Raw genomic sequence first — 69041 nt, 5'->3', positions numbered from 1 at the left:
ACATCCTTTTATTTTATTACACCCTGCTGGTGTATCTGGCTGAGCGCAGCTAGGGATGGAAAAGGGTAATAAAAATGCATCCTAAATGATGCATGCATTAAATTGTTTACCGGACGCTATTTAAATATTCGTCCATTCTGAATTTATGACCGGCAATAATTTCGAACTACAAGCGTTTTCTAGCCTAACAAAACACTTGAGCTCTTACATCTTTTAATTGCCTTACATTGGTCCTTTCTAAACGTTTCTATACCTCGCTTGGAGGTCTTTTCTAAATATAATCTCAAATATTGCTTATCTTATGGATCTGTAACTCGATCCGCGATAAGCCTCAGCTGTCCGTAACAAATGCCCAGGAAGGTTCTCATGTGTATTCAAGTGGAACTGGAAAAGTATGACTTATTAAGGGTTACCACACATAAAATTTGAATCATTGCTGTCAATCGCTGGAACCCAGTTATTGATTAAAAACGGCCAATATTCACCGACAGGACAGAACGGAACACAAAAAATGCATTCCCAGACAATCTTTGAGAGCGTTTAAGAGAGCAACCATGGATAACGGCTATTACTACAGGATAACTTCGATATAACGTACATTTTACTTTCAAAATTGTGCGTTGTATCGAATTGTACGCTATATCGAAGCATAATAAAGAACTCAGAAACGTAGCTTATATTACTTTGTTGTGTTGCTATTGGAGTAAGGTTAATGAATAGATTCAACTAGAAGATGAAGGCAACCTTTCTCATGATGTTTCCCTTCGTACTGTTGATTGAAATTTGATTCATTTAGAATTCGGAATCACAAAACAATTGTACTTCGGGATTGATTAAAAGTAAAAATCAAGCTTTAGTATCAAAATACAGATAATTTATTGTTCTTTCAGAAAAACAATATTCAAAAAATTATTCCTTTGGACTTTGAAAATGTGTACGTTATATCGAGGTAAAATGTACGTTATAACGAGGGTACGTTATATCGAAGTTTCCCTGTACCATCCTCCTTTTTTTGGGCTTTGGAACATGCTATTATTAATTCCGTCATTCGCAGGCGAAGTCTGATTATATACAACGTAAAACGTAAACAACGATTCTTCGCAGCGGGAGAAAAACAATGGCTACTAACTTGCGATATCCTAACCTAATATCCTATGCTACTAAGGAGACTAGAGCTTCCCTATTCCTCACTTGTCTGAGATACGTTTCAATGTGCTAAGATGCAATTCTTCCAATAATCCATTGTTTATTATCTATTGCAGGTACTTCCAGTGTTCGTTCAATATCTACCACTACGTGAAGACTTCGAGGAAAACATGGCCGTTTTCCGTAGCTTGGATGTGATATATCGACAAGGAAACGATAACCTCATACCGCTGTTGGGTCGCGTTCTAGTTGTAGGATTACATGTTTTGTACAAGAAGCAACACAACAATGATGGTAATTGTCCCGAGTACAGTTATCAAATTTCTCCTACCACCTTAAACATACGTATTTAAACCCTCTCTATCAGAGTGTCGCGATCTAATCTTCAACTTCGTGAAACAAATCAGTAAGGACTTTCCGGAACGTTTCGCCGAGGTGGTAGGTAGCGATGCCGAGATTGCCAACTTCGTCCAGACGCTTCCGCTTCAGTAGAAGTCGGCCCGGGTGCATTTAATGCGCAAACTGTTCGTATCGTATATCGATCCCTATCTGCAAACATGCGTGCGTCGTGTCGAGAAGCAAAGCGATCAGAATAAATCGCTCAACGGCGCCACAACACGACTTGTATTCGAGGATCACAACTGAATGAGCGATAGAAATAGATGTTCCATTGTAAGGGCCAAAACGGGTAAACTGATATAGGGGGAAAGCCGGACTCTCATTTCTCGGCAGATATATTTTACTCAACTCTAGATAGGTTTCTAGATCTTCGCAACAGAAACGGAATATTACTCGCTGTTAGTGATCCCCGATAATCGTTCGATTAATCGATTAATCGAATACTTCCTACAGAAATCGAATATTAATCGAACGAATACTGCGCAACCAATAATCGAAGCGAACGAATAATTTACGTCGATTAATCGATCCAAACCCAGAGAAAAAAAAACGTACGGTCGCTGCAGTTTTATCCCGAAAATCAATCATTATCTTTGACGATCCCCTAACTGGTCAACGAAGCTCAATGCCGTCAACGCGAATTGAGCTTCGTTTACGAGTCTAAGGGAGCGTGAACGATAATAATTGATTTTCAGGCGGGATGAACACTTTTTGACGTAGGACTACGTCTAACCGGAAGATATAGGGGGTGAAATGGAAATCTAGGCACTGAACAAGTAGGAAAAAATGCAAGATGGAAGATGGAACGCTTATAACTCGAGCATTTCTCAATAGATCGCAAAGGTTTTTGCATCGATTGATAGGAAATATATCTACGCATCTATCATAACGAATAACATTTCATTTTTCTTGAGATAAATAATTGAATAATTGTAAAATATCAAGCATTGTCAAAATGCACTATGTGCCCATTTTTGATTGGTCCATTTTGTGCTCCTCAAATCGTACCGACCAAAACGGGCAACCAGAGCAGCAGCGAAATAGAATGAAGCACGATTGGAAAGAAAAAAGAAAAAAATTAACGAAACATTGGTCGCAGTCTCACACATGCGTAATTCTCTAGCCAGCCAGTCTGCTTAAAAATCCCCGCTCCGCTGCCGTAACGATCATTCTCATTCAAACCGTACACCACATCGGTTCGCATCACAACACATCAACAAACCAACCCAAGCAGCCATGTCTGGACATGGTAAAGGAGGAAAAGTGAAGGGAAAGGCAAAATCCGGCTCGAACCGTGTTGATCTGGAGTTCCCCGCAAGGGTAGCTAGGCCGAGCGCGTTAGTACCAGTGCACCAGTCCACCTAGCCGGCGTTATATAGTTTCGGCCGTCGAAGTGATCGAGTTAGCTGGCAAAGCTGCTCGCAACGATAAGAAAACCCACATTCGGTTCGGTGGACATCAAGACAACAACAGTTGCGGCGGGTGGCGAGTGGCAAACGCAATCGCAAAACGGCATCAGGTAGCAGAAGAAAAAAGTTTGTTCTTTATACAAACTGCTTTGGTGGCAAATCCAGAACAAGGCGGCATCGAGGGCGCTCGAAATGGTTTTTTTCAAAACCACGAGTACAAAGTTTTCTAAATTGGAACCATTCCATAAAACAAGGCGCTTTTCAGGGCCATTAAACCTTCCAAAAAAGAGTTTAGGAAATACAGTTCAATGCTTTCTAAAACAATATCCAAAATAATAATAAAACACAAATTGATTTTTTCATAATTTGTTTGCCAGAATATGATGAGTATGTGAATTTGGAAGTTGTTCTGAGCTTATTGATTTTCACCGATTCTTAAATTGCTTCTAGATTGAAAGTACAGTAATTTACACTTATCTCGACATTTAGCTAATTGGACGGACCTGTATTGCGACATATTTAGTTGGACATTTTTGTAAACATAGAGTTCGGGGTCCAAATTATGAAATTATGAATTATGAGTGGTGGTAATGCGACGTGCCATTGAATGTAATTTACTGTAAAATATGTCACAAGCTGGATGGGAAGAAATTTTCCAACTGTGAAAGCTGTGGCGAGTGGCAAATGCAATCGCTAAACAGAAAGGTTTAGCCGAACAAGATGGGGATATCGAGTGATAACAAAACAATAAACTCTTTAGATTGAAGATAATTTTGTGATCCTGAAAAGGACCCTTTTTAGCCTGCATGTGAATCCAACGAGCGAACAAGTCGTAATGAATGTATTTTTTGCCATCGCTCCCTTTTAACGCTCATTCGTTCGTCTCGTTGGACTCGCCCCTCTGGCTGAGTCTGCCGATTTGTCTCTATCCTGTGAGTGTGTACCGCTAGAGTATAAAACACGCGGACCCCAAAAAAATATCTTATTTTCTTTCAAACCGTAAACCCGTGTGGTTGTACGGCATCTACATCGTGGACGTAACAAAGGAGGACAAGTTAAGGGAAAGGCAAAGTCTCACTCGAACCGTGCAGGTCTCCAGTTCCCTGTTGGTCGCATTCACTGATTGCTCCGCAAGGGTAACTAGGCCAAACGGATTGGTGCCGGAGCACCAGTATACCTAACAGCGATTATAGAGTTCCGGCCGTCGGAGTGCTCGAGTTGGCTTGCAAAGCTGCTCACGACAATCAGAAAACCCGCATCAAGAACAGAGCAGCTTCGGTTCGGCGCTCATCAAGGCAACAATTAGTTTCAGTGAGTGGCAAAGTGTTTCTCCGGCACGTTGCATTAAATGTAATTTACTGAACAACATGTCACAAGCTGGATGGGAAGAAATTTTTCAACTGTGAAAGCTGTGGCGAGTGACAAACGCAATAGCTAAACAGGAAGGTTTAACCGAACAAGATGGGAATATCGAGTGATAACAAAAACACAACACCAAAGGTTCTTTTCAGAACCATCAACATATTCATAAAGAGTAAACAGTAAATCCATTTTTCAGGTAGATAGGTAGGTATTCACGTAGGAGAAGAAAATAAAACAATATATTTAAAATATATATTTAACAAAAGCTGTCCCTTTTGTATAGTCCTACGTCACTCCGGTTATGTCCCCGACATTACCCACCCGTCTTTTTGATTCCAGATGGCTTTCTAGTAAATGAGAAATATTATTCTAACGAATTATTTCTCTCAGTGTAACGATTAATCGATTATTTGAGGCGATTAATCGTATCGAATAACAAACTACTGAAAAGTATTCGATTAGCTGATGAACGATTAATTTAAAAAATCGGGGATCACTACTCGCTGTTCAGATGCTTTACTATTACTTTTATTCCTAAAATCAGTTACAGATACTAGAATATTAACATTGACACGTTGAAGTTTATTAATCCTCTCTGAATTTAGTTTATTGTTATTGCATATAAACGCATCGTATAGAATATGCATATATATCTACGCATCGTATGTTTTTACTGTTCTATATAACCCGAGCGCGGATTCATTACAAAACTAGACACACCGGCCAGCGCATGCATACGCATGAAATACGAAAGTGATTTACGAAACTAGAGCCTAAATATATAGAAAAGGCAACCGAAGACACTATTTTGTCTATGTGCGAGAAACTCATGCAAGTGGTTCGAAAACACACAAACACTCACATACACACATACAAATGAGCGATAGAAAAGACATTTTATCGCGTACGCGAATACAATAAAAAAGGTAGACTAAATGAAACATTCACAGTAGGTCTAACAGTGAATCGAAATCAATTATTGTCATTTACAATAAATAAATCGTATTTGAAATTACAAAAGAATATTATTGTATCGTATAGCATGGAATTAAATGCATTTTTTATCTCAATGTATTGTAATTTTTTATCGTTATCACAGAATTCTAACTTCATAATTAACATAGGATTATTTATTTCCTGTTCGTCGAGCGGTCCTCGCAGTGTTCCTCCATCCAGGCAACGATCAAGCATTGCAGGGCAGGAATTTTGCTGCTCTCCACACCGCTTCCATTCGATCTCGTCATTATCCGTTTACCCATCGAGACGGATACCGATTAGGAATAGCCCTCCGTGCTCCGGAGTTTCCTCCCCATCTCCACACCGGACAAAGAGGCGATCTTGCGTATCCGAACGCATGCAGATACTGCCCGAAGCAGTCGTGACCAAACAAAAACTGCGAGCCCTGTTATATAAATCGAATCGAGAAGTCGATTTAAGGGGGTATTCTAGTGTAGAGACACGAATTTCGGACGTTTTTTCTAATTCCGTAAAAATAGGGTGACCATCTGTCCAGATTTAGCAGGACATGTCCTGATTTCGAGATCTATTTGGGGCGTCCTGATTTATTTTTCACAATCTAGGGCCCTATTATAGAAATCGAATCGAGGATTCGATACAATCACTATCACTATCACACCGAGTAAAATCTGGAATTATAGAAAACGAGGAAAACTGCTCGATTCGTTAGCAAGCTCGAATGTCAGCGGTTGTGATGAAATATTTTGAAACAAGTTTGAAATGTTTCATGAAGCACTATAAAAAGGATGCCAAATCTTTTTTTGAGGCATCTGCTATGAAAATGTATTTCCAAAAGTGTTAATATGGTTATGTTTTGGAGTAAATTGATATTCTCTCAAAGAATAAAGCTTAATAGGCGTAAGGCACGCATGCATGTGTAATAACAACTTGCTGTACAAAAAATATAATTATTAGAAAATCTATGGAATTCCGTGAAGAGTCATGCACGAATTTCACTTTTCTTTTAGCAAAACAATTTTTGTTATTCATGTAATGCAACATGTAATTCTCTTCTAGCGTCGATAGCTTTATTGTATTGGGGCCACCACCTGTTGCTCTAAATTCTCGCTTGTTGTGTGCTAGTGTTTTCTTTACCTTTCCCCTCATGTCAATCCAAACCTGTAATTTAAATAAAATCATTATTGTTTTGCAGGATAGCTTGAGCATATGGTATAGAGCATTATACCACTCCGACCATTAGTTTGATCTATTGTAGTGAAAGTGGTATAGTTTGGCATAGTATAGCAATAAAAAAGAAAATTGCTGCCAAAAATAACGTACTAATGTATGCTAGTAGAAGTGAGCAATTTTTAGGTAGGAAATTCGGTTGAAAGAAATTCAAAGAATATGATAAAATTTACTTATGAAAGTTGTGTGTATCGTAAAAGAAATACTTACTTTCTGCCATTCTGAACCTAGATGCATTGGTGGTCTCAGTGCATTAAGCTTCTCTCTGAATTCCTGCAACTTTTATATTAGAACTGCCTCCAGAAAAACTTCGAACAATGTCTACATTCGCTTCCATTGTTTCAAGGAGCCGTTGAAACTGGTGGTGATTTGGTTTTTGACGTAGGACTACGTCTAACCGGAAGATATAGGGGGTGAAATGGAAATCTAGGCACTGAACAAGTAGGAAAAAATGCAAGATTTGGAACGCTTATAACTCGAGCATTTCTCAATAGATCGCAAATGTTTTTGCATCAATTGATAGGAAATATATCTACGTATCTATCATTACGAATAACATTTCATTTTTCTTGAGATAAATAATTGAATAATTGTGAAATATCAAGCATTGTCAAAATGCACTATGTGCCCATTTTTGATTGGTCCATTTTGTGCTCCTCAAATCGTACCGACCAAAACGGGCAACCAGAGCAGCAGCGAAATAGAATGAAGCACGATTGGAAAGGAAAAAGAAAAAAATGAACGAAACATTGGTCGCAGTCTCACACATGCGTAACTCTCGAGCGAGCCAGACGATCATTCTCATCCAAACCGTACACCACATCGTTTCGCATCACATCACATCAACAAACTAACACAAGCAGCCATGTCTGGACATGGCAAAGGAGGAAAAGTGAAGGGAAAGGCAAAATCCCGCTCGAACCGTGTTGGACTGCAGTTTCCCGTAGGTGTATTTGCCAATTGCTCCGCAAGGGTAGCTAGGCCGAGCGCGTTATTACCAGTGCACCAGTCCACCTAACCGCCGTTATAGAGTTTCGGCTGCCGAAGTGATCGAGTTGGCTGGCAAAACTGCTCGCGCTTTGGTTCGGTGGACATCAAGACAACAACAGGCAGACGAAAACGCAATCGCAAAACGGCAGCAGGTAGCAGAAGAAAAAAGTTTGTTCTTTATACAAACTGCTTTGGTGACAAATCCAGAACAAGGCGGCATCGAGGGCGTTCGAAATGTTTTTTTTTTCAAAACCACGAGTACTAAGTTTTCTAAATTGGAACCATCCCATGAAACACGGCGCTTATCAGGGCCATTAAACCTATCAAAAAAGAGTTTACGAAATACAGTTCAATGCTTTCTAAAACAATATCCAAAATAATAATAAAACACAAATTGATTTTTACATAATTTGTTTTCCAGGATATGATGAGTATGAGAATTTGGCAGTTGTTTTGAGCTTATTATAGAGGGGACTTTCCAGATTATTCAATTTTCACCAATTCTTAAATTGTTTCCAGATTGAAAGTACAGTAATTTACAATTAGTTCGTTCGACATTTAGCTAATTGGACGGTCATGTAATGCGACATATTTAGTTGGACATTTTTGTAAACATAGAGTGCAGGTTCCAAATTATGACCCCACATTGAAAGTCGACACTGTACCACTATCATCGCAAATGTTCAATTACAGGTTAAAATTGCCTCCAATCCGACACTGAGTGGTGGTGATAAATGTGATTTACTGTACAACATGTCACAAGCTGGATGGGAAGAAATTTTCCAACTGTGAAAGCTGTGGCGAGCGGTAAACGCAATCGCTAAACAGGAAGGTTTAGCCGAACAAGATGGGGATATCGAGTGATAACAAAACATTAAACTCTTTAGATTAAAGATAATTTTGTGATCCTGAAAAGGACCCTTTTTAGCCTTTATGTGAATCCAACGAGCGAACAAATCGTTATGAATGTATTTTTTTGCCATCGCTGCCTTTTAACGCTCATTCGTTCGTCTCGTTGGACTCGCCCCTTTGGCTGAGTCTGCCGATTTGTCTCTATCCTGTGAGTATGTACCGCTAGAGTATATAACACGCGGACCCCAAAAAAATTCTCATTTTCTTTCAAACCGTGAACCAGTGTGGTTGTATGGCATCGTTTCACATCGCATCGCATCACATCAACACAGCAACACAAGCAGCAACGTGGACGTGTGGACGTGACAAAAGAGGACAAGTTAAGGGAAAGGCAAAATCCCGCTCGAACCGTGTTGGACTGCAGTTTCCCGTAGGTGTATTTGCCAATTGCTCCGCAAGGGTAGCTAGGCCGAGCGCGTTATTACCAGTGCACCAGTCCACCTAGCCGCCGTTATAGAGTTTCGGCTGCCGAAGTGATCGAGTTGGCTGGCAAAACTGCTCGCGCTTTGGTTCGGTGGACATCAAGACAACAACAGGCAGACGCAGACGCAAACGCAATCGCAAAACGGCAGCAGGTAGCAGAAGAAAAAAGTTTGTTCTTTATACAAACTGCTTTGGTGACAAATCCAGAACAATGCGACATCGAGGGCGTTCGAAATGGTTTTTTTCAAAACCACGAGTACTAAGTTTTCTAAATTGGAACCATTCCATAAAACAAGGCGCTTTTCAGGGCCATTAAACCTTCCAAAAAAGAGTTTAGGAAATACAGTTCAATGCTTTCTAAAACATTATCCAAAATAATAATAAAACACAAATTGATTTTTTCATAATTTGTTTGCCAGGATCTGATGAGTATGTGAATTTGGCAGTTGTTCTGAGCTTATTGATTGTTGGGGACTTTCCTGATTATTCAATTTCCACCAATTCTTAAATTGTTTCCAGATTGAAAATACAGTAATTTACTATTAGTTCGACATTTAGCTAATCGGACGGACATGTAATGCGACTTATTTAGTTGGACATTTTTGTAAACATGGAGATCCAAATTGTGACCCCACATTGAAAGTCGACACTGTACCACTGTCATCGCAAATGTTCAATTACAGGTTAAAATCGCCTCCAATGCGACACTGAGTGGCGCTTCGGCACGTCGCATTGAATGTAATTTACTGTACAACATGTCACAAAGCTGGATGGGAAGAAATTTTCCATCTGTGAAAGCTGTGGCGAGTGGCAAACGCAATCGCTAAACAGAAAGGTTTAGCCGAACAAGATGGGGATATCGAGTGATAACAAAACAATAAACTCTTTAGATTGAATATAATTTTGTGTTCCTGAAAAGGACCCTTTTTAGCCTGCATGTGAATCCAACGAGCGAACAAATCGTAATGAATGTATTTTTTTGCCATCGCTCCCTTTTAACGCTCATTCGTTCGTCTCGTTGGACTCGCCCCTCTGGCTGAGTCTGCCGATTTGTCTCTATCCTGTGAGTGTGTACCGCTAGAGTATAAAACGCGCGGACCCCAAAAAAATATCTTATTTTCTTTCAAACCGTAAACCCGTGTGGTTGTACGGCATCGGCATCGTGGACGTAACAAACGAGGACAAGTTAAGGGAAAGGCAAAGACCCACTCGAACCGTGCAGGTGTGCAGTTCTTCGTAGGTGTATCCGCCAATTGCTCCGCAAGGGTAGCTAGGCCAAGCGCGTTAGTACCTGTGCACCAGTCTACCTAGCCGGCGTTATATAGTTTCGGCCGCCGAAGTGTTCGAGTTGGCTGGTAAAGCTGCTCGCGACGATAAGAAAAACCGCATACAGAACCGACACTGAGTGGTGATAATGCGACGTGCCATTGAATGTAATTTACTGAACAACATGTCACAAGCTGGATGGGAAGAAATTTTCCAACTGTGAAAGCTGTGGCGAGTGGCAAACGCAATAGCTAAACAGGAAGGTTTAACCGAACAAGATAGGAATATCGAGTGATAACAAAAACACAACACCAAAGGTTCTTTTCAGAACCATCAACATGTTCATAAAGAGTAAACAGTAAACTAATCCATTTTTCAGGTAGATTTAAAATATATATTTAACAAAAGCTGTCCCCTTTGTATAGTCCTACGTCACTCCGGTTATGTCCCCGACATTACCCACCCGTCTTTTTTTTTCTTCCGCCACTCATTTTCAGCTGAAATATGCGCTGGAAGTAAATTCTGCATTGTAAGTTACAACATGATTAATATAAATAATGCTGGATTGAACACTTACTTTGTATAGACTATTCTGGCAGCACCGTAAAACAAATGCTGATCAAAACAAACCAACATGTGTTGCAAATTGCTGAATATGTTGAAGCGTTTCTGAAATGTTTCCCAGAGGGATGCAAGCCAAAACAAAATAATTCTCTGAAGATATGCAACAAGTGAACCAAACAACTCGAAAAGTTCTGACACTTGCATCGATAGCTATCACTCGCTCCCCACTCTACATTGTTGTGTCGAATTGGTCCCAACCAACGGTGTCGACAACGATACCGATATCGTGCCATTTTGCAACGATTTTGTAGACCTACCCTTCGTATTCGACAACCAATTTCGAGCCAAACCTGTGCCAATCTGGCACCGCGTCGACCGATTGCAGTACTGCTCAACAGTTTTTATGGCTGTGTGTTTTCAAAAAGTTTAATGTTAAGCAAAAAAAAAACAAAAAATTGAGTTGTTTACAAATATTTATTTATAATAAATTCATACAATTGTGCACTGTTGATGTATACTATTCGCAGCGATTATACAGTCATCAGTAAACTCCCGTCAGCTACAAATTTCTTCATCGGAATCGCAGTCGGCTCAATTATTTTTGTCCCTTTCGTTCCCTCTAGCAGACACACCTAACTTCGTGGGCAATCATGACTGTTGAGATGGATGAGTTTTTTATTCTGAAATGAAATTAAGAGATCAAAATTCATATCATAAGTAAAAATTAAAACCAGTCATACCTACGGGTATTCAATTTGGTTACGTTCGTGTTGAAGTTGTTGTTGGTGATTATGTTGAGATGAGCGCTTTGGTCTGATCCCAAAAACAATACTTTACCGAAGCTGCAAACTCCGTTTTCATTCCATTCAGATCACCGCTATTCTTTCATTTTCATTTATTCATTTCTGCTGTTGCTGCTGCTTTCCTTCCATTGACGCGATATAGCAACAAAGACTAGCTGCGTTCACTAGAAATTCGCCTGTATTTTGTCTCCGCGTTGTTGAATTTGTTACTGAAATTAATCAAGGAAACATCATTTATATTTTATAATTAAATATCAAAATTATCCTTACTTACAAAATTTAGTTCTCGAGTCATTCTCTGTTATGTTTTGAATGACAATTTAGAGAGAAAGAGAAAAAGCAATCTCTACAGTGATGCCGTTTCACTCAGTACCAAAAAATTGCATACAATTATAGTTCAACTATAGACAGTGCTGCCTGCGGGGGGTAAGGCGGAGGTAGATTCCAGCACTTTTGTAGCATCCCAGTTCCAAACATAATCGAGCAGTCATTGGCTCGATGTCGACCGAAACGAAGTAACATGCTACAAAAGTGCTGGAATCTACCTCCGCCTTACCCCCCGCAGGCAGCACTGTCTATAGTTGAACTATAATTGTATGCAATTTTTTGGTACTGAGTGAAACGGCATCACTGTAGAGATTGCTTTTTCTCTTTCTCTCTAAATTGTCATTCAAAACATAACAGAGAATGACTCGAGAACTAAATTTTGTAAGTAAGGATAATTTTGATATTTAATTATAAAATATAAATGATGTTTCCTTGATTAATTTCAGTAACAAATTCAACAACGCGGAGACAAAATACAGGCGAATTTCTAGTGAACGCAGCTAGTCTTTGTTGCTATATCGCGTCAATGGAAGGAAAGCAGCAGCAACAGCAGAAATGAATAAATGAAAATGAAAGAATAGCGGTGATCTGAATGGAATGAAAACGGAGTTTGCAGCTTCGGTAAAGTATTGTTTTTGGGATCAGACCAAAGCGCTCATCTCAACATAATCACCAACAACAACTTCAACACGAACGTAACCAAATTGAATACCCGTAGGTATGACTGGTTTTAATTTTTACTTATGATATGAATTTTGATCTCTTAATTTCATTTCAGAATAAAAAACTCATCCATCTCAACAGTCATGATTGCCCACGAAGTTAGGTGTGTCTGCTAGAGGGAACGAAAGGGACAAAAATAATTGAGCCGACTGCGATTCCGATGAAGAAATTTGTAGCTGACGGGAGTTTACTGATGACTGTATAATCGCTGCGAATAGTATACATCAACAGTGCACAATTGTATGAATTTATTATAAATAAATATTTGTAAACAACTCAATTTTTTGTTTTTTTTTGCTTAACATTAAACTTTTTGAAAACACACAGCCATAAAAACTGTTGAGCAGTACTGCAATCGGTCGACGCGGTGCCAGATTGGCACAGGTTTGGCTCGAAATTGGTTGTCGAATACGAAGGGTAGGTCTACAAAATCGTTGCAAAATGGCACGATATCGGTATCGTTGTCGACACCGTTGGTTGGGACCAATTCGACACAACAATGTAGAGTGGGATGTTACTTCGTTTCGGTCGACATCGAGCCAATGACTGCTCGATTATGTTTGGAACTGGGTCGGTGCTATCGAATAGCTCGATTTCTAAAATAGTAAAATAGAGTTAACGAGCAAAATTCTTATCGCCTCGATTTCTATAATAGGGCCCCTAGCCTTTGTCCTGATTTTTATGAGAAATTCAATTTTGTTGCAGAATCAGAATTATTTTCAGTCTATTATGGGCCCTATTATAGAAATCGAGGCGATAAGAATTTTGCTCGTTAGCTCTGTTTTACTATTGGGCCCTATTATAGAAAGCTCTATTTTACTATTATAGAAATCGAGCAATTCGATAGCACCGAGCGAGTGATAGCTATCGATGCAAGTGCCAGAAATTTTCGAGTTGTTTGGTTCACTTGTTGCATATCTTTGGAGAATTATTTTGTTTTGGTTTGCGTCCTTGATATCCCTTTGGGAAACATTTCAGAAACCCTTAGATATATGCAATTTTCAACACATGTTCGTTTGTTTTGATCAGTATTTGTTTTACGGTGCTGCCAGAATAGTCTTTACAAGGTAAGTGTACAATCCAGCATTATTTATATTAATCATGTTACAATTTACAATGCAGAACTTACTTCCAGCACACATTTCAGTGGCTGAAAACGAGTGGACAGACAAATCACCACCTGTTTAAACGACTCGTTGAACCAATGGAAGCGAATGTAAACATTGCGCGAGGTTTTGGTTTTTGTGGAGGCAGTTCAAATAGAATCCCGGTTAAGGAAAATTGGGAGAAATTCAGTGAGGAGCTTAATGCACTGAGACAATCAATGCGTCTTGGTTCAGAATGGCAGAAAGTTAGTGTTTCTTCTATGATACATATAACTTCATAAGTAAATTTTATCATTCTTTGAATTACTATCAACCGAATTTCCTACCTAAAAATTGCTTATTCCTGCTAGCACATTATTACGTGGTACTTTTGTCAGAAATTTTCTTTTTTATTGCTATACAACACCAAACTTTCTATACCATATGCTAAAGCTGAAATGTTTTGCAAAACAATAATGATTTTTTATAAATTACAGATTTGGATTGACATGATGTGAATGGTAAATGAAACACTAGCACACAACAAGCGAGAATTTAGGGCCTCAGATGGTGGCCCAATACAATAAAGCTATTGACGCCGCTACAACAAGAAATCGACGCTAAAAGAGAATCACATGCAAAAAAAAATATTTTGTCAAGAAAAGTGGGATTCATGCGTGACTCCTTACGGAATTCCATAGATTGCAGTTGTGAAAATACATGAAAAAGTTAATTTTCTAATAATTATATTTTTTGTAAAGCAATTTGTTCCATGATGCTTTTACTATCAACCAAATTTCCTACCTAAAAATTGCTTATTCCTGCTAGCGTACATTAGTACGTGTTACTTTTGTCAGCAATTTTCTTTTTTATTGCTATACTATACCAAACATTCTCTACCATATGCTAAAGCTGAAATGTCTTGCAAAACAAAAATTATTTTTTTAAATTACAGATTTGGATTGACATGAGGTGAAAGGTAAAGAAAGCACTAGCACACAAGCGAGAATTCAGGGCCACATGTTGTGGCCCAATACAATGAAGCTATTGACGTCGATTTCTTGTTGCTATTGATTGCAACAAGAAATTGACGCTGAAAGAGAATTACATGAAAAAAAAAATTTTGCTACAAAAAGTGGAATTCATGTGTGACTCCTTACGGAATTCCATAGATTGCATTTGGGAAAATACATGAGAAGATTCATTTTCTAATGATTATATTTTTTGTAAAGCAAATTGTTCCATGATGTCATTTTTTTACACATCTATTCATGCATTTTTTTACACATCTATGCATGCATTACGCCTATTAAGCTTCATTCGTTGAGGAAATATCAGTTTTCTCCAAAACATAACCATATTAACGCTTTTGGAAATATAGATATTTATAATTTTCATAGCAGATGTCTCAAAAAAAGATTTGGCATCCTTTCTATAGTGCTTTGTGAGTCATTTTAAACTCGTTTCAAAATATTTCTGCATCGCTACTGACATTCGAGCAGAGTAACGAATCGAGCTGTTTTCCTCGATTTCTATAATTCCAGATTTTACTCGGTGTGATAGTGATAGTGATTGTATCGAATCCCCGATTCGATTTCTATAATAGGGTCCATTATATAAATCGAATCGAGAATTCGATACAATCACTATCACTATCACTATCACACAGAGCAAAATCTCATATTTTGTAAATCGAGATAATCTTGTACCGAGCTCGAATTTCATGTGTTGCGATTGCATATATTTAGGCGTTTCTAAAATGTTTCTCAAGGAACATATCAGGTACGCAAATCAAAACAAAATACTTCTCTGAAGGTATGCAACAAGCAAACTGAACAACTCAAAAAATTCTGAAAGCTGCATCGATAGCTATCACTCGCTCGATGCGATCGAATTGCTCGGTATCTATAATAGTAAAATAGGGCTAACGAGCAAAAACACATGAAAATAAGAGATTTTGCTCGCAGTGCGATAGTGATAGGGATTGTATCGAATCCTCGATTCGATTTATATAATAGGGACCATAATTCCAGATTCATGCTTTATCTCACAGGAGGCCAATCGTGACATCGTGACTGTTTCCCGATTGTGACTTTTCTTGGAGACCTGCATCTTCTTCTTGAATGGCGTTAACGTTTCCTGTGGAGCTGTCTCAACGTATGCATTAATTAGCGTCATTTAATAATACTTAATTGAGATTTCTTAGGCCAAATAACACGTCTTGAATGTAGACAAGCTCTAGAATACGCGTGACCACAGTGCAAGTCGAAGGAAATTTCTTTGACGAAAAAAACCCCGGCCAGAACGGGAATCGAACCCGAACACCCGGCATGATAATGTGAGACGCTAACCACTCGGCCACGACCTGCACCTGCAATGCTCATTTTGTTTAGAGACAGTTCCCCCGTCGCAAGACAAATTCATAGATTTTCGGAATTGAAAAACTGTAAAGTCGTTTTTAAGATATTATTCTCTGTGCTTTAAAATTAATCTCATTTATTTTATTTGTTTCAAACATAAAAATTAAATTCAGAAATGATACATCTCATAATAATACGATACACTGCAGTTCGTTCGAGGTATTCGGATGTAGCATATACGAACCCGCGTTTATAAGTAATCAAACTCCAACCGTTACACAATAGTTCACTCCTCCTTGTGTGCGTCGCCATTCAGCGCTGGCTCCGTGGGATCAATATGCTCGGGAAGATCGCACCCACAGTACGAACCGGAATTAATCGCCCTGAACAACAGATTTCGCCAGTGTTTGTCCGCTGACAGCAGATGAGGGCTACCGAAGATCACAAGCAGCGCCCGTGCACGGGAGATGGCCACATTCAAGCGCTTTGGGCTGGCAATGAAACCAAGTGCATGCTGCTGGTCGCTTTGCAGCAGCGATTTCGAAGTTCGCACAGTAGATATAATAATCACCATACGCTCCTGGCCTTGGAATTCCTCCACGCTTCCGATTTTTGGTTTCTGCAAATTACTTTCATCCAGAATGCGCCGAATTGTCTTGACCTGCTGTTGGTACGGTGTGATAATGCCAATGTCTTCCGGTCGAACGCCTTTCTTGTAGAGCTTCAGCAGGAAGTTGAACACACTTTTCGCCTCCGACGGATTGAACCAGGAGGGACTTTCGGGAGTTTGTTTGTTGACACCGTTCACACCCCAGAAGATGAAACCATAATTGGGCTTGTGGACTGACTGAATGGGTAGCACATTGGAAAGTGATTCGAGCAACTTGGATTCGTTACTGTCATCGCCATTAACGCGCGCAATTAGGGAAGATTCATAAAACAATTCACTGTACAGATCGAGAATGCAGGGCAACGATCGGTAGTTATATCTAAGCTTGGTTACCAATCGTGGATTGAAACCACCAGTATCGGGGAATCGAGTCTTGTCCGATTTGTAAAGGGGTGTATCCATCAGACGCACCAGAAGAGATGTACAGAATCCGCGGGATTGTGCGTGAGTACTCATTACAACGGGACCAAGTTGCATTGGATCCCCTGCTAGAACTACGGTCCCACAATGTTTATTTATGAACGTCATTGGAATCAGTGTTTCGGTTTCCAAGCATTGGCCCGCTTCGTCGATGATCACATGGGTGAAGTGATTCCTGGGGAAGCGAATTTGCATCAACGTTCCCAACGTAACACAAGTGCCGATGGTGATCCTGTGTCGGCCTAGATGCTTCAGTTGTAACTTATGTTTCAAACCGGATTCAGTTACAATAAGCTCTCCCTTAACTGTTCTTTCCGAAGCAATGTCAACGGTGCCGCAATATGGCGCCAAGTGCTCAGGAACTAGCTCCTGTTCCACATAATTCAGCCCAACGATTCGAATGAAATCCCCCGGTTTCAACACGTTGCATTCAATCAACCGTTCGGTGATCAAATTTGCTGAACTGTTTGACGGTGTTCCAACCATGATGCGGCTATTGGCTGACAATTTCACGATCTGATGGATGAGCTCTATTATGGTCATAGTTTTACCGGTACCTGGAGGTCCGAAAATAACATATGGCAATGGTCTAGCCTCCGCCCGGAGGATGTTCTTTATAGCATCCTTCTGGATATGATTTAGCTTTGTATTATACCATTCAAATTCATTGTTGAATTCCGAACTAGCCAGGGTTCCATCTTCCTTCAGTTTAACATCCATCCACGGCGGACGAGTGTCTATTTTTGTGGGAAACAGATAATCGACACCCATCGTGCTTGTGACACAATTAATCGCATGATGTTGCTTCTGGAATGCTCCTCTCGATGCTTGGAAAATAATTTTATAATCCTCTCCGTTATACTTCTCGTGGAAGTGCTCGTTGAATTTTACCAATATTTTATGTTTCAGCACTTTATGAATGACCGCACCATTACCAACCTCGTTCGTACTAATCCAAGGTGCGGTCGCAACAAGCCTATCACCAGGTATCAATGATGGCCTAGATTCGCCAATGTTTTCCATTCGCAAAACAAGATAAGTATCCTCCCGACTGAAGTGTGCTCTATCCAGGTTAAATCTGGTGATCGATATTTCGCATTGAACGTCTTCCATCCATAGCAATGTTTTGAAAGCAGCTTTATAGTTTTCAGGGCAGAGCTGACGTTGCAGACAACGCTGAGTTTGGTCCAATTCTTCATCAATCTGTGTTCTACTGGCAGATGGATTCAATAAAATCTGCTTAAGGTCGTCTGGGACGTGGTAACCGCCTGGAAGAGAAAGTAAACAGCAATGATATCGACCGATTTGAAATACAATGCCATTACTCACCTATTTTTATATCGATGAAATTAGCTTTTTTGCTAATATTTTGACCCGGCATAACCTCACCACCACGTTTGTAAATGTTCCATGCTGCCAATCGTTGATTCCCAGCAGCCATACGGGCTTTAGTCGTACCTTCATTTACGTTCTGTATGGCCGCTGTTTCCGCGTCGCCAACCATAATCGTGAAGTAACGTGCGATTTTGAAACCTCCACCGAAAGCCCACATGAATACCTCTTTACTGGTGCCGAAATTGGTGGCTTTGATTTCGAAACTATACGTAACGGATTCGCCAGGCTTCAGCAAAGTCGTGTCTGTTGTTCTCGGATGTAGCAGTCGCATTTGGGATGTTTGCTTGTTGGACATGAAGACTGAACGCAACAGCTTGTGCTGGTGTTCACTCTCATTGCGTATCAGTACGTCAACTTTTTGCTGCTGGTTCAAGTCTTCCAGCCTAACCTTTATATCATCGGTAATTTTAATACCACGTTTGTCCAGGAAAAATTCTTCATCGTATTTTGATTTTGTTTCTTCCTTATTATTATCGACAGAGCGAACTGCCACGGTTTCGATGACAACCTTAATACACCGGTAATTCAGCAGGGAATTTTCGACAGCTTCAAATATAACCTTGTCCCCTGTGCCAGGAGATGTTCCGGTTTCGCACACATCGGTAAGATACCGGTAAATGCCATCGTCCGTACGAATTTCCCCTCCTTCCTGGTCGCATGACGTAACCATTCCGGTACCTTGTATAAGTCTTGTCGGCGCTATTCCACGCACTTCAAGAATGTTGCCCCGAGTATCGAAATACGATTCGTCTATCTGCATTAGGCAATCGAGTACAACGCAATCACCAACTTCCGGAATGAATGTCATCTTGAGGTTGTCCAATTCAACCAAGTGGTCCGCTTGTTCGGTCTCCACGGTCAGCAATCCACGGCGTTTCGCAGACACTGTTCCCTGTTCACTGCGTTGGTTGTACTTGAAGTAAGTGGGGTTGATTTCGCTCACCAGTCGCTTGTTCTGTAAGAACGAAATCGGTGAGCTTTTTGAAATTTTTGAAGTTTGTATTGAAATGGGTTGATTGTCACTTTGATCACAAGTCAAGTAACGCCGCTTGGACTATCAATCGGTCGGTATTAAGTCAGAGCAGACCATGTGACATTTTCATGAGTTCGAGAGAAACGAACATGAAATTCAGTGTTCTGCAATTTTCGAAGCAATAATTTTTTTCGATTGTTCCCAGAAATGTTAGTTACTGTCTGGCAATACTGTGACGTATGATAATTACAAAAAACATCAAGTCTCATGCCCAAAACCTATTTGGCTTCCTTCACTCTGATTGAACCAATGAATTATTTTTCAATCAATTAACAGTTGTCGAACCTGAACCCCCGGCATGTTAAGTTAACGCTAGCCCCTCGGCCACCGGTGACTCGCGAGGGTTAAAAATGACAGCGGATGGGGTATCTCCGAAGATGGAGATCTCTGGTGCTAAAATCAGTTACCCTCCCTCTATTTGTCGAAAAAGGAACAACAAAGACACTCAAGAGCGTTCACAAAGCGGAAGATGTTTCTTCCGGGGACAATGTTGCTCATCCTTTCAAACCCCCTATAACTTCTCCTCTTCACCAACTAACGATCCCACCCTACTTTCGTTCTCGTCTTCCCTTCAGTTGTCTCCGCTACACGTGTCAAAGTTTATCCAGTAGATGCACTTGAAGCTGGCCCGTGGTGTAACGGGAGAAAGGGTACTGTTTCGTTCGTGAAACGTGCAGGAGGGAAAAACGAATCGCATCGTAACCACTAACCCTTTCCATTCGTTGTGATTCACAAACTGATAGGGAATTTCATAAAAACAGACCGTGGAGCAAGCAACAAGAAGAAGTTTTCATTCAACCATCGTCAAGTGAACAAGTGAGCATCCAGAGCAATAATCAGTAGCAACAGCAGCACCCACAGCAAGAGTAGCAACAACCGCATCCGTATTGCAAGGGAAGCAATAACAGCAGCATGAAAATATCTTCAATCTGCCACCGACCGAAGAAGGCGTGAGGAACACAAGAAATCCTTCCACGCACTCGTTGGCTCTACGAGCAGAGCAATGCAAAAAAACAGCCCACCCATAGTTCTCAGCAGACGGAATAGATACCGAAGACAAGGTGGCGATACAACCTTCACTTAGCTTCAGGCTTAAGATATTTTCTTGCCGTGGAGGAGCGAGATTTGTCTCAACAAATTCCCGTGCTCGACCATGGAGAGTTCCTGCCGACGATCTTCAACTTACAAATAAGTTGTCTCATTGTCCTAACGCTCAAGGATGGAAAGGTTTCCTATGTAGGTTTCTGTGTAAATCGCCAGGCCGGAAGCCCGCAATTTCGCTCCTGTGCTGAGAATCACGTACTTCCTGGGCTTGAATGTGGGAGAGAACGAGCACGGGTCTTGGTATCGCACGAGCGTGATCGTGTGTCAAAGTGTTAACAGGGGAGACGCCATAACCAGAGTTTATATATATGGAGGCGATCTGGCGTAGTGGTAACATCCATGCCTCTCACGCTAAAGGTCACGAGTTCAATTCTCACTCCCGACATTCTTCCAAAAATGGGAGTAAAAGTGACGAACCAGCCAAATGAGTTGAAAGTCACTATAATACAGATAAAAAAAAAAAAAGAGTTTATATACTGGGCGGATGCCATAAAGGCGTGTGGTGAAAACAATTAGCTACCGATAACCTGTAGTACTTCCAGCATACATTCGAGTATCCACTTACTTACATCCACAATACTTCAAAATCGAATTTTTGTTTTTTTTTTTATTTTTGGGAAGCTTATCCCCTCAGAAACGTTGCCCGTAGCTAACATCGTAGCTCGCGGCTTTGTATAGCATACCGAATGGGGTCTCAACTTTGTTCCGACTCATTAGATCAGTATTTTTTAAAGAAAATTTTTGTTTTGACCTAGTTTTTAGTTGAAGTTGATTATTAGTCTAAATTAGTTTTAAGTTGAGTTTTTGCGCGCGCGTGTATGTGTGTGAGTATTATTTTTGTTTTTCATCGCATCTGGTGATGCCCATGTTGCGCGAATGCGTTATTATCAGGCGTTCTTGAAGGCACCATAGTAAATCTTTAAGAACACTTGATATTTCAAGAGATTTCCTGCGTAAAAGAGACCGGACAAAATACTTGTAGAAGCACTGACTCATGATGTGCCCAACAAAATTGTTGACCACGATGTTTTTAATGGGGGGTATTACATTTACATCCCTTCTCGAGATGTGGAGCATTGGAGTTGGAGATAAACATAGTGAGGATTTTTGCACGCAAACAGTGGAAAAATACATTCACTGTGACGAGAATCCACATTCTCTTCAGGAGTTCCCAAGGTACAAACCGCATTAGTGATAGTTTTCCATCTGTTTCTGAAGTTATGAAACATTGCCGTTTTTGTTTTTCTTTGAATATTTCCCGACCTAACCAAACAATAAAGTGCAAATGGCCAGTCTTATAAACGAAGGTAGTTATTATACCCATCATTTCAATCGAGCTCTTACACATCTATGGAAACGAGCGGTTCTTACGTTATGACACGTTATATTTTTCGAGTAATGAGAATTGGTTTCAGATTTTTTTTCGACTTGAAATCAAACTGTTGGTACACTTCACTATTTGAGTGCTTAATACTGATGCCGCCCTTGCTGATGAGTGCTTAAAATCTGTTGTTCACTTGTTTGATTATATTTTCAAAAAACTTATCCTTCGGGCAGAAAATTTAAAAAAAAATAGTCAGGACATTTTCAATTGTTAGAATATCCAGAACTATAGGCACATTTTGTGGCTTTGAAGGTCAAAAATAAAGTAAATAAAATAAAAGTAAATAAAAAAAAATTCCTAATAATAATACAAAATCCAGTTCTTCAACACATCATTCATTCCTCGAAATGTTCAAAATTCATTTCCATACATACCTCCTCATCCTTAGTTTCTGGCTTTTCTCGTGTTTCTCCCCATGTTTCACTGAGAAGTTCTTCCAATTTAACAACTTTGATTGGATCTTCGTCAGAGGTTTTGTACGCCAGGAAGGAAATCTTAACCCCGACTTCAATCTGATGTTGGAATGAACATTCCCTCAGAACCTTCTTGTCAACGTAAAGAGTCTCGTCAATAATTATATAATTTGCTTCCACCTTCGTTACGAAACCTACAAAGTATGCACAATGAGGCAAAGTTCATACATTTTTTTTCATTTCCAAATACCTGCTTGCTGGTAACAGTTCGTTGGGGTATTCTGTTCTGCCTTCAATTGCTGCTCCGATTTACCTTTTTCGTCCTCTTGATTATCGTCGACGGTATCTTCGATCAGTGCCTCCAGGCGGTTAATTTTATCTTCGTTAGTTTCTCTGCTGGTGGTGACACTGGAAACCAAATCCAGCATCAGTTTCCCTACCAGTCGGAACATTTTCAGTCTGGTTTTCCGATTCACTCAATTCACTAATGTTCTGATTTTATTTTTGTTTTTTTGAATTCGCAGAATGGTTAAGATAATCCGCCACTTTAATGCTGGCCTAGAATTTTTTCAATCGGCTCGTACTGCCAGTCGGTATCCTTGATGTAGTTGATTTCCTTGCGCAAATTCTGAAGTCTTTTTACGTGGTTCTCTAGCTGCAGATTGTTCTCGCACATCTCCACGTACAGATAGAATTTCACCCTCACGATGCCCTGCTTGGTGGGAGCGAGCTGCTGATCAACTTTTACCTATATTATGTGAGAGAAGGAATGGATTATACAAATTTTTCAAATATTTTTTTTTGGGAATATATGATATCATGATGGTAAAAATGATATTTAAAGTCCTGCTCTTAAATGAGTTACATGAGACACTCTATTATACTTTTAATAATACCTATCAACAAATCATCAGCATCAATTCGTCATCAAGAATTCCTCCCAAACAACACCTATTGACACAGAAATATTATAGAAAAAAAATTAACAATTTATATCATACCGTTCCAGTCGAATTGGACTCGCTACTCACCGTTTTCTATGCTGAAAAGTAACTCTTTATTTATTCTGTATAATGTTAAAAACAAGTGTATATGAACATGTAAGAACAATTTTGTGACATATAATTACGTAAATATCTTCTGAGGTAATATAATTGGTATATATGTATCAATGAAATATAAACAGTTAAGAGGAGCAAACCAAATTACCACCAGTTTGTGTTGCAGAATAATATTCTCGTTCTTGATCGCAACCAACAGGTCACCGTTCCTTCGCAGTGCGCTAACCTCTTGTTTCAGTTCCTTGACATAATCGACTGTGCTCTTCAGAATGGTTCCCTTATTGACACGTCCATCCTTCCCGCTGATATCGCTGCTGGAACCCTCGATATTCCTGGGTAACAGTGTACCCAACTCCTTGATTTTATCATTAATATTGAAACGACGACGTCTTTCGACTATACGTACGGAAGGTAGAATAATGGTTAAAATTAAATAATGCAATATTTGATTGTTTCTCTTCACCCTTGGAGCTGATATCTGAATTCATGTGCATAAGGAATAACTAATTGATATTTTATACTATACGTATTTTGCACATCTAACAAGTATAAGCCATTCATAACAAATTATCTTACCGACTAAGGACCAGTCCTTAACATGAAACTCAATCTTACCAAAAATGTTGAACTCATAAAATTCAACCAATTACTTAGAACCGGCGCCATACTTGATCTAGAATACGACAGGATTTTGGTAAAAACAAAAGTAAATACGGATCAAACCAATGATAAATTTCATCGACATGTTGACAAGCACGTAAGACAAATGAGTTGGTTATTGATGAAGTGGATGATATCGATGATATCGTATTAGCTTGACATCGTCTGGGAGGAATTCTGTCCAACGCTATGCTTGTAGCAATGTCCGAATCAATCATAATGCAAGCCTTATGTAATTATGATGTATACAACTTTCACCATTTACGAGCACTGCAAAGGCGCAGTTGTTATTTTCGTTATAGTACTTACTAGTGATTCTTTTGGTGTAACCTCATTGCTCGACATAATTATCAATTCGAAATGGATACAGCTCAGTCTCTCCAAGCTGAACAGCACAAAAAATATGCTGAATTAGCAATCAAGCGCAATTCAAATGCTCACGAGGGAATCACCATTCGACTTTACGCTGGTGTCATTTGCCAACAAATCGAATTTGTATAGCAAGCAGTCAAATTTGTGTAGCGAGCAGAAAATGAACAGATGAGTTCACTTTCTTGGTTTCGGCAAATAGATATTCTACCGATTTGCACAGAAAACACTGCTTCTTTTTAATTTGGGTAAAGCTTCCCCACGAATGCGATAACAAATTTTTGCACAATTCGCGTTTGAAGAGCAGGGATGCCAGATTTGAAGATAAGTTTTCTTTTTTAAGACATTTGACTTAAGTGCGATTCACATACAACATACACGTCACGTTCACGTCCCGTCACGTCACGATACGTCAATGATTCTACCATGCAATTCTCATGAAAACATTCACATACACCAGCAACGTAACGACCCGTCAGCATACGTTCAACGAAAACGACCGGCAGGGTTTGTAGAAAAGAATAATTGACGGAGACGGACGGCTCGTTTGGTTTTTGTCTGGGCTTTGTGTCTCGGCTTTTGTTTTGATTTGGTTGCACAGTAATTTACATCTACATCGACATTAAGCTAATTGAACAGATCTGTGATGCAACACGTTTCATTAGACATTTTTACCTCTAGTTGGACATTTTTGTAAACATTGAGTTCGGGGCCCAAATTATGGCCCCACATTGAAAGTCGCCACCAGTCGCAAATGTCCAATTATTGGTCGAAACTGACTCCAATGCGACACTGAGTGGTGCCTCAGCATATCGCTTTATAAGTAACTTACTGTACTTTTTATGCCAACATATCTCTTAGCTCCAAATTTCGGAGTGAAAATTATTCGCGACTAGTTGAAAGAATTATTCTATTTATTATTATTATTGCATAAGTGTCGGACTACGGGGTTTAAGCATATAAATAATTGAATTCAATGATTCTCATTGAATTTTTCAAAATTTAGAACTGATTCTAGGCATGCTGATTTGAAAGAGGGCATTGCATTCGTTTGGCATTTGACGTGACGCTGCTGGTGGAAGCATTGACTGCATGTGTGAATTGGTGGAGACGTTGACGGAACGTAGACGTTCTTCTCCGTAACGTGCTATGTGAATCGCACATTAAGCTGGTGTCAGTCGTTGTGCGTCGCGTGGACAATTTATTTTGATGTGTGTTCATGTTGTATTATAGCGTTTAGTTCCAATCTAGAGTTTCAACCTAACTGCTGTCAAAATGTTTTTTTATTCGCTCAGTTCCAACCCGATAACTATTGGGTTCGAACTAAAATGTTTTACGGACTAGGGATCGGGTTCACTAACACAGTAATTTACATTTAATGCGACATGCCGAGGCACCACTCAGTCGCATTGGATGCGATTTTGAATTGGACATTGGCGATGAGAGTGGTACAGTGTCGACGTCTGGTGGTGACTTTCAATCATCATAATTTGGGGTCATAATTTGGGCTACGAACTCGATGTATAGAAAAATATCCAACTATAGGTAAAAATGCCCAATTAAACATACCGCATTAAACATAACTTACTGTATAACAATACTGAACTCTCAAGTTGCGAGTATAGTTTCGGAAAATCTAAAAATAAAAACTACGAAAATGGAAAACTTAATGCTTCTGTTGTTGTATTATTGGAATCGGAATTTGATTTTGAAGAGTAAATTCACGTTGGCGACATTAAGCTTCACGAGCAGGAGCAGGGAGCAGGTATCGAATATATTTTAAGTAAGAAAGAGCCAGCTTTTTTCGCGAATTATGTCCTAAAATTTGGTTGGCATATAATGCGCCTAACTGGCATATGCATGAAAAAGTGGAGGCCATATACCCAGCAAACATTAAATCGTATAATTTTGCACGTGCCAAGTCTTTATATTTTATATTTTAAGTAAGAAAGAGCCAGCTTTTTTCGCGAATTATGTCCTAAAATTTGGTTGGCATATAATGCGCCTAACTGGCATATGCATGAAAAAGTGGAGGCCATATACCCAGCAAACATTAAATCGTATAATTTTGCACGTGCCAAGTCTGCCAAGAAATCCGAATAAATCATAATCGCATATAATATCAATCAAAGTATGTATCGTGTATATATGAAATCGCATCAAATGTAAACACTCTATTTTATATACCATTATCAAATTAAGTCGCAATTCGGTATAATAAACATCAATTTTATGATGTACATTGTCGTTAAAGTTATTTAATCCGCATCATATGCGTATCCCAGCAAACATTAAATCGTATAACTTTGCACATGATAAGTCACATATAATTTCGTATCAAATCACAATCGCATAAAATATCAATCAAAATATCGATCATATATATCTAAAATCGCATAAAATGCAAAAACACGATTTTCCATGCCATCGATGGATTGAGTGGTAACGTTGTCGTATCAAATCGCATATCAGTCCAAAAAGCATCGCATATCGTTATATACGGCTTTATATGCGTACAAAAAATGGCATATACGTATATCGCCTCCACTTTTGTGTGTATATACTAGTTATCTGCATCATATATCATACAAGTGTGTCTTGGTTGTATGTATATCGCCTCCAATTATAGCTATTCATACGACTTAATGTTTGCTGGGATATTACGCTGATGCAGTTTGTGTGTCGTATAAGCGTATAATTTAAATCGTTTCAGTACTGTAGTAAATCGTGTTGCATGCTGAAGAAAATCATGAAACAGTAAATCATATTAGATCCTAATAAAGAACATATTACATCATATTGAAATGTCAATGAAATGCTGATGCACTCGAAAGTTTTAACTGCTGTTGAATGAAATTTCAGATAGCCGCGCGTGTGGATGATAATCCAGACGACCGGAGTTCGAACCCACATCAGAGCAGTTTTCACCAAACATCAATCTGTGCCATTTTAAACATTTATATTCCACTCCCAACACAAGTCAATCAAACAATTATTATTTCTACAAACAAAAATACTCATATATAAAAATAAATTATAGTCTCACAAATCGACTATAAAAAACATTTCACGAAAATATTTTGCGCCATTTGTTTTTTTTCTCTGTCTGTAATAAATCGTATATGAGTATGGTAAAAGTCGTATTCGGTGCTTTGACAATTCATGAGGATATTCATATTAGATCGCAATTCAATTTCAACATAATCGCTATTATAGCCGGTCAAAGTTGCATATTCATCCAAACAAATTCGGTAAGCATTTGCCATGTATGTATATGGCCTCCACTTTTGCATGCATATGCCAGTTAGGCGCATTATATGCCAACCAAATTTTAGGGCATATGATATTATATATACGCTTGTTATGCGATTTAATGTTTGCTGGGTAATTTGATAATGGTATATAAAATCGAGTTTTTACATTTTATGCGATTTCAAATTTACACGATACATACTTTGATTGATATTATATGCGATTATGATTTATTCTGATTTCTTGTAAGACTTAGCATGTGCAAAATTATATGATTTAATGTTTGCTGGGGTAGCAATCAGGGCCTTACAATTTCACTTCAATTGGCACATCGTCACTCAATAATGTGTCTATCGCTTCTCGTTTTGCCGCGGAAACATGCAGTCTAAAAATATGCCTATTCTCTCTCCACGCTCAGTAAGAAAAATATATCGTCTCTTTTGTACATATTCTTTCAAATTCACATTTACGCGCGTACATGTGTGCGCGTGTGTTTGCGTTGGTGATTGTGTGTGCGCGTGTGTTCGTACACTAGTTCGTACAGGTGCGTGCGCCTGTGTGAAGGCGTGTGTGCGTGTGTGTGCGCGTTTGTGCGCACGTGTAAGCCTATTTGTGTGTTTGTGTGCGCGCGTGTTTTTGTGCATGTTTGCGCGTGTGTGTGCACGCGTTTGTGTATGTGCGTTGTGTTTGTGTTTGTGCGTGCGCTCGCATTTCTGCGTGGGCTCGCTTAAAATTTTCAGGCTTAGTCGAAAATCGCGTAATTTCAAGCAAATCACATAAAAAATCGCGTAATTATGAGCGAATAGCATAAAAAAAACAATATAGGAGGTTGTGTCTAAGATACGACCGCATTGTTGACGTAGAACTACGCTGTTATTTTATATAAGTCGCTTCAAGCAAATCATATAAAAAATCGCGTAATTATGAGCGAATAGCATAAAAAAAATTATAGGAGGTTGTGTCTAAGATACAACCGCATTGTTGACGTAGAACTACGCTGTTATTTTATATAAGTCGCTTGTTTATACCTTCGGATATTATTGCCTAGTTGCCTAGTTGAAGACAGTTTTGCGACTGGCACGCGAACCTTAATAACTTATAACATTCCAGTAAAACATTCAAGATGCTTGGTATTCCCCAAATATTTTTTTGGAGCATAACCTTAACGCCTGCTTCGCCATAACGTCAATTTGATGCATTGATGCATTCTCAAAGGCACCAAAGAAGCCGTTTACATTTTCGACCGACTCGCCGAAATCGCCTACTTCGCTGTTGTTCGATGCGGTGTCACACTCGCGAATGCTCTGTTCAGTGCGAGCGCTTTTCACTGCACCAACATCGCGTGCATCATTAGATGACGCTTGCCTCGAAATTTCATTGCCCCTGGCAATGCATTTGTTTTTTGCAGGGCTCAAGCCTGCCTTCCTCTTCTTCAATGTACGACGCGGGAAGAAAAACACACGATACGAATAACGAATAACGAACAGAAAAATCAAACGACGATATCCAAGTTGGATTACCACTGGTGGGGTCCAATCTTAGATCGAAGCGCAGCGAAAGCTAAGTGAACTGGATTGCTCAACAGTCCGATGCCGAATGAAAGTTTGCCTCAACGAGATCCACTGTTTATAGTCAAGGCAAATATTCCCCTTCATTCTTCTACTTTTCCTTTGTTCACGGTGACTTCAAATCCTACGATTTCGCCTTCATTATTCTTATTATTCTTTTCCTTTGTTTACGGAGACTTTAAATCTAACAATTCATTCGTCTCCGACCCGTTCATTGGTCGTCGATAAGTTGCTCGTTATTGACAGCTCTGTTCGGGAAAGCACACAAATGGACAGAACAAATGTATGGAAAAATGAAAACGCCTAAAGTTTTCATTAATTTTAACCATTTACAAACCAGGGGATTCCAATGTATAGCATATTAAACAAATCTTAGGGAATTTCCGATTCTTTGAGTATGTAAATCGCTATAATTCGTTCGCGGCAAAAATAGTTATTAACGTTAATTTTATTTCATAAAAACGTGACCTGTTTTCTGATTTGGTACCCTTAATGAAAGACGTAGTTCTACGTCAAAAAATCGCATAAAAAGAATCTATTGTACTTGCAAATAACATGTTTCTCCGTAACCTGGACTACATGTTTAGTACAGAAAATATAATAAAATGAAGACAGCTCAAATCAAACTACTGTCTTCTCGAGTTTTGCGCTTACCAACACATTTGGCGATTCATTTTTATTTGTATAGTTTATATAGTTTGAATATATTTGGCAACACTTTGAACAACTGTTTTCCTCTTCAACCAATCAGGAGTCGAGTTGCAAGTGATCCGAGTTTGACAGAAAAAGTGGTTCGGAATCGGCCCCTATTGTCATGTCTCGTCTCAGATTTTGACCTGTAATTGGACATTGGCGATGAGAGTGGTACAGTGTCGACGTTAGGGTTTTTCCAACTGAAAATCCATTTCCACTTTCGAACACAGATCAATTTCATTAGCGCAAACATCAAATGGACTAGAAACGCTAATCACGACGTAATTGTAGAACATTTGGGAGATCAATTTTTTGAATTTTCTTTTTTTCCTTCAATGCATTCTTCCTTTTTCCTTCAATGCGTTCTTCATGTACGACCATATACGGGTTCCAAACGACGTTACAGTATTCCAGAATAGGCCTTACGTATGTAATATATAAAAGCTTTATTGTGTATGGGTCTTGGAAGTTATGTTAGAAGCGTTTGACAAAACTTAACACACTATTCGCCTTATTTATTACAGAGTTGTAGTGTTCTATGAATGTGAGTTTACAGTCCAGGACGACGCCTAGATCTCTAACTATTTCACATTTTTCTACATTTTGATTTCCAAGACATATTACAATATTTGGTACATGTTTTTTCTGCTAAATGTTATAGAGTTACACTTTTTCACATTCAGTGTTAGTAGATTTCTATCACACCAAGTATGGAATACATGTATTTCGTTTCGAAATGCTTCGATGTCGTTTTGATTTCCAATTTCCGCGAAAAGTTTCATGTCGTCTGCATACACAAGTACATTGATACGCTTGAGAACGAAGGAGATGTCATTAACGTACAGAATGAAAAGAAGAGGACCAAGATGAGAGCCTTGTGGGACTCCCGAAGAGACTTTTACTGGATTTGAAAGAGAATTTTGAAAATGAACAATTTGTTCACGGTTTGTTAGGTAAGAATTGAGCCAGTTTAAGAGTCTTTGTTCCATTCCTATTTTCTGCAATTTGAAGAGTAGTAATGGAATGTCGATGCGGTCAAATGCTTTACTGAAGTCAGTGTAAAGAGCTTCTACGTGTTTGCCATTTTCCATTGCATTCAAAATAAAAGTCACAAAAGCCAACAGATTAGTTGCAGTTGAACGGCCTTTGAAGAAGCCATGTTGCATACACGTAATTCTATTCTTTACTTGTTGGAAGACTTTTTCGTTGACTATTGCTTTGAACAGTTTAGGAATGCGAGAGATAATGGCAATTCCACGATAATTACGTACGTCAGATTTAGCGCCTGATTTAAAGATAGGTACCAAAAAAGATTATTTCCATTTTTCTGGGAATATTCCAGTTTATAGTGACATATTGAAAATGCAATGTAAGGGAAGGGTGAGTTCCTCAGCCAGGTTCTTTAGGAATATAGGTGCTATTCCGTCAGGTCCTGGTCCTTTTGTTCCGTCTAATTTTTTAGTGCATGGCATATTTCCTATTGTGAAAGATAGTTCACCGATATGTCATTTGGATATTCCGGTAGAATTGAAAAGTAGTTCCGATCGCGATTTTCTTCGGAAAATGTGGTATATACTTCTTGAATGAAATTTGCAAAGAGATTACAAATTTCGTTCGAAGAATTCTCGCGTAACTTTTGAAAAGGTCCTATGTAACAAATGTAAAGTGACCAGATGGCCAGAGGTCTAACGCGGGACGCCAACAAAAAAAAAGTACGTTATGTGACAATATACAGGGCGGACTCGATTATATATAATCTCCAATTTATTCCCACTGTGTGTAATCGAACCCTGTATATAATCGAGTCAAACAAATTTTTTTATTTCTTTTTTATACATACAGGCAAAACTGTTTTTGTGCGATCGCATTTTGTGCAATTGCTCATTTGTGTGATTTTTTTTTGTGCGATTTTATTGATTGTGAAATTGGTTTGTGTGATTCAAGCCCCGATTTCATAATAAAATCGCACAAAGAGATTCACACAAACGAGGAATTGCACAAAAAGGGATCCCACAAAAACAGGTTTGCCTGTATATGGTGGCAATATTTTTGCCGCTGTCTTGTAAGTTCACTTCATTGCCAGTATAAAATAAACTTTGTAGAAATTAAAACAAAAAGGGTTTATTATTCTATTATTCTAGTGAAAAACTTATCAACTTATTGGATTTTCAACGAATTTCAACATAATTTTCTGTAGGTGTTTTAAAAACGCGGGTTGTTTACATAAAAATGACTGCCAAATGAATATCCTACACTTTCAGCAGCCTTAGAAAAATTGAAGTATAGTCAGATACTTTTAGAAGTCGTCAGTTAAAAAAAAATAAATAAAAACACTATCCCAAGTGCAGGGACAAAAATAATGATTGTGGGAGACAATATAGTTGCCACTGCTTTAACGTGGGTTAACGTATCGACAGTTGGTTGTGATTTTTCGGTGATCCAGACTTTATTTACGACTGAAAAAAATGCTAAATTATAGCATTTGTACCTGGTGAGCACAATGCGAATTCTACAATTTTCTTTAAATTAAAATTTACCATTTTTTTTAAAGTGCTTAAAAATTTCGGCACATTGCTCAACAGAACACGAAGCCAGAACATTCATTCCAATCATTTCCATTTTTGTGGGATCACATAATAATGTTGACTCAAAGAGAGAGTGAAGAGGCGAATGAACTGCAAAGTTTAAAGCCTCTTAAAAACAAAGAAAGAAAGAAAGAAGAGAGAGTGAACTTTTTTTTAATTTTTTTTGTCGAGAGATTTGACAAACGCGGGACGTTCCGCGGGACAGAATCTGACGCGGGACATTTTACTAAAACGCGGGACTGTCCCGCGAAAAGCGGGACGTCTGGTCAGTTTAAACAAATGTAAACAAATCGAGTTAATAGATGCACGCTATTAGTCTTCAATCATTGAATGCATTACAAAAACAATCGTTCACGTATCTATTTTCTTCATCTTTTTATCGCCGATACAAAAAATATCCAATGTACAGATTCGGATTTTAAGCACCCGGCTGTTCCTTCGGACGCCACTTTCCTCCGATGCCCGAAACGTCCGAAGTAACAAAGCAGTCAAAACAACACGTAGTCGTACTTCGGTCGTTTTGAGTTTTTGTTTCTTACAGTAGTTGTTATCGATTTCAGTTCAATTCAACGGGTGATAACAATAATAATCTGTCTTTAGAACGAAATGCTGATTTTTGGATTGTTGTTTAGTAGTGAGTTTCAAATTCTTATCGTGCAACGTAATATGTCCAATGTGCAAACGCGGGCAGTCAAAACGTCCAATGTAACATTTTTCGCTCCTTGGCTCCAACTTTAAACTCAAATCACGGAACAACAGCTACAATTGGTTTTTGAGAGCTATTTTTGATCGCTAGTGATGAGAGGAGCGATAAAGATCGATAACTTTTAAGACAATTCGCGGAATAATGTTCGGGTCTTCAACTTCGTTTTTCTCGAGTTGACGAAAATGTTACATTGGACCTTTTCAAAAGTTACGCGAGAATTCCTCACATCCTCATCGAGATGCATCTGCGATGGGAAGTTATTGCTTTTGAGCTTAGACTTTACGTAATTAAAGAATTTCTTCGGGCATGATTTGACTTCAGTTTCGACCATTCTGTTGTACTCTTCATGTGCCCTTTTAATTGGAAAACTTAATTCTTGGGAAATATGGAATTGAGAAGCGTATAGCGCTCGTGAGGATACGGCCAACACGACTCATATGTGCCACGAACGTAGCGTAGCAGTGTGCATATTAAGAGTTGGTGTATATGCGTCTCAATTTGCGCCTGGCCGAGAAATGCGCGTTTCAACCTACCTTTTGAATGAAATATTTAAAAAATGTGAAATTGTGCGGGTGTGTATTGTATTGGTTAAATTCAAGCATTACACTATTTTTTATGTGAGTGTAGTATTTGTATACAAATACACGTGTTTCGTACTGTTGCTATCTCTCATTTTGCTTCACATTGGGTTTTACGTGTTCTTTTCCATAAAATGGAACTCTTCGCAGTTAATCGGTAAAATATTGCTAAAACAATGTATATATGGTGTAATAAACATCACATGCTCTCCATAGGTACGACGAAACAAAACTTACGAAGGAGGACGAACAAGCTCAAGAGGAACTTATACTGCAAAGGCTCCGGACACCACGAGATAAGCCGAAACGTTCTATCAAATGCCAAGTAAATCAGAATCAAATTCAAGATAGCCAAACATTGGATCATGATATAACAAAAAATTTGGAGGCAAACGAAGAAACAGAACATGTCGAAACTGAACCGGGAACCCAGGGAGTAAAGGACGCAGAACCTACGCAACATGACCAACTAGAAGAACATGAACCCAAGACGCGTGAAAATGAAACAAATTTTGTAGTGCTTGGCGATGATCATCTCAGGAGGCTAAAGAAGATCGATGAAGTTCTTCCTCCATGGTTATCTCATCCAACCATTATTGATAGTGACCTCAGTAAAAAGGGGAAATCTATCAAGAAATTAGACTATTTGAGCGAGCAGATTAAATGTAATCTGAAGAAAATGGAATACAAAAGACTGTTTCCGGTTCAGGAGACTGTCATACCATGGATCTTGGATGCCCACCGCAAACCAGCCCCGTTTTGGCCTCGGGACGTTTGCATATCGTCGCCAACTGGGAGCGGTAAAACTTTGGCCTTTGCTATTCCCGTTGTTCAACTACTTCTGAATCGAATTTCACCCGCCATTCGGGCAATGGTTGTTCTTCCTGTAACGGAGTTGGCCGAACAAGTGTATGCTGTTTTTGAGAAACTTTGTCAAGGAACAAAAGTTCGACCACTGTTATTATCTCGCAAGCAGACTTTCAGCGTGGAACAAACTAAACTGGTGGATCGTTTCAATGATGAATATATCATAAAGGTGGATATCGTTATAACAACGGCAGGCCGTTTGGTAGAGCATCTTCATTCGACGAAAGGATTCACACTGAAACATCTTCGATTTCTTATCATAGATGAGGCGGATCGCGTCATGGATCAGATTCAAAATGATTGGCTGTATCATCTCAACAAACACGTGAAGGAAGAGTCTGATGAATATCTTTTAGGTAAATTGTTTTACGCATAATCTACAGTTTAATATCTTTATAATTTGCTTTCGTCGACTCCACATAATAGGAAGAGGAGCTGGTCAGCTATCACAAACCGAGATATTTGACAAACCACGACAGCCTCATAAACTCCTTTTCTCAGCCACTATGAGTCGCGATCCAGAGAAACTTCATACCTTCAAATTGTTCCATCCGAAGCTCTTCACAGCTGTTTCTGATCCAGCAAAACAATTGGCAACGCTAGCGAGGAAACATGAGGTCGCCGAAGAAAAACGCGGCAAATTCGTCGGACAGTATGCAACACCAGCGGAACTACGGGAACTTATTTGCATGACGCAATACAAGATCAAACCATTGACCCTGTTCGCGTTGTTGAAAGAAAATAATTACAAACGTTTTCTATGCTTCACGAATTCGATCGACGCTTCGCACAGATTGTCTTTTGTTTTGCAGAAAATGTTCGGTAGCGATTTGATTATTGAAGAGTGGTCATCATCATTAACTCCGACGGCCAGAAAGAACGTTCTCAGTCGATTTATGCTGGGAAAAGTCAATGGGTAAGGGTCACGTTTTCTATTTTTGCTGGAATGATTTTACAACATGCCTCAATTACAGAATCATTTGCACTGATGCGCTCGCCCGTGGTATCGACATTGATGATATTGATGTGGTCATTTCGTACGATGCGCCTCGACACATCAACACCTACATCCATCGAATTGGTCGAACAGGTCGAGCGGGTAACCGTGGTACCTCGATCACGATGTTGATCGATGAGGAACGAAAGAAATTCAATGTATATTGTCTTTTGTTTTAAATTTTAAGACTATTCTGAAATATTCAAATACCTTTCAGACAACCTTAACGGAAGCTGGAAAACGTGCTCCACAAGAAATCAATATCAACTCGAATGCGGAAGAGGAATATGCCGTACTGTACTCGAATGCATTGAATGATTTGCGCGATGCACTTGATTTGGAAAAGCAAACTATTAACAAAATGCGGGGTGGAATGTCTATCGCCAGCATGGTAAGTTCAACTGTGTCTCTGATACATACATGTATAACATGTATTTTTCCCTTCTCGCTAGACAAAGGTCAATTTGCTGAGCAAGTTAAAGGATCGTGTAGAGATTGATTCGGGTACTTCGAAAGAAACAATCAAAACATTGCTTCATCTGCCCAAGGCCTGGTCTAATGAAGCTATCGAGAAGCGCGCCAATTCAGACAAGGGGGAAAGAAAACGAAAGCAAAAACGAACGGCTAGGGAACCTGCCAAACAAAATGCTAATATGGAAGAAGTAGTGAAAGATCCAACACCTAAAAAACGAAAACATTCTGATCAAGACGAAGAATCATGAAAAAAAGTAAGCATAATAGAGTTTGGGCAATAAAAAACTATACTACTCGAACTGCACATATTTTTATTATTGTTTTATTTATTACTTCCATCAACTGAACTGATATTTTTTTCTTCCACAACCCGTACCGAACGAACGAACTACAAGTAAATATAAGTTCCGAAAACCACGGGAAAGAATATTCAACGGGGTCTGGTCGATAGTAACTCCAATCGTTATATCGTTCCAGATAATTCGTCTCAGTCTCCTACTCTCACTTGTCAATTCTCCCTTCCTTTCATACATAAGCAGAACTTAGTACCCGTTGAGATAAGATCATTACAGGAGCTATTAACATAGCAAGGAGGCACTCACTACCAAAGGATACCATTGCTACATCACCTGGCGATGTAGTTGTTACGACCCACCACAGGAACTGTTCCAAACAAGGATAATACGGATAATACCGACGAGGCAACGAAGGAATAAATTATATTTTTTCATATTGTTCTGTAGTTTTAGCTGATTAGACTTAAGGTGAAGGTGGAAGCTAGCCATTGTAGTAGTATAGGTAAACCCACGAGTAGAAATGGGGTAATAGTGTTTGTGAGAGAAGAGCACAGCACACGTAAATAGATCAATTCACATACGTTTGAAAAAAAATAACAATTCAATACTAAAGTAAAATGTATGAACGATATGTTCCGATGAACAACTGCAAATATAAATATATATATATAGAAGGTGCATTTGCATATGAATTAAAAATCAAATCGAGAAAATATTCATTCAATGCAGGTACTTGACTTGACGCTCACAGAACCGATTCAATCCTCGCTACCGCCACCTCCCCCACCGCTACTTCCGCCTCCAGCACCACCACCAGCATCACTCGAATCTGCTCCTTCAACTTTCTCCCGCTCATTCTTTTGCGTGAAATGCATCCATGGATCCTCCAACATAGATGGATGGAAATAATCGCTTATATTATATGAGTTTTTATCTTTGCTCTGATGATGCTCCAGCCCAAATCGATTCCGTCTCTGCTGATGGCGAGGATGAAAATTCTGACCCTTCCATTGGCGGTTATTAAAATGTCTTCTGTCCATCGGTCCTATACTGCTGGGACCCTCTTCATTCGCAGCGTTATTACTTCCACCGCCTCCGCCGCCACCACCATATGGGGCATATTGCTGGTGATGGTTGTTCCGTCCTCGCTGCTGCTGGAACCCTCTCTGTCGTGGTAACATATATTTCGGCTGTGCAGAATAATAGTTACGCGTCTGAGAGTTTTGTCCCGTATGCCGATGCTGAGGCGTGCTGAATCCAAGGGGGAGGAACCCGTCGGTGTTGTTATAAAGTGGCGCACTGTCTTTGTCCTCCGACTTGCACTGTGATCACGCGTATTCTAGAGCTTGCCACTCAGAATGCATTCAAGGCGTGTTATTTGGCATAGAAATCTCAACTAAGTACTAATAAAAATGACGCAAGTAATACTACGTTGAGACGGCGAAGTTCCTCTAGGAACGTTAGTGCCATTGAAGAAGTCAAAATGTTAAGCCGATAGAAGACCATGGCAAACTTTGATAAAAAAGTTTGAACCGATGGAGACCCACGGCAAACCACACTGATTTTTTTTAGGCGACTGATGCGTGTGCGCTAAAAAAAAATCGTGTTATTGCAAGAGAATCGAGTAAAAAGACGCGCGCGCTCGACTCGACCACGCTCGCACACGCTCTTGTAGAATTTCTTTTCTTCTCTTTCTCTTCCCAACGAAGCGACTGCCAAATCGCATAATTTCAAGAAAAATAACGTAAAAAATCGCGTAATTTCTAGTAAATCGCGTAGTTTTAAGAGAATCATATATTTAAGCGTTTCTGAAATGTTTCCCAAAGAAAATGTCAGGGACGCAAACCAAAACAAAATAACTCTCTGAAGATATGCAACAAGCAAACCAGGCAACTAAAAAAGTGTGACAGTTGCACCGATAGCTTTCATTCGGTCGTTGCTATCGACTTGCTTGGTATCTATCAAGGCGCTTATATCAATGTATAATTATATTTAGAGGCGCCTTGGTATCTATTAATATAATAAAAATAATATAGGGTAACAAGGGGTGATTTGGTCATATGGTCTTTATCTAAAAAATTACGGCTCATTTGGATTTTTTACAATGGCATTTCCTTCTATTGTTGAACCATATGTACCTAAAGTAAAAAAACTTTGGTAAAACTTCACAAGTAGAGGGAAACGGTAGCATAAACACAGCAAACACTTTGATCGTCAAAAAATGTGAGTTTTCCGATGATGTCACCTCCTTGCCCGGAAGCGCATGAGATGGAGACAAAAACTCTATTGTTCGGACGTTGCGAAGGCTCAAGTGTTCTCTATAAGGCAACGTCCAGGTTCGAAGTCTTGGGAATCACCGACTAATTTCTGAGTCATTCCACACAGAAGGAATTGTACCAAAGCTGTACCAAACAATGATGAACACGACTTAATTTCTACTTACGATATTTATTCAGTGTATGTGTATGTGTATTTATGTATGTAAAATGGTGTAGTGTCTCCGGGCGTAGCGTGGTCAGGATGGAAGAAGGCTGATGTTGGCTGGTCTACTCAGCCGTTTGGCGCGCGCAAAATGCTGGTTTCTACTATCGTTCCAGCAATAAGAGAGCTCAGCTCTCTTTGTAGGTTTCTTTTATATCCTCCAAGATGAGTGACCAGCTTCCTCCATGAGTACCGGTATTCTGGAGAGAATGGAGATGAATTATACCCACTGACCAACTTCATTTATCTCCCCGGTTAGCCCCAGCCAAGGTGTGGTATGTTCTGTTGTTCTGTTGTGTGAGTGCGATGTGTTTTTCCTATGGCACTTGACTCACCTTCCAGTGTCATTAAGGAACCTAGAAATCAGGTTACAAGCTATCACTCGATCGATGCTATTCGCGTTGACGGCGGAATGGTGTCGACATCTGGATACGACATTAATTTGAATGAGGCCAACTATTCTCTATCAGATTAGACGGGCCTAAGGCAGTTTATAAAATTGCTAAAATTTGTATGAAAATTTTTTCTTGGTATTATTTACCTACCAGAAGTACGTTGTTCTGACCCTGATTTAACTGTTTTCTGTGAATTTTCAGATACTCTCACCAAAACTTACCATTATAATATAGAATTAACTTTAGGCACAATTTTTATATGATATTTATTCACTACTTGCAAGCAAAAGTGATTTTTGAAAGTGAAAAGACCGTTTACGGATTAGGGAATCATATTTTGTAGCACAACTAACAAATCTTAGAGAATTTCCGATTCGGTTGGTGTGCTGGATCCTAATTCTGCGAAATGTCAATGACTCTGATCAAAAACAGCTAGTTCTTCAACGTCAGTAAACTTGAAAATGATATATGTTACCTGACGCTTATTCATTCAAACATATCTGGACTTACACAGAGCACAAGACCATACGGAAACGAATGCGTACACACCACGCAGGCTACGGACCGCCGTATACACATCATGGGACACCCAACAAAAAAAGCTTCACATATCAGATTTCACTTTATTGTAACATTTCATTCGGCTGTTGTCACAAGGCCCTAATGCAGGGCAAATGTTAAAGTTATCTGTTTGTGAGAATCATACACTATGAAATGACTCCGATCGTTCTCAATATGCGTGTAGACACAATAAACATACATTTTGCAATCAATAGATGTTATCACAATTCTGAAACATTATTATCATTGCAATTTACAAACAAACCTTACAACTAACACATTTTTTTCCTGTTTTTTTTAAATACATGTAGAATTTATTCGAAAATGCTTTGTGGAATCCATAAATATCTTACATGATTTCAATCATTATTATAGATCTATGTTACGCTGCTGTAATTCAACTAAAATTGCTAGAAGAAAAAATATAATAAATTATATGTAAAATTTTCTATGTATCTGTCTATTGCATTTTTAGAACACAGTTTACACTGACATGTGCGAATGATTATAGTGGAATTAGTGGATGATGGTGGCGATTCATAATCCTTCAATTCTAATAAAAACAAAACCAATTTGAAATGATAGCCTAATCATTTGCCTTCAACTAAAAACAAAAAAAACAATCGTCTAGTGCAACACCATGTCATTCTAGACCAAACGAATTGATTGCTAACTCGAATGCGCACGCTGTTTATGCGTTACGCGCCATGCTTTCAAGGGCAAACTTTGGAGATAGCGAATTTTGTGTTTTCCCCAATGATACCAAAAGATTCCATACACCAAGCAGATTACGATTTCGATGTAGTATCCATCGATTTCGATGTTACATTTTCCGTCTCCGTTGACGCATATCTTAAATGGAAGTAAGCATCAGTAGAGTTCATTATTATTAGAAAGCAGGACACAAAACTTACTTCTTGCTCTGCAGCATCCGAACACGTGTTGTCAGCAGCATTGGAGCATCGCTTCCACGTCAGCACATCGACCAGCCACAAAACGACAGTTGTAGGCCAGTTTCCTCCGAGATTACTCAGCGTATTGAGCAGCGTCATGTACGTCCCACCGACAGTCGGATCACTAATCCGTGCAAAAAATGCCATCACCGCAACAAACATACTGTAGAGAGCGATTTGATACAGTCCATAGTTGGTGAGTAATATCAGGTAGTAGTAATACGGAACGTGATGATCATGGATCATCGCAGGCGTAAACCAAACAACGGCAGCTGCGACAAGCGTAAGAACTATCCGATATGGGATGGCTTTCAGGTAAACTTCCATTGGACGCGGACCGGTGGTGTACTTGCTGATTACCAGCGGGAGCACAATCTGCAGCGGAACCAAAGGTACGACGAGCAATGCCAGCTTATCTTTCGGAACTCCAGCGTCAATTAGTTTCAAAGAACTAACTGCGTCACATGCAGCAAAAGCAGTTTTCACCGTCAATAAAATTGCCGTCAGAATTAAAATTGGTTTCATTTTGATTATATCGATCAGTAAGCCATACGTCTGCCTGATATCCAATTCCATCAGCTCATCGTGTCCACGTTCTGCGCTCGGTAGAGTTTCTCGCTTGAGTAGCGCTACAAGACTGGTCGTTACCAGGAAAACCAATCCCCAGAACCATAAGAAGCCAGGAAGCGTTACCAAACCCTCATCCGATGGCACTGACCGTAAATAACTGTTGCAAAACTCAACCGATTCCAGAGCCATGAATGCCACATAACCGAGAAAATATCCAGCTGTTTGTCCGACGCTATTACACGTCGATGCGTGACCAACATTGCATCGTTTGAGCATCGTCAGGGCCCATCCGTCAACCGCAATATCTTGGGTAGCAGCGAGAAAATTTAACACAAAAAATATACCGGTTAACATGGGTATGTTTGGAGCCACCTCGAGTGCTGCATCCTCGGAACTGCTGCCGAGCCAGGTGTTTACGTGAATGGATAGAATTAGCATGAAAACGCCGATAATGTATTGTGTTGGAATCAACCACGACTTGCGTCGTCCGAAGCGGGACCAGTAGAGTGAATCTACGATGGGTGCCCATAATAGCTTCATACTGAATGGCCAATGAGCGAAGCTGAATTCAGCCTGAAATTATATTAGTCATAATATAAGTTCTAAGGATCCAATCATTTTTTTACATTAGAAAGCATTCCAATTAGAAATGTTATCCGCGCCCATAAGAGTTGGTAACCCGTTATTGGGTTATTTAATTACTCTTATCAGGTCGTTATGCACGAACATAATAACTCTGATTAGAAAGATACGGACTAAAGAATCTTATCTTCTTTTGAGGTAACATACCTGTTGCTTGTAGCTGGCCCCTCGGTTTTGCAACATCATCGGTATCGCGGAAGCTAGTCCAATGGGAATACCTTGCAGCAGATACAAAAAGAACAGTATCGCTATGTTACCCCAGTCGCCCCGAAGGTCACTAGCTTCATGTTTGTCTACGTCACTGTGGTTACTGGATGCCGACAGTAACAGCTTTTCCTGCTCCTGCCGTTCCTGGCGCTTGCGGACACTCATCGTCTCAGGTGCGCTGGATGCGGGGAACCAGAACGTCTTCTGGTTGCAATTTCAAAATGTGCTTTTTCCGCTGAGTAGTCTTTGGAAACCTCGGCGCCTTCTAGCACCACACAAGGTACACGTCACTGAAACTAATTTGTCAACGTTGGTTAATATTCCACTACCATGGTGACATGGTGCGAACGAATGATATGTATTTTTTCTTTTCTTTCTAGCTTGGCGACATTCTAACACTTGAACTTGGAAAAGATAGCCTAATGATTAGCTCCTGGAATACAAATCAGTCTATATGGTGCATGTATTCCAATAGTTTCGAGCAGAATACACGGAATGAATGTGTATTGCCTTGTTGACGTCTGAAATGTGTTTTGTTTACATGGTATTATGGGTGATAGAATAGAGAGAGAGAAAAATATGTAACAAAAATATGTGTTTGACAGACGTTTCATTGATTCGTATGACAAGATAACTAATTAAAATGGGATACTTTTTAAGGACGACCACACTTAGAAAAATAACTATGAATACGGTTAACCGAACTAGGGAATCAGTTAACTTTTCGTTTGGCATTTTTTTGGATGATGCTTCGATGATGTTCGTTTTAGGCCTTGTTCTCACTGCAGCGAGGCGTCAGCGTGGCTTGGGTGGGGCTTGTGATGCTAACGTTTAATCGTGTGTGTTCTTACCGATGTGTTCACTCCAGGCTGACGTGTCATGAGCGTGGTTTGGGTGTGTGGCTGGCGTGCAAACGAAAACACTTCACGCCGGCGATATTTGTACTTCTCCGCTTCTCTCTTGCTAATGGTTGTTTGTAGTAGTGACATAATTTAAATTTTTCGCGTTTTTTTAGTTTTTACGTTTTTTTGTGTCTCGGTTCGTCCAACGATGTAGAAATATCTAAAAATAAACCAGTTTTCATTCTTTTATTATAAAACAAACATTGACAATTTGTATTAAACAATGGCACGGTGCAATGTAAGTGAATTAAAATGTCGTTGCGAGAAGTCAACACGCCCCGCTGCAGTGAGAACATGGCCTTACTGAGTTTGTTGGTGAAGATTGCATGCATGTGTGAAAATGCGTATGAATATGTGTAAGTATCATCACTCCTTACAATATTTGTACCTACAAACGCATGAAAACGAAAGTTACGAATCGTTCGTTTTGAGAGTCGCGTATGATTTTATACTTCTGGTACGATTTGCAATTCAATGCTCCTCTAATTTACTCCAAACTTTGAAAAATCGGCTGAACATATAAATATGAAACGTTCACGGATGTTTAGGGAATAAAAGCTTGTTGATAAGGTTAATTGGACTCGCTGTTGAGTTGATTGGCAAAAAATTGTGTTAGTCCAGAATATTCTTGAAAAAACAAAGATAAATCAATTTTTCACTTCTTCCCGATATTGTTCCCCTACACACACCAAATAAAAATGTGTACGTTAGATATTCTAATACCTGAAAGTTGTGCTTGCTTGTTATGCGCTTCCCATCGATATGCGCTGATTTTTCACGAAGTTACATCATGTCAAAAATGACTTAAAATCTCGAACTTCGCACTCTGTTCCTCTAATTTTTTTTGTCGAGTGTATATTACAAAGAAAATCAAAAAATTATCATTAAATTAGGATTATTAAAAAAAATTATTCAATGAAAAAGACATTCAGCGGACAAAGTTTCACTACCATCACCCAACCAAACTCCGATGCTGAGGTTCCTGCACAAACAATCAGTCACCCAGACTCTCGATTATAAAAAATAACCCATTCAGAAATTGTACCAATATGAACCATTAAACGCAATTCGCCTTGAATGGAATCAAATTTGAAAATTGCTCTCGAATCATCACTATTCAGTTTATTCGCACAAAGTTTCGAGAAAATACGTATAATTAGTAAGGTGGACAAATAACTAATACCAGGGGCAGACATACAACTGTAGTAGAGTTGTACGTGTACAACAAAAAAGTGTCCAATCTTAATTATTAACTCAAGAGAAAGTTAATGAAAAGAATATTTCCAAGTGCTTTGATTCGGTTTGTTCATGCTACCCAAAACAACCCGTCTACGGCGTTGCTCTCAGCTGGAATTGACAAGTGGTAGCCATGTGCAACGGTGAAACAGGTCGGTACATATACAGTGATTGTACCGAGTTGCTTGCATGGTTCTAGCGCTGTACATGGTGACAGACAAACAATTCTCGAAGTACAATGCTAGTACATGCATGTCATAAGTATAACGAATTGGATTTATTTACTTTAAAATAAGCCATATATACGTAACTTACGTATTAACGCCACTGGGGCCGAAAAACGATAGATAGAAATTTTATTGTTCGCACGGGCACTCAGTTATCCTTTGTATTGCCCTTAGAAACGAAAGAGCCCTACGCATCAGTGCCATTTGATTGTACAAACCGTTGTGTTCCTTCATTGTCCTGATTTCTGACACTAGCATCTCGTTCACCGGTGGATGTTTGGCTGACTTTTTTAAGATACTTCTACACTACCTCTTTTCAATAATCACAAATGAAACGAGTACAAAAGTAATCGCAGCTTGGATGTATCTGCTTTAACGATTTCCCCAAGCGCCTTATTTAGTGTGCGTATTCGGGAACCCATTCTGATCAACACAAATGCAAGCGAGTAAAAAAGTACGCACAGCTTGCATGTATCTGCTATGACAATTTTCCCAGGTGACTGGACTTTGCGTCCATGTTCGGGAACACATTCCGATCGCCACAAAAGCAAATATCGTCAATGATTTAGATAGCTTGCTTTTAAATATTTTTTAAGATATTGAAACATTATTTTGCATCACTAAGTAACAGACATATAACTAGTAGTCGTTTTACCTTTCGAATGAAGTGAATGAAATTATATCATACAATTTCGTTCAGCGGGCAAACAAGTATTAGTTCTCAAAATCTTGCTTCTACAATATAATGCTCCTGTTTTTGGAAGTTTGAAGAATCCAGCATAGAAATGAAAGACGTAGTTCTACGTCAAAACGAAACCATAATGAAAATTGCGCTCAAACGTTAATACCGCAAATCCTAAATACGCATTTTATATAAAAAATTAAAAAAAACACTGCAAACAAGGCGACAATAATACAAAAGTTCATTAAAATTGCTCGCTATTGAATATCGGCTGCAGTGACGTTGATAAGTGAGTGCCATATGTACCAACGATTTCTATGAGTGCAGGTGAATGATTTTTTTTTTGCGTGCAATCAAAATACACAACAAATGAAACGATTGAAATATTTCAGGTAAAAAATGAAAATATACATCCTCCTGTACGAAAATATTATGAAGCACGGATCATTTGTTATTTGAAAAATTGGAGTTACTGAGCAAGCAGCTGTGAACAAATTATTTTATCTGCGCAATGCGTCGGAGTTGTGCACCATCCATGAAGCGATCAGCAGCGGTTCGATCGAACGGAATATCAGCGCGGGAAACTTCGACGGCGATTGCGCCGAAATGCGACACGGACCCGAAAATTCTGCTAAACAGACCACGAAATTTGCTAAACAGTACAGAGGATCATGCACGCGTCCTCGAGCGGTTGGCAAGCGAGAGGAATGCCAAACGCGAATTGAAACCGAACGTTTCTGATAGCAGAACTGATCGAACTAAAGTCCTGTTCAATGTAGTTTGGGGAAAAATAACTACCAAGAAACACAAAACATGGGAAGGAGACGGAACGTTGGAGCTTTGTGGAAAATGTGCTACACTGAGAGATGAAGAGGGCAAAATTATCGGTAATACTAATGGAATCAAACCTGAAGAGATAGAAGAGGGATCACAATTGATCGTTGGCAGTAAGGCGATTGAGATTATAGATAGATTAACCGAGCCATGTGCGCTAAAGAGAGGGACTCCTGACCATACTGATCCCACCACAAAAACAAGACTTGATAGCCCGACCTGTGATAGATTGGAGACACCAGAGACTGCTAGTGCTTCTAAGAAATTGAAATTGCAACCAGCATTCAAACCAGTGGGTATGGTAAAAGATGAAATTCTCTCCGATTTTATTCCGTTGGTAATGAAAGTACCTCCATTTGAGCACCAATGGAAGCACAATAGAAATAAATCTGCCGTTAGTGAAGTTTCCTTGCCATATTTTTTGACCAAAAATCTTAGACCCCATCAGAGAGAGGGTGTAATGTTTCTGTACGAATGCGTATTAGGATTCAAATCTGTCGAATCAGAAAGATTTGGTGGCATCCTTGCAGATGAAATGGGATTGGGTAAGACTTTACAATGTATAGCTCTGATTTATATGCTGTTGAAACAAGGGCCATATGGTTCACCAATATTGAAGCGAGTCCTGATCGTCACTCCGAGCAGTTTAGTCGAGAACTGGAATCACGAAATAAACAAATGGCTAAAGACCGAACGAATCTTCACTTTCATTGTAGGACCACTGAACAAGCTTAAAAAGTACGTTCAATCACCGCATATCCCATTTTTGATTATATCCTATGAGCTGTTGGCGAAACAAATTGACGAACTTGAAGCGATGAAGTTTGACCTAATCGTATGCGACGAAGGGCATCGACTGAAGAACAGTGGTATTAAAATCTCATCAATTTTAGAAAGCATCGATTGTTCACGCAGAATTCTGCTCACTGGTACTCCCATTCAAAATGATCTGCAGGAGTTTTTCTCCCTCATTAATTTTGTGAATCCCGGAGTGTTGGGCAGTTATTCAGAGTTTAAGGTGAAGTATGAAAATCCAATTGTGCAGTCACAACAACCTAATGCGCTACCACAATGTCTGGATCTTGGAAAAACGAGGCTCAGAGAATTGAATTCCATTATATCGCAGTTTGTGCTTCGTCGAACGCAGGAAGTTATGACCGAATATCTTCCGAACAAACAAGAGCTGGTCATTTTTGTGCGTCCATCTGAACTGCAGGAAAAGCTCCTACAAGCTACTTTGAAGTACTACGAGCAATCTAGTGACGACACAATTACTCCGTTACAGTTGATTGTCATACTCAAGAAAATTTGTAATCACCCCTCACTTATATCAACCGCCGAAAAAATAGAATCAAATTCTTTAATTCAGCTTTTAAACGATAATCTGCCTTCTTGGCAGGAGATGGGGCCAACGGATTCTACTAAAATCAGCATTCTTGAAGCACTTCTTGAAAGTCTCATTGTACAGCAAGAGAAAATTGTTATTGTGTCTTACTATAGTAAAACATTGGATATGATTATGGGACTTTGTGAACATTACAATTATAAGTTTTGTCGATTAGATGGATCAACTCCTTCACAAGCTAGAGGGAAAATAGTTTCCAGCTTCAACAGCCCTGCAACTGATACTTTTATTTTCCTGCTGAGTGCGAAGGCAGGTGGAGTGGGCTTGAACTTGATCGGAGCATCACGTTTGTTACTTTTCGATAACGACTGGAATCCGGCGAGTGGCTTACAGGCCATGTCTCGTATATGGCGCGACGGTCAAACGCAGAAAGTTTTCATCTACCGACTGTTAACTGCTTTTTCGATAGAGGAGAAGATTTTCCAAAGACAGATTTCAAAAACTTCGCTGAGCGCAACAGTTGTGGATCAAAAGCAAAAGCTGTGTAACCTGAAATTTGCCGATGAAGAACTGAAGGATTTATTTTCTGTTGACTTAGACCGCAAAGATTGTCTCACACATCAAATGCTGGCATGTGAATGCCGAGGTGCGGGAGAGATTCCCGAACAGAACGAACTAAAATCACTGGAAACCCAAAACGAATCTCTGGAGTGCAGTAGGTTTCAAATTAGACTTCCAAAAACGAAAATGAAGAAAGATAAACGATCCTTGAAAATGCAGGAACTAATGTGCTGGGAACATCATCGATCGCCCATAAATCCAGAGATACTGAAGGTAATAGCTTTGAAAATAGCGTTTGGTTCACTCCTTCAAGATCTTTAATTGCAGGAACTTTCGTTGGAAGAAAGCGCTGAGGATATTGTGTTCATGTTTCGCAACACAGTAATCAACGGAACGAACAAAACAACGCCGGTATGAAAAATTAACAATACGAACTTTTAGTTAAATTGAATCATTATTTTATTAACTATTCATCGTTTTCAAGATAAATGTTACTTCCGAACCGACCATAGAGGTGTGCCTTCAGTTCACCCATCTTCTCTTGGATGTCTTTGGAAAGCTTTTGAATGTTCTCGATCTCTTGTTTTTTCTTCGCCTTAACTTCCACCAGCAGTTCCTGTTAGGCGATATGAAGTATTCAGATATAGTGTTTAATAAAAATAAATCCCTAATACTAACCTGTGTTCGAGGTAGATTATGTGAGATGAAAACCTCCCCAATCAGGAACGGAATCTGTGTGTCCTCATCCATCAGCTCAATTTCGTCCCCGGCTTCTTCGAGATTTTTCAGTTCGTTCTGTTTTATTTTGAGTTCCTCCTTGAGATCCTCCACCTTCGCATTATAATTTGCGAATTTGTTGATTTTCATCTGGTCATCGATAGTGATGTGCACATCTGAGTCCTGCGATACCAAAAAAGGTAACAAATCTGGCCATGAGTGAGAAATTGATTGGATAATTCAATACATACTGGCTGGAATGTCCCCTTGTTCTTGGTGTCCGTCTTTGAACTCATATTAAATAGATATGAAAATGCTTCTATTCAGTATTTTTTGAGGAAAAAAGATGAGAACAGTAAGCACACGTTTGAGTACTACGAGATGTGCCGATTTTGTATGACTTTTCAACTTGTCATTTATCATTTCTCTGTATTTCTCGGACAGACCAATCTAGCCAAAAGTACTAGAATGTAAACAATATGACGGGAGTCTCACAATTCGCCTTTATGCGGCAAATAGCTTAACATACGAAGTAATACCAAACTACAGGGACAGACATACAGACATCCCTGGTAATACCAGGGACAAACATACAGCTGTACTAGCGTTATACAGGTACCATCCAAGGGTTATACTTATGACAGACATACAGCTGTACTTGCGTTGTACTTCGAAAATTGTATGTCTGTCACCATGTACAGCGCTAGAACCATGCAAGCAACTCGGTACAATCGCTGTACCTGTACCGACCTGTTTTACCGCTGTACATGGCTACAGTTGTACTGTGCGCAGCGCCATAGACGGTTAGTGGTGGGTAGCATGAACAAGCAGAATCAAATCACTTGATAAACGTTCTTTTCATTGACTTTCTTTTAAGTTAATAACTCAGATTGGAAACTTTTTTGTTGTGTTTGATAGTTTAGACACTAAATAAAAACCTTTTTCATTGAAATATGTGGTGGAAATTGGAAAAATATCTGATTGTCAGTTTGTATGTCAAACACTTTGGTTGTACAATGTACAACCAAAGTATGTCTGTCATGGTACGATGGTACCTGTACAACGCTGTACACGTACAACGCAAGTACAGCTGCATGTCTGTCCCTGGTATTAGACATCAATTGGATATAGTCTACTCAAAATCAAAATCAATATGGCGTCATTTGTTTACCAACATATCATTTGCGAGGATTGAAATTGTTGAAATAACGGAGATAATAAAAATAAAGAAAAATGCGCTGCTTTATTTCTAACTGCATGAGCGATTTTCATATTTCGGTATCACATGGAGGTGTTCACATTTTACAGCGAGTTTAAAGTTAGCCACTATTCGACTATATAACCGGACCGAGTTGTAAACAACAGTAATTGACAGAACCAAAATGTCAGTGAACCGCAGCAATATTGGGTACACTGGCAATATGAGTGATTTGACGTTTTAGTCATACCCCTGGTACCATCGTAACATGACAGACATACTTTGGTTGTACGGTTGTACATTGCACCGCATGTCAAATTGACAATAAAAAATTCGACCAATTTTCACCACATATTTCAATGAAAAAGGTTTTTATTTAGTGTTCAAGCTATCAAACATAACAAACAAGTTTAAAATTTGAGTTAATAGGCCGTATGAATAAAAACAAAATTCACCTTTACTTTACTTCATTCGAGCAGTCGAGCAGTGAGATTAAGTTTTTACTACGTTTGGTATGAATAAAAGAAACAACAAAGTATTTACTTTTCGAAAATGGATGTTTAGCTGATTTCGTATGAATAAAACAGCATTCATCAAGTATTTACTTCGTTATTATCAAGTATGTTCATGAGCATACTTTGGATCTGAAAGCACTATCATTCGTTTTGATGTCATATCCGATTTATGTTTAATGCTGCTATCTTGCGCTTGAAGTTGAACAAGTTAACGATCCGCATTGATGGCATTGAGCTTCGTTTACTAGTTTAGGGGAGCGTAAAAAAATGATTGATTTTCAGGTGGAGTACACGTTTTTAAAATTTAAATTATGAATGAAAAATAACCTTTACGTACCAATTTGGCATTCTGTTTAAATGAAAAACACTTTTGTTTGCAAGTGGTGAAAACATCTTGTACGAATATTGTTTTTGAAGATAGCTTTATATTATAGTGAAAAATTTCAGTAATGATGTTGGAAATGTATAGAGAAAGGGTTAAATAAAAGTCGGAAAAAAGTGTTTTAAGTGATTAAATAATATGATGTGAACATTTTCATTCAAATTTGAAAACTGGCTTCGTGTCTTCTAATATGATAGGTATTACACTAACGAGATAGGGACCCAAACTATGGTCCCTAATTGAAAGTCGCCACCAGACGTCGACACTATTCCTTTTTCATCGCGAATTCACGCTTTGTCCAAATAAAAAACGTTTTGAAACGGAACCTAAACAATCAGTTGATAGATGTTAGACGAAGTAAAAACTATGTTCGAATTCGAAAATCAAATTAGTAAAGTAAACTTTTATTCATACGGATTCAAGTAAATAGAATAAGTAAATACTTTTTTTTATTAATACGACCTATTAACTCAAGAGAAAGTCAATGAAAAGAATATTTACCAAGTGTTTTGATTCAGTTTGTTCATGCTACCCTCCACTAACCGTTTGTGGCGCTGCGCATAGTACAACTATAGCCATGTACAGCGGTAAAATAGGTCGGTACAGGTACAACGATTGTACCGAGTTGCTTGCATGGTTCTAGCGCTGTACATGGTGACAGACATACAATTTTCGAAGTACAACGGTAATATAGCTGTATGTCTGTCATAAGTATAACCGTCGTGTCCAGTTATACCAGGGACAGACATACAGCTGTACTAGCGTTGTACAGGTACCATCGTAGCATGACAGACATACTTTGGTTGTACATTGCACCGCATGTCAAACTGACCATCAAAAATTCGACCAATTTTCACCACATGTTTCAATGAAAATGTTTTTTATTTAGCGTCTGAACCATCAAACACAACAAACAAGTTTCCAATTTGAGTTATTAACTCAAGAGAAAGTCAATGAAAAGAATATTCACCAAGTGTTTTGATTCAGTTTGTTCATGCTATCCACCACTAACCGTTTATGGCGCTGCGCACAGTACAACTGTAGCCATGTACAGCGGTAAAATAGGTCGGTACAGGTACAGCGATTGTACCGAGTTGCTTGCATGGTTCTAGCGCTGTACATGGTGACAGACATACAATTTTCGAAGTACAACGCTAGTACAGTTGTATGTCTGTCATAAGTATTAGGGAATAGACGCACAATCACCTCTATTCCGGTACACGTTCGGCGATTGAATTTCAATCCGTTCGGCGAATGGATCAATCCGATCGAGTTCGAATATTTTGCTTTCTACCCGTTCGTCTCAAATCCTAAAGGGCGGTAAATTTCGAATTCGAGCTTTCATCGCAGCAGTCAGACAACTGTGAAACCAAAACAAAAACAAAAACGGCAAATTGTTGTGAAGTGTTTAGTATATTAATGCTTTTTCCAGATACAGCATTCGTCGAGCCATACGAATCCTTTTTTCGAGCTGATAGTGCGTTGTTTTTGAATGTGAAATGTAAGTATTTTAGTACAGGTATTTTGGAGCAGTGCATATACGATACACGAATTAAAATTGATTTCGGCTAACTTCATATTCAACTACAGGTCTGCTTTTGCCCCATGGAAAAAACGGCGACGCTAATATTTTCACTCCAAAGAAAAAATTGAGGAGGCACCAGCAATCTTAAACAATGTTAATAGTTGTGAGAATCATAGCCGCAATCCTGCAGTGTACGAATTCAGATGCGAAAAACCCGCGTAAGTTTCTGTTGATGAGCAAACTTGGTGACAACGTGATATTTTTTTTTTGATAATTTTTGATAATTTTCATTGTAGTAATTAAGGAATGAAATATCCTGGCTATTCGAAACTTATGCGATGACAATTTAGAGAGTCAAAAATTTATCGCTTCTTTAGCGATGGTTGGTAATGTGGAAAATTCTTTAGTAACCGAGTTTACCATTGGAGGAGGAACAATTCGGATCAGCGATGGTTCTTCAACATCGGAAACAAAATGACAAAAGTGAATAATTTATTCGTTGCCTTCAATAATAAAACATTTCAAATTATCACTGTATATCACCACACGAATAGTTGACTAGAGTTGTACATACTTTAAAAAATGGCTTGGGAACTGTTTGACGAAAGTTTTCGGATTTGGTTTGTTAATTTGTTTCAAAGTACCTGTACTAAAATACTTACATCTCACATTCAAAAACAACGCACTATCAGCTCGAAAAAAGGATTCGTATGGCTCGACGAATGCTGTATCTGGAAAAAGCATTAATATACTAAACACTTCACAACAATTTGCCGTTTTTGTTTTTGTTTTGGTTTCACAGTTGTCTGACTGCTGCGATGAATGTTCGAATTCGAAATTCACCGCCCTTTAGGATTTGAAGCGAACGGGTAGAAAGCAAAATATTTGAACTCGATCGGATTGATCTATTCGCCAAACGGATTGAAATCCAATCGCCGAAGGTGTACCGGAATAGAGGTGAATATCTCATGAAATATTCTCACAGATTAGTAACGATACAAATTCGTAAATTTGACAACACTGTTTGAAACAATGTGAACGCGGCTTATTTATGATAAGAAAATCACACAAAAGCAAAGGAATTCATTTAAAATACGCCATCTTGGAAGACACGAAAAGTGTTGTTTAGTGGACACTCCCCGATTTATTCTTATTTGATTAGCAATCTCGCTTAAATCGTTTCGAAAATCATGTAAGTTTTGAGATAATTTCAATGGGAATATTTTAAAATAAAATTTGTTTGTCAAAATCGACAGGAATCGTCGTGGTGACAGTCGTGACGAACGCGGGGGCCGTGGTGGCGGAGGCTCAGCAAATTTGATGCGTCGTAATGATCGAAACGGTGGCCGAGTGGAAAAACGTTTCGACCGCCAGGAGCGTAACGGCGAAAATCTGCGGGCCATTCGTTGGGATCAGGTGAAGTTGGAAGATTTTCAGAAGAATTTTTTCAACCCTTCGAGCACTGTGCTGTCCAGATCGCGGACGGAAGTTTGTCAGTATTTGGACAAAAATGAGATTACCGTACTGGGAAAGAATATTCCAGCTCCAATTTTGAAATTCGATGAAAGCGGTTTTCCGAAATGTTTCATCGATGAAATTGCGCACCAGGGATTCCAGGAGCCAACCAGTATTCAAGCTATCGGATGGTCGATAGCGACGAGTGGAAGGGATATGGTTGGTATCGCTAAGACTGGGAGCGGAAAGACGTTGGCTTATATTTTGCCAGCATTGATTCATATTAGCAATCAGCCGAGACTTCTGCGAGGAGACGGTCCGATTGCGTTGGTGCTGGCACCAACGCGCGAATTGGCCCAGCAGATCCAGCAGGTTTGCAATGAGTTTGGTCGTCGGATGGGTATAATGAACACCTGCATCTTCGGGGGCGCTTCAAAGCATCCACAGGCAGATGATTTGCGTCGCGGGGTTGAGATAGTGATTGCCACTCCTGGTCGCTTGATTGATTTTCTCGAGAGCGGAACAACGAACCTTCGTCGCACTACCTATCTCGTACTTGATGAAGCCGATCGTATGCTGGACATGGGTTTCGAACCGCAGATTCGTAAGATAATTTCCCAGATTCGTCCAGACAGACAAGTGCTGATGTGGTCCGCTACTTGGCCAAAAGAAATCCGTAAGCTGGCGGAGGAGTTTCTCCGGGACTACATACAGATCAACGTTGGATCGCTGAATTTAGCCGCAAATGAGAATATTTTGCAAATTATAGATTGCTGCCAAGAGTATGAAAAGGAGGCCCGACTCTTCAAATTATTGTCTCAGCTCTCGGAGCAGGGTCACAGCAAATCGATTATATTCGTTGAAACTAAACGAAAGGTGGATAAGATTACAGGTATTATCAAGCGGAATGGATGGAGGGCCGATGGAATCCATGGTGATAAAACGCAAAAGGATCGCGACTTCGTTCTGAATACGTTCCGCCGGTCGAACAACGGAATATTGGTGGCCACCGATGTGGCCTCGCGAGGTTTAGGTGAGAACATATGGGCGCTTTAATTTTGTCTTTGGAGATCGGTTACAAAATGGAGAAATTCAATCTATGGCTGGAAGCAGGGAGCAGAGAGAACCTGTGTATTTTCGAAGTCAGGAGCAAAAAAAAAATACAGTTTTGAGATGCTTTCATATGAGAAATGAACTGATTGTTGTTCGCCGTTGCCCCTTTTTCCAGCGCGGGCATACATTGAATTTCGCGATATCAATGAAAATCGGTTGAAAATAATTTCGCTTGGGTCAGTCATCGCATCTCTTGGATAGACGCGCCGAGCATCCTATCTGAACCGTCCAAGCGTCTATTACTTGGAGTTAAATGGCCGATATGCAGCGACTTACGTAAACGCTGCGATTCCACTTATTACGAATATGTTGCGAATGCGTTCAGCTCCAGTATTCACATCGTCCACATGATTATCGTCCCAGAAATCTGATGGCCGGCATGCAATCACTACCATGGATCCTGATATTAACCTTCAGCATCGTATTTTATTCGAATGAAGGATAGACGAACGTTGTGCGCGCCTATAACATTCCGTTCTTTTGTGTTTACAGGATCAACAACTTTGGCCGTCATGAACCTGTCTGTGTACCTTACATCCCACGGTAGCAATGCTGGCTTGAATGATTTCATGGGGATGCAACTATTCGGTGAATACTGGACGAGACAACATATACAGCTGCAAATTCGCGTCACTTGCCTGCGAGTGAAGTTCCATCTAATGCGCAGTTAAATGAAGCACATGATTGAAATTTTACTACAATCCATCGTAGATCCCCTAAGAGGGTTGTAGTAAACATAAACATCGCATTCTGTGAGGTACAGATCACTCACGGTCTCATCCGAAACGTATTCTAAGAAAGGATATGCATGTCAGTAAATATATGAGTAGGTCTCGACACACATTGTATAACGAATGCTCGTGTGGAGCTCAACGAGGGTTAAACAGTGACGCTATGAGGTAAGTTGGAAGGCTTTTATCTAAGAGTTAGTAAGATGGCGAAAACAGAAGGATAACTGACATGTGCCTTTTTTAGAATCGTTCGCTCAAATTTGATTGCTCCATGCTTGATAGATAAGCGTTGTGTTGATATTCCTGTTGATACGGAATCTCTAGCTACTGATGTGGTTTTTTGGGCATGACTGCGTATTAACTTCTTCCGGAACATTTTCCACTCGCTATAAAGTGACGATGACACTCTGCGTAGAAAGGGGGAACTCGATATTCCGAACATGACAGTTACTTGAAGCAAAACGTGTTTGATTTTATACTGTTGTCATCCCTATGAATAAAAGGGGAAACATAAAAATAGGCTATGTAAAGTATTTGTGTGCTTTATGTTTACTACATTACTGTGATTTGGAACTCATAATATATTTCTCACTTCTACATTTTTGTATAGGTAAAAATAAATTATTGTTAATCTCTCTAAATAAGATATTTACTCTACGTTTTAAACCTTGCGACTCCCTCTGATTGTAATTAAATGTGTTGTCAATAATATCTTTTCTGTATTATATAGGTTTAAAACTTTGGAGTTCACTCGCCACTGATACTAAAAAGGGCCAATCAGTTGATTGTAAATGGAGGGTCTCGATCTTGAATCCACGATCCTTCGCTTAGTAAGCGGACGCAAGACATTTCGCTACGAAGATCCCTGCTAAAAGAATAGGAGAAAATACGTCTGTATTAATCCTTTAACGGGCCGTGAAAACAAGGCATGTAATCAACGCAAACTACGACATGTTTACATGCTAAAATACATAAAACATTTTTTTCAATATGCAAAACAATTAAAAACATTGAAAAAAAAATTATAGGAGGTTGTGTCCAAGACATGACCACATTGTTGACGTAGAACTATGCTGTTATTATGTTCAAGTCGCTTGTTAATAACTTCTGATATTATTTTGGAATGTTGCGAAATTTTAGAAATAACTGTTGTTGGGAATGGTTCGAGAGTGGTCGGTTAACTTCTCTTTACTTTGCGCAATCTTTATTCGGTTTAACAAATGCGCGAACAATACTTTTATTTTTTCGTTCAATTCACTTTTATTATTTGGAACGGGATTCTTGGACTACAAACCCTATTCTGCTGTAATTCTATAAGCTTTAGTTCTTTTATCAGTTTTTTCTCCTATCTGTATTATAAAGCATAACTATGTGTGTGTATACTGAATTCGCCTGTATTATATGGCATCTGAGCAGGAAAAGGGGAAACTGACAGTTTCCTCTTTTCTGCCTCACTCTAACAATGCTGTGACAGAAAGATTTTCACAGTTTACTTATTTCATAGTACACAACTGTTTATTAGAATGGTTTGGTCGCCCTGGAATGGTTCTTTTTATTGTAGAATCAGTTGACGAATATCATGCTACATGTTATTTAGTATTGTCTCAGTGGAATCGGACATCTAGTCAATCAGCACCAAACAAGCGTTCGACATAGCATGCATACAGAGCCATACATTGGTGGCTTGAAGCGACTAAAAGTATAAACACTTCTCATCATTTTGCGCTATTCTTGAAAGAAACGCTTCTGTTAATATTACTGGCCTCGAAAAAAGTTGCATTACTTTCTCATGCTCGAGATAAGCGCAGCTGTTATCCTCAGTGGAGAAAGTTTTGCTGCTGGCAAGCGAAACCCAATAACAATCAAAATTCTAGAACGATATTAACTCTTGGCGACTAAATAAACGAAATAAATTCTGTCTGTTAATCTCAATAACCTCGAAAAGAGTTGCATTGCTTCATGATTAAGCGCAAATGTCATCCTTGTTGAAGGCAGTTTTGCGGTTGGCACGTGAACCCAAATAACTCACAACATTCCAGCACGGTATTCACGACGGTCTAGCTTAGCATTCCCCAAATTATTATTTGGCGCACAACCTTAACGCCTGCTTTGTCATAGCGTCAGTTCGATGCATTGATGTAATGCCCAAGGTACCAACGAAGCCCTTATGATGACGGAAAACGAACGATGTTAACTGCTTCGAATGAAGAAAAAGTCTGAATATTTGCCTCTCCATTTTTCCATTTTTCATACCCTCCCTCTTTGTTTATATTTATTATTATCGCGGCTGCATATTTTTCACCACCAAACAATCGTCCATCATAGCATCAAAATATTAGGTGATTGTCGCTTTCCGGCAGGGCCGAAGATGTGCTATTTGTACATACGGGTTATGGAGCACGCACGCACGCACACAAAGCCATATAACGATGGCTTCAAGCAACTAAATATATACACTTATCTACGCTTTGCGCTCTGCTCAACAGAAGCCCTGCCTATTAATATTTCCGGTTTCGATTAACTTAGCTGTCATCTTTGGTGGAGATAGTTTTGCTACTGTCATGCGAAACCAAATAACACAAAATTCATGAACAATTATTTTCTTGGGGAGCCGATGATAGCCTAGTTTGATGATTTAGTTCAGAACCTCAATGGAATTGTATCAGTTTCTATGATTCAGTATGATTGCGATGCCAGAGACATCAGCGAGTAAGTAATTTGGTCGCGTCCGCAGCTCAATCCGAAACGGAGCGTGTGATGATGTAAAACAAGGAAGAACAAGCGATGTTCATTGCTTGGTGTCTAGAACGATACTGAAAGTTTGTCTCAGCTCAATATTCGTGCTCTAGGCAAATATTCCCTTTCGTTCTTGATCTTCTTTTCTTTGCTCACGTAGACTTTAAAACATTCCTCTGCATTGCTCGTCGATAAGTTGCTCGTTATTGACGGCATGGGTAGGGAAGCTCACAAATGAGCAGAACAAATTGATGGGAAAATGGAAATACTGCTAGTTTTCATCAACACACCACGGGATTGCAATATATAGCTTGAAAAACAAATCTTAGAGAATTTCCGATCCATTTTGTACGTAAATCGTCAAAAACCATTCGCGGCAAAAATAGTTATTAACGTTAACTTTATTTCATAAAAACGTGACCTGTTTTCTGATTTGGCACCCTTCATGAAAGGCGTAGTTCTACGTCAAAAATGGTGACAATATAGTTGCCACTGCCCGGCCTATGTAAAATGTTGGTGGCAATCTACGTGGCAAATCGAATCTACGCAATGATACATCAGCTCATGAGACACCTACATTAGAGCTCAGAACCACACGAAAGTGATGATGTTTGTCCTTCTACGCGCTTAAAAGCGAGATTTTTTCGTGATTATTTCTATTAATCTCAATTTGAATTCATTTCAAGCATCAAATGTCATCAGTAACTGGTAAGAAATTTAAATTTTTGTGTATGTATAATGGTTTTAACACGCGATTGAGTCAAAGTCACATATGATTTTTGAAATTTTTGAGTTAAAAAAGCATATAGGTTATGAGTACTAACTTCCGGACATTTTTCAGAAGCTCAGATGCTCATGGATAATGGCGATGCAATCGATATCACATTAAATTGGTTTGTAGCTTATAAATGAAACAATGTAAAATGATGAATTTTTAACCTTTTCAGTCTAAAAAGAATACTTGAAACCGGGAAATTTGAAGAAAAATTCTGATTTTTCCTAAAAATTTAACGAATTTAAACCAAAAGAAAAACAACATCATTTTACTCGATGCGCAATCTGGTTGAAAATCTAACGTGGATTTGTCAATACACAGTCTATCGCAAAATTGAGTGTACACATCCTACTTGACTATACTTTCCATTTATTTGATATAAAATATTTTGAATACATTGATTCTTTTGATGCATATTAATTACTCACACATTTAACTAGCACATTAAATTGAAAACAATCTCTATTCTAGCAATCGCAAAGTTGAGTATAGACCTTAAATTTATCCGAACTAATTAGTCTTGTAAGTAAGATCTTTGCGAATTAGCGTTCTTTTTCGTCAGTGATTGGTGTCCACACTTAACTACTGCTTGGGCAGTGCTGGTTTTTGTTTTTTATTGATGTTTGAAAAAGTTTTTATTAAAATGGCAAGTTAGAGAAAAGAAATAGACATTGTTACACGTACAGGGAAACTTCGATATAACGTACATTTCACTTTAAAAATTGTACCTTGCATCGAAGTGTACGTTATATCGAAGCATAAGAAAGAACTCAGTAACATAGCTTATATTGGGTTGGGGAAAAAGAAATGTCGTATTTATGATCGAAATTTGACGCTTTATTTAACATACTTAAAACTATCCAATTTATTGTTCTATCAGAAAAATATATTTTAAAAATTATTCCATTACAGTTTTGGTTAATTTTCGTACTTTTTTTTCGATACTTTCCGTCAAAGCGGGCATTATTTTTTCGATCTCTTCATGCCTGCAGCATTCCGAATCACTTTCGCATAAATTTCGCAATGCCGCTTCACAATTGTCCAATATTTTCCGATTTGGCGGAATTGGCGGCAATTAGGAGGATTGAGGTATTTTTCAATGTATTCGATCCCATTGTCACGGGTGACCATTGAGAGTTTGCTTTAATTATCTCAATACCTTCAACTTATCTTCTGATCGTATGTTCCACTAAGATCCGTCCTTTAATCCAACAGAACAACACTTGTACGTTCACGAAAACTGTCGATTTAGTCACCTTCAGCGGTTTGGTGATTTGAGTACGTGACGAAACGAATCAACGTGGAATTTTCACCGTCGAAAGATACAGGGTTTCCAAGCCATTTGCTGCCAACATATTTTAGATACGCCTACTAAGACCGCTGGTATAAAATGTACTGGGATTCCGGATTCTAACTGAATTAAACCTCAAGGGTAAATTGATAAAATCACCGCTTGCATTTTTAATCTCCAGCACGACTGTTCATATTGCCATATTGCAGAGCATGTAATGTAAAAATGCAAATTTCATATAGAAGTTCTGATTATAGGCTATGGTTTCAAATATGCGACTATAATCAGCTCATTCAGAATGCACATCACAAAGATAGATTGTTTTTATGAGATTTCCAATGCTCTAATTAAAATTCGGGAACCTCTACTTAGGCCACCATGTGGAGCTTCGTTGAACCTGTGAGACTGACATGAAACTCTTTGTACATATTCCGAAAATATTATTACAAATTGAAAATGTGCCGGTTATAACGGGTGTTAAATAAAAAATGAGAATTTTTTCAATCACATCTAAAAAAAAAATTTTTTTTTTCATCGATTTCAGTATTTTTTATTAATAACATAATGTATTTTCTTCAAAAAAATGTCAGTGAATGTTTGAGTAAGGGCCGTGGTCTGTTGTTCGACGCAACTTTGTCGCGATGCTCTCACAAGAACGTTGTACGGCACTTACGTCCACTTTCCGGATACAATTCCGGATTCTTGTAGTCAGTTGCTTCGTGTCCTTGGCCCTCCAATTGTTTTTATACACTAGGGCACTGAGTGAGCCAAAGAAATCCTCTATTGGGCGGCACTGGGGCAAGTTTGTTGGGTTACGATCTTTCGGCACGAACGGTATCTTTTTCTCCTCAAGATACGCCAGCGTCTTCTTGGCGTAATGGGAAGACGCCTTGTCCGGCCAGAATACGTACTTCCCATCCGCGTGATGCTCGTTCAGGAACGGCAGCAGGATTTTATCGAGGCTCTCTTCTCGATAGATTTGTTGGTTGATTGCCAGACCGCTCGGCTTAAACCAAGGCTTTGAAATGTCCCGGTCGGAAATGGCGATGTACAACATAACCTTTTTTTAAAACTTTTGCTTGAACTTGTATTTCACTTCAGGCGGTGTGGATGACTTGTCGCTGGAGTAGTAATTATCATTTTCTGGAATATGCGTTTTGGACAGCGGAAAATAGCTTTCGTCGTCCAGAACGAAAGACGTCCTGCGGTATTTTTTGGTCATCCACCGACACTGTGATTTAACCGTCTTAATCTGCTCCTCCGTGTACTCCGGCGACCTCATCTTCTTCCTGCAGACGATTCCTTCCATTTTGAGGGTCCGATGGATCAATATGTGGGAGCAGCTATATTTCCGACCGGCGTCACGCAGGCTGGTTGTGTCCTTGTTGTCAAACAACTTCTGTAACGATGTCTTCCTCTGCTTCGTCATTATCGTCACCGGACGACCACTTCCGACCTTCCGCTCTATGTTCAGGGAACCCAGAATACAATATACCGTACTGACAGGTACATTTTCTTCCTTAAAATGTGCCACCGTGAACTTTTTTCCTTGCTGGAAATGCGTTTCGTAGAACCGTACAATGCGTTCGCGGAGCACGTGCTGTTTCGACGCCATCTTTGCTTTGATTAAATTCAAACTAGCAAAACCAAACACGCCTACTGTTTCTAGGGAGCCCAAAGAGCAATTTTCTTGGAGAAAGAAAATTTTACGCTCTTTATTTGAGTTACTGAAAGGTATTGGAAAAATTCTCATTTTTTATTTAACACCCGTTATACAGTGACGTTCCCCTGTATTACCAAGGTTGGATGTCGGGAACACACCGGTTTTAGGGGGGTATTTGTAGTACGAATATTTTGTGATGGATTTCAATTAAGGATGTTTATTAAATATCTATATTTTTAGGAATAACAAAACCTCTCCAGAGTTTGCCACACAAAAATATCCAGATTCTATCCCAAAATCAACCGTGAATTGTCATTTGCTGAAACGGGGTTGGAGTGTTCTTAATGCGGACAATTCTGTCAATCATTAATATCATGATGTGCGACCCGTTTCCCCTCAGGACATTTCGTTTGCAATATTTCTCCGGGAAGCCCAGGGATGATGCAGTTATATTTCAATGAATGATAAACACCTGATGCTGAAAAATTGTATAGTGAATGTAAATTATAACGATTTTTCGGATTCTCTAGGGCGAAATGTTCTACATCATGTTCGAGTTCTCTCACAGAATATCTACGCATGAGGTTACATTACATTACGGTTATATTTGAGCTTCCAAAAATTAACTAAAACGTGGAAATCGGCCAAAGTTGTGTCCTACTGCGCTCGTTACTGACTGACTTGGAATGCGAATTTACTTTAACTTGTTTTCAACATGTAAACGAAATGCATTTGCAATTACAACTGAAATATAGTTAATTGTTTCCTTTGTCAACGGTAGGTACGGTAGTTATCCTATCTGTTTTCGTTTCTGTGGTACTTTTAACGATTGTTATAATCGGGGTACATTGATTTAATCCACATTCGATTTCCATTTTACGGTTCGTGATAGATGTGGACGATGTGAAGTTCGTCATCAACTTTGACTTCCCCAATAACACGGAGGACTATATTCATCGTATCGGACGAACTGGCCGTTCCACCAACAAGGGAACAGCGTATACTTTCTTTACTCCAGCCAACAGCTCCAAAGCTAACGATTTGATCGGAGTACTGAAGGAAGCCAATCAGGTTTGTATGGAATGGTTCGATATCGACGGGTCAGTAATTCTTGTTTATTTTTTTAGTTCATCAATCCAGAGTTGCAAGAATACGCTCGTCACGGCGGTGGCGGTGGTCGAAACCGCGGACGAGGCGGCAACAGTGGTCGTAGTGCAGGTGGCGGTTATCGCGATCGCCCAATGAGAAATGACGGAAAGAGAAGGAACGATGATTTTCGTGGTGACGATCGTGGTCCAAAGTTTGCTCGCAGCGATGATTTCGGTAGTACCCGTAATGCCGGTTTTGGCGGTGGTAATAGTAATCGCGACGGTCTCAGAACCGGCAGCTTTGGAGGTTTGAACAACCGTGATGGCGGTTTCAAACCGGCCGGAACCGGAGCCGGCAGTGGTCGCAGCGAAGGATTCAAATCAGGTGGATTTGGCGGAAATACTGACCGGGATGGTGGAATTAGATCTGGTGGCGGTAGTAGCGGTTTTGGTGGAAAAGATCTTCGCGATGCACCTAAACCGAGTGTTGGCTATGGCACATCTACTGATAGATCTGGTGGAAGTGTTGGTGGATTCTCTGGAAGCAATACCGCTTACGCTAGTGTGGATAGAATTGGGGTATCCATTCCGAACTTCAACAAACCTCCACCATCAATCGGAGCACCATCTGGCGGATTCAGTGCTCCACCCCCGTCTCGTCGTCCAGAAGAAAAAGGCCGTCCGCAACTGAGCAGCACAGTGGGAAGTACATTTGGGTCTCTAAATGGCAGCAACTATAGCTCTGGTAGTGGCTCCAATAGTTTCCAAAATCACAATCAATTTCAATCCAGCCAGAACAAACCCTATGGTTCTCGAGCTGCACCGACGGGTATGTGATGCGGATGATAATCTTTTTGAATTCAATATATGAAATATGTTAGGCGTAAGTAAGATGTCAGTTTTTGAAGAATGTTTCCAATCACGCAAGACAATTCATTTTCCAATACGCCCTGTTTTTTAGAGATATGAGAAATGTTAATTTGATTTCTCTTTTCATTATACGTTTTAATGAACGCAATCATTTATTATCTCCTTCGAGGAAAGCACTGTACTAAAATTGATAATTTTAGAATATTACATTTTTATTATTCGATCTAACATTTTAAGATGAATAAAGTTCAATTTAAAAATCGACAAAATAGTTTCATTTATATTTGACTTCATATGCATATTGTAGAACAATTCCACGATATAATGGGATATAATGGGTGAAAACGATAATTCACGGTGAAAACGAAGTGAATTGTATACAACGTTATTATGGCTGCCACCCAGTGTGTAGAATCCGGAAGAGTTCATCGGTCGTGACAACTTTGATAAACTCGGTGTTATTATGAATATATCACGATACTGTCACGTCACGGGAAAAAACAAGTATATTTGTCACTTGTGTTTTAGATGGTGAAAGCTAGTCACACGGATTGGAGTAAGTTTAATTTCGGATTTATTTAGCTTTTTTGCTAACATTTTGAGTCGTGTCTTGCTTTTTAAAAAAGAAAAGATAAACAAACAGCAATTTACCTGCTTGGTGGCATTTTTAGAACGAAATCCTGACGTATCCAGAGGACGTAAATTTGTTTATTTGGACTCGATAAATGCACTATGGAATGTAATTGAGGACCTTAAATGTAGCTCCTGTAGACCGATTCAAACATGGCGAAAGGTCTAATTTCGATTGTCCTAAATGAATAGAAATTTTTTTTTCTATTTTAAGGATTAGAATCATCGAGGTACAACCGAAAACTTGTCATTCTAAAACATACGATCAATTAAATGGAATATTATCTCATATACTTATTAATTTTACCTACACAAAGTTCAAAGTCCGAAATTATGCTACCGACATAACGTTCAAACGCCCGATATTGTGCAACCGACATGTCTGTTATAAATGGGAGTGAACTCTTTCACTATCGGAGTTTATTTTTACAGGCAACTGTCCGTGACAATGATGGTAGACACAAAAAGATTAAGTAAAGTGTAAGTGACGTGAAAGCGTTTGTGACACTGATGTTCGTGATCAGGCTCAATATATACTATGTGAATCGAGTCGATACGAATCAACCATCACTATCACTCTCACATTGAGCTAAGTTTCGTATTTTGTGAATAGAGATAATTTTACTATGTCGAGTTCGTGCTCGAACTTCATGTGGTGCTAATTACAGTAGAACCCTGATTATCCGCGGAATAGTAGGGCTAGCTCAACGCGAATAGCAAAAATCACGGATAATGCAATAAAGGACTAAAATGAGTTCTAAACTCCAAAAAAAATTATTTCAGCATAAAAACTATGTTTTATCAATACAGAAATCATTGAACTATTCATCTACAAAACGGATTCCCCCCCTTGGGGTCTATAGCTGTTTTCCAGGGGTCGACATAAACGAACACTGATTTTGGGGGTCGACGAGGTCTAAAACTCGACCCCTATTAATTAACACTAGTTCTTATTTGAAACTTTCAAGATACTGTATAAGTTATGTTACGTGAACCAAGTTGTTATATGAATGACTAATATTTCAGTAGAAAATATCATTTTTTTTCCCAAAATATATTTTTTATTAAGGCACATGTGGCGTTAGCCTGACGGGGCTGGGAGTTTTGACAATTTTTGTCTTACAACTATGTTAGTAATATGTAACCGATTACTCGCGGTTGGCTCGAGGTTAGTATTACAAGTGTTCTCATAATTGGTATGTTGCAGTCTTCGATGCTCTATACGTGTGCCCGACACGGGCTACTTCCTATTGGGATGCAGCTGACCATTAATCAGCAACGCTCCCTAGTCTGTACCCCATATCTAGCGTGGTGCGTCTTTCTCGACTCGAGGAATCCAGGATAGAATGGTCACTAGCCGGCGCAATCATCAGTTCGTGTAGAGTTGTCATGAGCGGTACAACCTTTGGCTCTTGTTGAATGATCAGTGGACTGCACAACCTTTGGCCCGTGCATATGTAAAGAGTGTGTGTATGTATTGCCGCGACTAAGTAAAAGTTTATCGATCGGATAGGAGGGATATGAAACGGGGACACAACGAAGGAAACATCATTAAACGTTGACATCGGCGTTTCTGAGGAACAGGTATAGATGAAGCAGAAGATCAGGATCCCGGCTACCTAAGATATCCCGGACGGGGATATCCGATTGTCTGCCTTTTGCTCTCAGTGCTCTAGAGAGCTGAGAGCGAGCAGCATGGAACCGGATACACGACCAGACAACATGCTCGATGTCGTGGTAGCCATCGCCACAATCACAAAGATTGTTTGCTGCGAGCCCAATGCGATAGAGATGCGCGTTTAGGTTGTAGTGATTGGACATAAGCCGAGATATCACACGAATGAAATCACGACCTACATTCAATCCCTTGAACCATGCACTCGTCGAGACCTTAGGGATAATCGTGTGTAACCAACGACCGAACTCATCTTCACTCCACATGCGCTGCCAACTAACGAGTGTGTCCTGACGAGGAATGTGAAAAAATTCATTATAGGCAATTTGCCTTTCAAAAAGTGTGCCTTCTGAAGCGCCCACCTTAGCTAGCGAGTCCGCTTTCTCATTCCCCGGAATCGAACAATGAGAGGGAACCCATGCTAAGGTAATCTTGAATAATTTTTCGACCAAAACACTCAATAGATGTCTTATTCTTGTTAGGAAATAAGATGAGCGTTTATCAACTTTCATTGAGCGGATTGCCTCTATTGAGCTGAGACTGTCTGAAAAAATAAAATAATGGTCGATGGGCAGTGTTTCAATGATCCCTAGTGCATAGTATCTCGCACCCATTTCTGCGACATACACGGAACAAGGATCTTTGAGTTTGAAAGAGGCACTGGAATTTTCATTGAAGATGCCGAAGCCAGTGGACCCGTTTATGAATGAACCGTCAGTAAAGAACATTTTATCAGATCTAACTTTCCCATATTCTGCCGAAAATATCTCCGGAATATAATCGGAGCGTAGATGATCTGGGATTCCATGGATTTTTTTATCATTGTTGTAACTTGTATTTATAATTACTAATTACACTTGATATTTATTGAATTTTATGTCTATCTATTGATGAGATAATGATGTCAAACTCACTCACTTAATCAACCACGAAATCACGAATTTGTAAGAATTCTGTATGAATAAGATAAAGTTAATTTTTTTGAACAAATTTGGCATTAGGGGTAGATGATATTACTTCTTTCTGAAAAAGGGGTAACTTGCCCAAAAAAGTTGGAGAATCCCTGATCTACAAGGTCGTGTACACCAGTGGTCAGATAATGTGAAAGCCATAACCCAAACAAAAGTGTATGTGCATATCATTCGCTAACAAATTCCGGGAAGGTCTATAGATTTACTACGGAACTCGCTGTCGCGAATAATCCGCACCGTGGATCATCCGCTACCGGATAATCAGGGATCTACTGTACATATGCTTAAGCGTTTGTGGAATGTTTCCCAAAGCAAAACATCAGGGACACAAACCAAAACAAAATAATTCTCTGAAGATATGCAACAAGCAAACCAACCAACTCTACAAATTATGATAGGGGAAAACGGGGAAAGACGCCAGGGGTTTTCACATGGTGCTCCGCGGGAAATTTGTGCTCCGCGAAGTTATAGCAATTGCTCCCACCTGAAAACCCTCTTTGAAAAAAAAACATTGTTCAATTCAATTTCACGGGGCATATTGTGATTTATCTTGTTTACTTCAGGTCAGATGTGTAACTACGACGCGCAACCGTAATAGAGTTGTTCCCAGTTGTGTAATGTCAATGCAAATAGGATTTGTTTGGTAGATTAAAAAATGCAGGTGCTCCGTCAAATAATTTTGCTATAAAAAGTGCTCTGCCATAAAAAAATCTGAAAACCCCAGCTCTAAATTATTGAAGCAATCAAGTATTGCACAGTTATAATTAGTCTTCCGTAAAACACTTACACATGTCCACGCGATGTGAAAATTCCATGTTTTTGTTTGAACTCGAACATGATTTTCGCTAGTGTTGAATGTCTATCACAAACACGAAAAATGATACACAAACATAAACATGTGAAAACAAACACGATGTTTATAATTCAAGAACATCATGTACAAACATATCACCCGATGTCGCAGTATTCATTGCTTTGGTTTCGTTTTGACGTAGGACTACGTCTTTCATTTCTATACCGGGGTGTAAAACCAAAGTTTCGAGAACGAAAGCGTTACGCTGGAGACCGAGATTTTGAGCGTTAATAGCTCTTAAACAACTGAACGAAATGGTATGATAAACACTTCATTTGAAAGATAAAATGTCTACGCGTCATATACTTGTTACTTTTTCATCCAAAAACTTGTTTCAATAGTCTTAAAATTGCTTTCAAAACAGGCTATTGAAATCACCAATCGGTATATAAGCGAGCGCCGCTCGTAAACCCACTCAGTTATGATTGAACAGCGATTGGAGCATGTTGTCGCTGTTGTTGTGAAGCTAATTTCGTTTATCATGAAAACGCTGATGAACGGTGTCACCAAGAGCCTGTTTGTGCACCTAAGGCCAAAAGGGAATCCATCAGGAGGAGAGTGATGCCACGGTTCCGCTTGAAACATCGGAGCAGCCGCCACACACACACACATACACACATACACGCGCGGAATTCTCGTTGCTATCATCGTTGCTGAAAAATAATCTGCCAGTTCCCCTGGGAATTGAAAAATACATTCATGCGAAAGAGTTTATTTTAATGTTTTCTATCCATATAACACTGCAACCAAATACATTT

At 39.3% G+C, this 69041-nt stretch overlaps 10 protein-coding genes and 2 long non-coding RNA genes across 13 annotated transcripts; 6 read left to right on the top strand and 6 right to left on the bottom strand.

Moving 5' to 3' along the window:
• The first annotated feature begins 1139 nt into the window (after positions 1–1139).
• LOC129769608 (uncharacterized) lies at positions 1140–1935 on the top strand. Its single transcript, XM_055771985.1, has 3 exons — positions 1140–1193; positions 1263–1440; positions 1514–1935. Exons 1-3 carry the CDS (start codon positions 1155–1157, stop codon positions 1636–1638), a joined length of 342 nt encoding a protein of 113 aa, XP_055627960.1. The 5' UTR covers positions 1140–1154; the 3' UTR covers positions 1639–1935.
• Positions 1936–11183: 9248 nt separating this feature from the next.
• Positions 11184–11792, bottom strand: LOC129771808 (uncharacterized). The gene is made up of 3 exons (XR_008742479.1): positions 11754–11792; positions 11417–11688; positions 11184–11356 (listed from the first exon to the last, which is right to left on the bottom strand). It is a non-coding gene; the product is annotated as an uncharacterized LOC129771808 (long non-coding RNA).
• Positions 11793–12148: 356 nt separating this feature from the next.
• LOC129771676 (uncharacterized) lies at positions 12149–12796 on the top strand. The gene is made up of 3 exons (XR_008742450.1): positions 12149–12187; positions 12253–12524; positions 12585–12796. It is a non-coding gene; the product is annotated as an uncharacterized LOC129771676 (long non-coding RNA).
• A 3297-nt stretch (positions 12797–16093) lies between these two features.
• LOC129768870 (probable RNA helicase armi) lies at positions 16094–22845 on the bottom strand. The gene is made up of 4 exons (XM_055770805.1): positions 22644–22845; positions 22355–22587; positions 18394–19414; positions 16094–18332 (listed from the first exon to the last, which is right to left on the bottom strand). Exons 1-4 carry the CDS (start codon positions 22843–22845, stop codon positions 16261–16263), a joined length of 3528 nt encoding a protein of 1175 aa, XP_055626780.1. The 3' UTR covers positions 16094–16260.
• A 95-nt stretch (positions 22846–22940) lies between these two features.
• On the bottom strand, positions 22941–24772 carry LOC129768871 (uncharacterized). 2 transcript variants are annotated; one of them, XM_055770807.1, is made up of 2 exons: positions 24424–24747; positions 22941–23141 (listed from the first exon to the last, which is right to left on the bottom strand). In XM_055770807.1, exons 1-2 carry the CDS (start codon positions 24457–24459, stop codon positions 22941–22943), a joined length of 237 nt encoding a protein of 78 aa, XP_055626782.1. In that variant the 5' UTR covers positions 24460–24747. The 2 variants fall into 2 exon arrangements, 1 of the variants encoding a protein (XP_055626782.1); XR_008741753.1 differs by lacking the exon at positions 22941–23141 and adding an exon at positions 23290–24127 and having other exon boundaries at positions 24424–24772.
• Positions 24773–33875: 9103 nt separating this feature from the next.
• Positions 33876–36507, top strand: LOC129767686 (probable ATP-dependent RNA helicase Dbp73D). The gene is made up of 6 exons (XM_055768817.1): positions 33876–34022; positions 34082–35088; positions 35159–35648; positions 35707–35887; positions 35947–36120; positions 36182–36507. The coding sequence occupies exons 1-6, from the start codon at positions 34000–34002 to the stop codon at positions 36449–36451; spliced, it is 2145 nt and encodes a 714-aa protein (XP_055624792.1). The 5' UTR covers positions 33876–33999; the 3' UTR covers positions 36452–36507.
• A 750-nt stretch (positions 36508–37257) lies between these two features.
• LOC129766667 (RNA-binding protein cabeza-like) lies at positions 37258–37680 on the bottom strand. Its single transcript, XM_055767254.1, has one exon. The coding sequence runs from the start codon at positions 37678–37680 to the stop codon at positions 37258–37260; it is 423 nt and encodes a 140-aa protein (XP_055623229.1).
• Positions 37681–39984: 2304 nt separating this feature from the next.
• LOC129767446 (acetyl-coenzyme A transporter 1) lies at positions 39985–42840 on the bottom strand. Its single transcript, XM_055768349.1, has 3 exons — positions 42249–42840; positions 40851–42032; positions 39985–40788 (listed from the first exon to the last, which is right to left on the bottom strand). The coding sequence occupies exons 1-3, from the start codon at positions 42471–42473 to the stop codon at positions 40606–40608; spliced, it is 1590 nt and encodes a 529-aa protein (XP_055624324.1). The 5' UTR covers positions 42474–42840; the 3' UTR covers positions 39985–40605.
• A 2907-nt stretch (positions 42841–45747) lies between these two features.
• On the top strand, positions 45748–47310 carry LOC129767393 (DNA repair and recombination protein RAD54B-like). The gene is made up of 2 exons (XM_055768255.1): positions 45748–47024; positions 47083–47310. The coding sequence occupies exons 1-2, from the start codon at positions 45867–45869 to the stop codon at positions 47170–47172; spliced, it is 1248 nt and encodes a 415-aa protein (XP_055624230.1). The 5' UTR covers positions 45748–45866; the 3' UTR covers positions 47173–47310.
• Positions 47311–47342: 32 nt separating this feature from the next.
• On the top strand, positions 47343–48512 carry LOC129766666 (DNA repair and recombination protein RAD54B-like). The gene is made up of 2 exons (XM_055767253.1): positions 47343–48368; positions 48423–48512. The coding sequence occupies exons 1-2, from the start codon at positions 47343–47345 to the stop codon at positions 48510–48512; spliced, it is 1116 nt and encodes a 371-aa protein (XP_055623228.1).
• An 18-nt stretch (positions 48513–48530) lies between these two features.
• LOC129767394 (probable prefoldin subunit 4) lies at positions 48531–49226 on the bottom strand. The gene is made up of 3 exons (XM_055768256.1): positions 49064–49226; positions 48774–48995; positions 48531–48711 (listed from the first exon to the last, which is right to left on the bottom strand). The coding sequence occupies exons 1-3, from the start codon at positions 49106–49108 to the stop codon at positions 48562–48564; spliced, it is 417 nt and encodes a 138-aa protein (XP_055624231.1). The 5' UTR covers positions 49109–49226; the 3' UTR covers positions 48531–48561.
• Positions 49227–53484: 4258 nt separating this feature from the next.
• Positions 53485–64382, top strand: LOC129765397 (uncharacterized). Its single transcript, XM_055765680.1, has 4 exons — positions 53485–53624; positions 53689–54920; positions 63089–63267; positions 63324–64382. Coding segments are annotated over exons 1-4 (2211 nt in total). The 5' UTR covers positions 53485–53622; the 3' UTR covers positions 64122–64382.
• The last annotated feature ends 4659 nt before the right edge of the window (positions 64383–69041 follow it).

This window comes from Toxorhynchites rutilus, chromosome 2 (genome assembly GCF_029784135.1).
Source record: "Toxorhynchites rutilus septentrionalis strain SRP chromosome 2, ASM2978413v1, whole genome shotgun sequence".
NCBI lineage: Eukaryota > Metazoa > Arthropoda > Insecta > Diptera > Culicidae > Toxorhynchites > Toxorhynchites rutilus.
This window is presented reverse-complemented; position numbering and strand designations above follow the sequence as displayed.

What these genes read in the sequence shown, in the direction of transcription:
- LOC129765397 (XM_055765680.1), top strand. An exon ending in TGTGGCCTCGCGAGGTTTAG is followed by an intron (nt 54,921 to 63,088) that starts GTGAGAACATAT and finishes GGTTCGTGATAG; the next exon opens with ATGTGGACGATGTGAAGTTC. An exon ending in TACTGAAGGAAGCCAATCAG is followed by an intron (nt 63,268 to 63,323) that starts GTTTGTATGGAA and finishes TTATTTTTTTAG; the next exon opens with TTCATCAATCCAGAGTTGCA.
- LOC129768870 (XM_055770805.1), bottom strand. Translation starts at nt 22,845, where the DNA reads ATGTTCCGACTGGTAGGGAAACTGATGCTGGATTTGGTTTCCAGTGTC. An exon ending in GAACTGTTACCAGCAAGCAG is followed by an intron (nt 22,588 to 22,643) that starts GTATTTGGAAAT and finishes CATACTTTGTAG; the next exon opens with GTTTCGTAACGAAGGTGGAA. An exon ending in TTTCATCGATATAAAAATAG is followed by an intron (nt 18,333 to 18,393) that starts GTGAGTAATGGC and finishes TTTCTCTTCCAG; the next exon opens with GCGGTTACCACGTCCCAGAC.
- LOC129767394 (XM_055768256.1), bottom strand. Translation starts at nt 49,108, where the DNA reads ATGAGTTCAAAGACGGACACCAAGAACAAGGGGACATTCCAGCCA. An exon ending in ACAAGGGGACATTCCAGCCA is followed by an intron (nt 48,996 to 49,063) that starts GTATGTATTGAA and finishes TTGGTATCGCAG; the next exon opens with GACTCAGATGTGCACATCAC. An exon ending in ATAATCTACCTCGAACACAG is followed by an intron (nt 48,712 to 48,773) that starts GTTAGTATTAGG and finishes ATCGCCTAACAG; the next exon opens with GAACTGCTGGTGGAAGTTAA.
- LOC129767686 (XM_055768817.1), top strand. Translation starts at nt 34,000, where the DNA reads ATGGAACTCTTCGCAGTTAATCG. An exon ending in GAACTCTTCGCAGTTAATCG is followed by an intron (nt 34,023 to 34,081) that starts GTAAAATATTGC and finishes TGCTCTCCATAG; the next exon opens with GTACGACGAAACAAAACTTA. An exon ending in AGGAACGAAAGAAATTCAAT is followed by an intron (nt 35,888 to 35,946) that starts GTATATTGTCTT and finishes AATACCTTTCAG; the next exon opens with ACAACCTTAACGGAAGCTGG.
- LOC129767393 (XM_055768255.1), top strand. Translation starts at nt 45,867, where the DNA reads ATGCGTCGGAGTTGTGCACCATCCATGAAGCGATCAGCAGCGGTTCGA. An exon ending in CGATGAAGTTTGACCTAATC is followed by an intron (nt 47,025 to 47,082) that starts GTATGCGACGAA and finishes CATCAATTTTAG; the next exon opens with AAAGCATCGATTGTTCACGC.
- LOC129769608 (XM_055771985.1), top strand. Translation starts at nt 1,155, where the DNA reads ATGCTACTAAGGAGACTAGAGCTTCCCTATTCCTCACTT. An exon ending in AGCTTCCCTATTCCTCACTT is followed by an intron (nt 1,194 to 1,262) that starts GTCTGAGATACG and finishes TATCTATTGCAG; the next exon opens with GTACTTCCAGTGTTCGTTCA. An exon ending in GAAGCAACACAACAATGATG is followed by an intron (nt 1,441 to 1,513) that starts GTAATTGTCCCG and finishes CCTCTCTATCAG; the next exon opens with AGTGTCGCGATCTAATCTTC.
- LOC129766666 (XM_055767253.1), top strand. Translation starts at nt 47,343, where the DNA reads ATGACCGAATATCTTCCGAACAAACAAGAGCTGGTCATTTTTGTGCGT. An exon ending in TAAATCCAGAGATACTGAAG is followed by an intron (nt 48,369 to 48,422) that starts GTAATAGCTTTG and finishes CTTTAATTGCAG; the next exon opens with GAACTTTCGTTGGAAGAAAG.
- LOC129768871 (XM_055770807.1), bottom strand. Translation starts at nt 24,459, where the DNA reads ATGTCGAGCAATGAGGTTACACCAAAAGAATCACTA. An exon ending in TTACACCAAAAGAATCACTA is followed by an intron (nt 23,142 to 24,423) that starts GTAAGTACTATA and finishes CACATAATATAG; the next exon opens with GTAAAAGTTGATCAGCAGCT.
- LOC129767446 (XM_055768349.1), bottom strand. Translation starts at nt 42,473, where the DNA reads ATGAGTGTCCGCAAGCGCCAGGAACGGCAGGAGCAGGAAAAGCTGTTA. An exon ending in GGGCCAGCTACAAGCAACAG is followed by an intron (nt 42,033 to 42,248) that starts GTATGTTACCTC and finishes ATATAATTTCAG; the next exon opens with GCTGAATTCAGCTTCGCTCA. An exon ending in CGGATGCTGCAGAGCAAGAA is followed by an intron (nt 40,789 to 40,850) that starts GTAAGTTTTGTG and finishes CTTCCATTTAAG; the next exon opens with ATATGCGTCAACGGAGACGG.
- LOC129766667 (XM_055767254.1), bottom strand. Translation starts at nt 37,680, where the DNA reads ATGTTACCACGACAGAGAGGGTTCCAGCAGCAGCGAGGACGGAACAAC.